This window comes from Prunus persica, chromosome G3, assembly GCF_000346465.2.
Source record: "Prunus persica cultivar Lovell chromosome G3, Prunus_persica_NCBIv2, whole genome shotgun sequence".
NCBI classification, from domain to species: domain Eukaryota; kingdom Viridiplantae; phylum Streptophyta; class Magnoliopsida; order Rosales; family Rosaceae; genus Prunus; species Prunus persica.
This window is the reverse complement of record NC_034011.1, coordinates 18,733,761-18,803,757: the sequence shown is the minus strand read 5'-3', so window position 1 is coordinate 18,803,757 and position 69,997 is coordinate 18,733,761. Positions and strand designations below refer to the sequence as shown.

The 69,997-nt window shown below is 36.3% G+C and overlaps 6 protein-coding genes and 1 pseudogene across 10 annotated transcripts; 1 reads left to right on the top strand and 6 right to left on the bottom strand.

Annotated features, from left to right (window-relative positions):
* On the bottom strand, window positions 456-9,592 carry LOC18781639 (serine/threonine-protein phosphatase 5). Of its 2 annotated transcripts, XM_020560342.1 has the most exons (14): window positions 9,101-9,592; window positions 7,861-7,951; window positions 7,275-7,444; window positions 7,130-7,201; window positions 6,244-6,394; window positions 4,655-4,861; window positions 3,438-3,546; window positions 3,229-3,346; window positions 2,750-2,897; window positions 2,144-2,392; window positions 1,858-1,983; window positions 1,646-1,746; window positions 1,226-1,300; window positions 456-1,052 (listed from the first exon to the last, which is right to left on the bottom strand). In XM_020560342.1, exons 2-14 carry the CDS (start codon window positions 7,937-7,939, stop codon window positions 993-995), a joined length of 1,665 nt encoding a protein of 554 aa, XP_020415931.1. In that variant the 5' UTR covers window positions 7,940-7,951; window positions 9,101-9,592; the 3' UTR covers window positions 456-992. The 2 variants fall into 2 exon arrangements, with proteins under 2 accessions (XP_020415931.1, XP_007217719.1); XM_007217657.2 differs by lacking the exon at window positions 4,655-4,861 and having other exon boundaries at window positions 9,101-9,584.
* On the bottom strand, window positions 19,254-27,059 carry LOC18784423 (probable LRR receptor-like serine/threonine-protein kinase At1g07650). Its single transcript, XM_020560232.1, has 24 exons — window positions 26,739-27,059; window positions 26,154-26,334; window positions 25,774-25,845; window positions 25,575-25,643; window positions 25,416-25,487; window positions 24,993-25,064; window positions 24,808-24,879; window positions 24,420-24,491; window positions 24,264-24,335; window positions 24,112-24,183; window positions 23,957-24,028; window positions 23,763-23,834; window positions 23,628-23,693; window positions 23,479-23,544; window positions 23,348-23,386; window positions 23,164-23,222; window positions 22,562-22,947; window positions 22,284-22,479; window positions 21,721-21,867; window positions 21,430-21,548; window positions 20,798-21,008; window positions 20,450-20,690; window positions 20,138-20,288; window positions 19,254-19,867 (listed from the first exon to the last, which is right to left on the bottom strand). Exons 1-24 carry the CDS (start codon window positions 26,863-26,865, stop codon window positions 19,475-19,477), a joined length of 3,099 nt encoding a protein of 1,032 aa, XP_020415821.1. The 5' UTR covers window positions 26,866-27,059; the 3' UTR covers window positions 19,254-19,474.
* LOC18783933 lies at window positions 33,435-38,045 on the bottom strand (annotated as a pseudogene).
* On the bottom strand, window positions 39,012-42,391 carry LOC18783579 (protein trichome birefringence-like 43). Its single transcript, XM_007217238.2, has 5 exons — window positions 41,617-42,391; window positions 41,091-41,262; window positions 40,732-40,913; window positions 40,442-40,600; window positions 39,012-39,448 (listed from the first exon to the last, which is right to left on the bottom strand). Exons 1-5 carry the CDS (start codon window positions 41,880-41,882, stop codon window positions 39,148-39,150), a joined length of 1,080 nt encoding a protein of 359 aa, XP_007217300.1. The 5' UTR covers window positions 41,883-42,391; the 3' UTR covers window positions 39,012-39,147.
* LOC18783137 (protein trichome birefringence-like 43) lies at window positions 42,988-51,351 on the bottom strand. Its single transcript, XM_007216873.2, has 5 exons — window positions 50,936-51,351; window positions 50,658-50,850; window positions 44,305-44,480; window positions 44,008-44,166; window positions 42,988-43,558 (listed from the first exon to the last, which is right to left on the bottom strand). Exons 1-5 carry the CDS (start codon window positions 51,187-51,189, stop codon window positions 43,264-43,266), a joined length of 1,077 nt encoding a protein of 358 aa, XP_007216935.2. The 5' UTR covers window positions 51,190-51,351; the 3' UTR covers window positions 42,988-43,263.
* LOC18782778 (vacuolar cation/proton exchanger 2) lies at window positions 52,978-59,146 on the bottom strand. 4 transcript variants are annotated; one of them, XM_020559530.1, is made up of 13 exons: window positions 59,044-59,146; window positions 58,741-58,952; window positions 57,904-58,170; window positions 57,521-57,588; window positions 57,401-57,429; window positions 56,564-56,760; window positions 56,233-56,445; window positions 55,695-55,829; window positions 54,612-54,728; window positions 54,482-54,535; window positions 54,181-54,297; window positions 53,670-53,763; window positions 52,978-53,427 (listed from the first exon to the last, which is right to left on the bottom strand). In XM_020559530.1, exons 3-13 carry the CDS (start codon window positions 58,168-58,170, stop codon window positions 53,417-53,419), a joined length of 1,302 nt encoding a protein of 433 aa, XP_020415119.1. In that variant the 5' UTR covers window positions 58,741-58,952; window positions 59,044-59,146; the 3' UTR covers window positions 52,978-53,416. The 4 variants fall into 4 exon arrangements, with proteins under 4 accessions (XP_020415119.1, XP_020415121.1, XP_020415120.1 ...); XM_020559532.1 differs by having other exon boundaries at window positions 52,978-53,247; window positions 53,389-53,427; window positions 58,741-59,072; XM_020559531.1 differs by lacking the exon at window positions 59,044-59,146 and adding an exon at window positions 58,624-58,663 and having other exon boundaries at window positions 58,741-59,037.
* On the top strand, window positions 63,388-64,825 carry LOC18784370. The gene is made up of 2 exons (XM_020560738.1): window positions 63,388-63,670; window positions 63,746-64,825. Exons 1-2 carry the CDS (start codon window positions 63,488-63,490, stop codon window positions 63,944-63,946), a joined length of 384 nt encoding a protein of 127 aa, XP_020416327.1. The 5' UTR covers window positions 63,388-63,487; the 3' UTR covers window positions 63,947-64,825.

Genomic DNA, 69,997 nt, shown 5'->3' with positions numbered 1-69,997 from the left:
CCGAGCCCAATCTCCAAATTGGGCACGTTAACAAATGAGTTCAGCTGGGCCTAGAATTGAGTCCAAATTTTGAAGCACCTGATTCTCATACCCAAAACCCTGAATTTAAAAAATAAAAACACACACACACATTTATACCACGCCATCATCGACATGATTATGATTATTCACTCGAGAGCGATAGTAGACACCAACTAATGTGGCAGTGTTGCATTTAGGTTTTGGACCTTCATTATTCACAGCAAGTAAGAAATCGTCACATCAGCTATATCTCTAGCATTATTGTTCCCTCCAGGAACTACAAAGCTGTATAGCCGATTTCAAATTGGTACGCTTTTCTTCGTTTTATATTTTAGTTGCAATTGGTATGGAATCAGGAGTTTTTTTTTCTTCTTTGGGAACAATTTGCGAGTTGTCTTGAAATGCACACGTAGATGCGACCATACACAAATGAATTTTCGAAAACAAAATAGAGTCAGATGACTTATATTTTGAATTTTACATTACAATATTTACAGGTCAAAATAACGTATGATTAAGATATTTACAAGTCAATATCATTGAAAATTAAAAAAGATTATAAAAATTAAAAAGAAAAACACATCTGATGACATATTTACGCCAGTACTTGAATCTCCAACAACCCGAGGGGAAAAAATCATATAAATAAAATAAACACAGAGAAAACGCCATGAACTTTTAGCTGGCAGTCATTCTTCATGTGCTAATGAGTTTCATCTAAGCCTCGCTTCCGAGCAAGCACAAGATCAAACAAACGGTATCAAAGAAAATGCCTGAAATATTCTTCCCACTGGTGAGAAGTACAAGAAAGACAGGTAAACCAAAAGACGGAAATAATCACAGCTACATGGTGCATGTCAACATGCACCAACCCTTCTCCAGTAGCCTTCGGAAACGAATTTGTATTCAGCCGGAAAGTTGTCGGATAGCGAAAAAAAGACACTGTTGGCCCTTCCACTCAGCCACATAAATTACTGAAAGAGTCGGAGGAAGTTATTCGCGTATGCCATTGGCTTGACATCAGGATGGTCCTGCAATATTATACAGAGAAAAATAAATAGGTGTAAAATCAACAATCACTATATATTACACCTATAAACAAGGAAACTTTTGAGCGCAACCAGACAAATCATCACTAAAGGAGAAATAGTAGAGACTCTGTTTTTGAAAAATTGGAGCAGCTAAATTGACAGGAGCCACTGACCACTGCTGAAAAAGTAACAATGTTGGGCTTCAAATCTGGTGCTTCGAAACGGATAAAGGCGCCTTTGTTACCCATCTGCAACATCCAAACCATAAACAAAGGTTATTACACATGGATATTAGCAAATTTTGGAATGGGCTCAATAAATACCGGAAGATCATAAATCACTCCACTTTCAGGAAAAACAAAAGAACAAAAAACAGCGGCAGCATCATTGTTGTTGGAATCTTCGATTCTCAGAGGACTTCCAAATGTACAGTCGTAAGATAGTTTTACTATTCATGCCACACGTTTGATGTGCAGAAAAATAACCCTCAATAAAATCTAAATGCTACCGGTAAGGTAAGGTTCACACAAAAAGTTTTAGAAGATCACTTTAGTAATGATAGAAGACCAGCCAAGTAGCCATCATGCAGTTACCTGATCACAGTAATTTGGAGCAGAAAAAACAGTGATGAGTTTGCCATCATGCTCAATCTCATATCCCTCATCCTTTACTTCATGAGAGCGCACAACTAAATCTGTATATTGATTAAGCAATGTAAAACCTCTCATGCATTTTGATAATTAGCAGTACTAACTTCAGAAATAAAATAAAATAAAATAAACCCTGCCAAAACTAGTAGACATACCTAAATTGTTTTCCTGCAAAAATCTTTTTGTCACATCACCACCAAATGAAAGGCCTACACCTCGCTTGCTCGGGCCTCTTCCAGGTGTAGGTTGTGGATCACTCCACAGCAATTCACACATCAACCCTGATGAAACCCAGAAACATATATATATAATCTGCCTACAAATTAATTTACAGAAGGTTTGTGATGAAATTTTCAATTTTTAAATTCAACTGGTAAAGGCCAATAACAGACGTCATCCAAAAGCAGTATAAAGGGAGAGGGGAGGAACGTAATAGATTACCTTCCTCAGGAGGTTCACAAAACCGATTAATTGCTCTAATGTCGCTGAGTTTAACCCCATCAACACTGAAAAGACCCCCATGAACTACAAAAACCTTCCCATTTATTACATGAGCCAGCGGTAAACAACAAAACACTTCAGCAAACAGCTCCACAAATTTTTCACTTAACTTGGACTGGACCTCGCCCTCAAAACCATATATCCTATTCATGCTCTTGCTCTCATGATTTCCTCTTGCAAGATATATTGCTGAAAATGATAAAAAAATGTTATCAAGTCAGAACGTGAATTCCTTTAATTGAAAAGAGTTAGAACATGATCAGATTACTGGGCGAAAGAAATGTGTGTTAAAACTAAATTGGAATTGAAAGAAGGGCAAACGAAGCCATAATTGAATGTAAGTTCTATAAATCTAAAACAACGTAGATAAATTTTTTGGAGTGAATTTAGAAAAGTAATTAATTGGGACAGAAATAATTAAGTCACAACATGGTAATTGCGACGTTGCTTCAACTTAACTAAACATATGAGATATTGAAGGCTCAAAAATTCTAACTAAATTAACAAAATTATTTGCAAACCAATCAAGAAAACATATTGATTCACCTGATGGAGAGATGCACTTAAATGCAAACAATGTTAGGATCACCTCCAATGAAAAAGATCCCCTATCCACAAAGTCTCCATTGAATAGATATGGATTCTCCTCTGAAGGAAGCCCATTAAGCTCAAAAATATTTAGGAGATCATAGAACTGCAGGCATTACATACAAACAAATAAAAGAGTGCCCAGAACATATATAGATACATTATACTTAGACAGCCACCGAAACAAGAATATCAAAGCTATGATAGATTTTCAGAAGTAGGCTGACTTCAGCAAAACCATACAAGACAATAGGAATCTGAGATATTGTAGTTTCACCTAGTATTAAACATTCTATTATTCAATAGCCTTTATTGTCTATCAAGTAACCTTCTTCATGTTTACAAGCAACCTTTCAGATTTGAAATGCTGTATGTTGTTCCAAGTCAAATCAAGCAACTGAACCAGCATCTTATGAATTCGGAAGAAATGTAATTACCTGACCATGCACATCACCACAAACAGTAAAATGATTGCCCTTAGGAACGTTTATATCGACAAGAGAAGGCAAGGCTTGCAACATTTCTTTCGTTTGTAAGACAATTTGGAAGGCATATCTACAATATCGATACAAAGTGAAGTGAAAAGACTGCCCAATAATATTTGTTGACTAGTTCCGTGACATAGTATTGTGATTCCCATACATACCGTTGGTGTAAATTCTTCTGATGCTTGAAATCGTCCATCATTTTCTTCACAAAATCCAAAGTAACAACATCTCCTTCTATCCTTGCACCTGAATATTGTGGCTCCACATCTGGAATTCAAACAGATATCACTTTCATTAGCTCTCCTAGGTGATAAAGAACGTAAATAAGCTTTACCATATACAGAAGAAGATAGGACCTTATTATATCATACATGAATTAACGGCTCTAGTTTTATGCACTATCATGCACAAAACGATGAATGCTCAATCAGTCATCAATATACAAATTATACCTCCCACTCTATTAAGTACTAACTTTAGCTTTGCAACAATAAAGCCGCTATAATACTTCCTAATCTTCAATGCTTCTATTTTCCTGTTTTCATTTCTCTCTGACATCTCTTAACCGAACAAAAAGAAGCAAACAGAACCATCTATTCTTATAATTGTATTCTTTACTTAATTCAAAAAGTAAAACATGAGCCAAACAAAATGTTGTCACAAGTCTCATCATCAACAAAAGAAATTAGCAACTCCATTTCATTTTAATAGGTAATAACTTCTACAACACATGCGAATGTAATAATGCACACAAGAACAGAATGAAGCTACTTAATGCAAATTCACACAAGCACAAAGAAAGATATATCCAGCTCATGACGATTCAGATTCACTTTATCTTTATTTTTATAATATACTGACATTCTAATTTCATTAAAATGAATATTTTAATGTTCCTAGTATTATTATTTTCTCAGTATTACAAACTCAGTCTTTGTTCCAATTTTCTGTGTCTACCCTTAGATCCAAAGCAACATAGATTTTTTAGCACACGCAACAAAACTCAACTCTAACTCTAAAAGCCTTAACTTAGAAAAAAGAAAAGAAAATAGAAGGCCCAAACAACCCACTTGGGTTAGCTAGAGTAAATATCTTCCATATCCCAGGCGAGCTCTTTTTCAACTCCATTAAGATCATGTACTCGACTGAAAATCCATTCTCAAGAAAGGATGCCATGAAAGGATGCCATCTTAATGGTAGGGTAAAAAATGCATTAGCAGTGAATGTATCTATCAGTTTGTAATACATCTCCTAGAACCTAACACAACTTTTCAACTATCAAGTCTTTTTTATTTAATAACTAATCTCCAACTCTTGGAAGTTATGACAGTGACTTGTGACTGTACTCTAGTATCCAAGGATTGTGAACTCAAACCTAGGTCATGTACTCGACTCTTGGTATAGACACCACCATGGAAGCCACGCCACCAAAGTGCCCCCAGGGCCACCATGACCACCACCACTACTGTGGCCATAACTGCAGTCACTGCTGTTCTCATCATAACCATCGCTGCCCCAACTGTCATTGCCAGTGCTGCTACGGCAACTTCGGCGGACATTGATGATGTACTGGGGCCCATTCCTATAATGATAGAATATATAAGAATACTCTAATTAATACTGTTAATGGACACTATATAGTTAACACTAAAATAATTTTGAAAAGAAAATAACAATCAGTTACTTAATGCTGATCAAGCTTTTTGTGGGTACTAACTACACTGAGGAAGACATGTTTCAAGGACTGATTCCTGAATGAGCCCAGAAACATAGTCCTACCCTGGATGGCAACAGAGACAGATGGACCTCATGCATAACTAAAACAGGATAACCTTTGTGTACGGTCCATCCAAATGGGAGAACTACAGAGTCCAAATAAACCATGCTGACAGGAGAGAAACCACACAGAGGATCCTCCCATATCAGACTCAGACCCAATTCAAACTCTTCATCCAAAGGTTTCGTACTAAATGTACCCTTTAACAAAGGTGGAAACAAGGTATTTGAACTTAGGCTTAAACCTTGTATTGACTTTACAAAAATTGGGCCCCAGGCCATAAATAAGTAGTAAGAATTCCAGAATGTGCAAATGATATACTGTTAAATACACACAAAGGACCCTCTGAACCATAGCACTGAAAAAATCACCATTCAAAATTACTAGTCTAACACACTATTAGTTCCATCCACACTGACATGTTAACTCTTTTGGCACCTTGAATGGCCAACATGCTCACTGCTGCAGCTACCATATCTACCCAAATAGCTTGCACTACCAGTGGAACCAACACTATACACACAAAATTATCATAGCACTGTTACTTATTGCAGCTGCTATAAGAAGCCTAAACATACTTCATTCAGCATTAATATACGATAAATCTGCAACTGTTATTTCATTAATTACAAGTGTTGGAAAAGATTCATGATTTCAAATTCTTAGTTATCCATTGGGAGTTCGGACACAAAAAATGGCTTCAGGGAATAAAATTGATACAAAGAGGGATCAGTAACAAAGTTCGGAACTTCATAAAGAAATAAAAAACTGAATCAGTTAAAATAACAACAGAATCAAGAAAGAAACCAAGTGCCATCATACATTTATAAGAAAAAAGACACCGATGTTGAAAAGAGCAAACCTTGCAGTTAAGAAAATTTCAAACCTAAAAGAAAGATTTGTAGCAGTCAATTCTGGCTGCTATCCCATTCACTCCTTTCGTGGTATGCATGCATTTGAGTACATTTTAAACGAATAAGATTCATACAATGCCATGAACATTTATCAGGATTCAGAAGCATATAGAAGCAACTCTAGTAAATTTTTCAACAATAACAAAAAATAGGAAGATGAACATCTGGAAAATTTTGAAAAGGGAAATACCAACAACATAAAAAATAAAAAATAAATAAAAAAACTCCATATACAATAAGCAGAATAAAGTGGAAAATCAACAACACTAATACCTATAGAACGATAATTAATAGAATCAGCTACAGGACGCCTTTCAGACACTGGTACAGAAATTGCTTCTGCAAATTTAAGCTTCATCACTGCTTTCTCACATTCCTTCAATTTCTTGCTAGCATCAGGATCATTTGGACAGATTCTTTTGACCTATTTTACATGAAGTAGAACAATTTATGCAATGCCACATCTAAGACAATTGTTACCAAAATAAAATTTAGAACACATTTCCTGAAGTATCCTTCCATTTTATCTCTAGTTTCTTGATATAAGAAAGAAAAAATGATAATTATAAATATAAAGTTTTTGTAGATTATGATTTTTTTTTACACTTGACCTAAGCTTGTCTTATCACATTCAACCTTCTGCTTAAAGACTTTATGAATTGTGATTTTCTACCCCGTTCCAGTTTCCACGAACCATCTATTTTAGCTATGCTCCAGTGATTGGGTATATAAGACATGTGAGTCACAAAGGATAAGGATAGAGATTGTGGACTAAAATCCTAACAGACAATTAAAATGCAACTTGATGGTGATTAAATGAACAAAAATCAAGTCCTCTAGAATGTGCATACATGATATCTTCCTCAGATTCTTCAGAAACTTAAACTCATGTATACCAATAATGCTATTAGATGTACAATTTTGATATCGTACAAAACAATCAACTAGGCAGAGAACCATTTCACATGATGAATAGATTGTTTAAAAACCCCTGGTGTCATCGGTACATCAATATCAAGCAGATATTTTATGTGTTCTGATGTCAAAAGGGTTGTTGGAATAAAGAAAGCTTTCAACTTCTTTCAGTATTATGCAATACTAGAAAAGTTAAATAAATATTGTTCACAATTTTCAGGAAAAAAAGTTCTACACAAAGCACCTGCTGAAAATCCTTTAGTGCTTCTTTAAATTTCCCCATAGCAAGATAAGCTGCACCTCGCCTGTAATATCCCTGCAGCAATAGAAAACTATTAGAACATAATTACACACATCCAGATGCACAAATTTTAGGGCATAAATCATACCTTTGAGTATTTAGGATCAACTTCAATAGCCTTAGAAGCATCTTGTATGGCACTGCCATATTCCTCCAGTTTAAGGTGGGCAATTGAACGATTGGCCCAGTACACAGCATTCTGACTGTTTACTTCAATCGCTTGTGTATACAGATCAATAGCTTGAGCAAATTTATGAGCTGAAATAATAGTGAAAGTGAGCACACTGATCATACCCAGACCAAAAGAAAAATCACTACAGAAACAACAGTTCACAACCAATAAAGCAGTGTTCAAAGTTAATCTCTATGTAAGGATTCTTGCTTGTTGCGAGGATATAAATAGATAAAATAATATGCCACACAAGAATTCATTCAATTCAGTCTACTTGTGTGAGTGTATAATGTTTGTCACTTGTTAAGATTTACTATTTAGGAACACCAAAAGTAAATCTCATTAGTATGGAACCAATTCTGATGATTTAAGTTGTGATCTACAAATTCTTTTTTCTTTTTTTAATCCAAGGAATTAAAAGGATAGTTCACTTCATTGCAAGATATATCAAACTAAATTAGAAGAAAACGTAACAACAAATTGTAGAAGCACAGATTATTACCTTTATATGCTTCATTTGCAAGGAGTTTAAGTTCTTCAGCCCGCGAAACATTAGAATTATTAGCTTCCATGATGAGCATAAACTTTGTCGTCTACAAGAAGTACGGACCCATATTAGCAAATTATAGATTCCCTGATTAATTTCTCATCCTCGTACAATTCTATATCAATTGAGCGCCACAACGAGTGTTGAGATGATATATTAGGTAAAAATAGCTCATCTCTTTGGGACAGACATAAAAAATTATAAATTGCAATTCAAGAAAATATCAATGGCCAATCAATATGAAAATAATATACTAGTCATACTCAAGGCCCATTATCAATTTCCTAATTCAACTTGGCACTAAATCAGAATCAAATATACATGTGCCTCTGATGAATATACAACTATCCGTTGCCATACGCTCCATGGATATGAATATTTCCCTGTAATTGCAAGCTATATTCTTCCCAATATACTCTTCATCGCCACATAACTGGTCTCTATCATGAAAAATCACATATGCAATGGGGTAAAAGTTCCATCCTCCTCGTAATACCATAAGCGACATCCAAGCAATTGTCTTTTAGCGTCAGACATAACGAATTTCCTCGTGGTTAGCAGTTAATAGTTACGGACAAAACAGATAGGCCCTCAAGAGCAATTAACAGCTCTACAATTGTTACACGCATTATATGAAGTTCTAAAACCTCAGCGTATACTAAAGCTAATGGCACCTTGCAAGAGTACTCCCAATAGACGGATAGACATTGCCTTTATTAATAAAAAAATGTCATATTCTATCATTTTTCTAAATAATAATCAGTAATTACTACAAACCAGGTAGAGCAGAACTATTCTCAATCGCCAACAAGTAAACTGAATCAAAGCCTATTGTTCAAAAATGATATTTTCAGCTGAAAATTCTTAAACTTTCCATCTCTTAAATTTTCAGCAAAAATTGGGACCCGGAAAGCAGACAAACTGACCCTTAACACAACAACTTGGCTCTCAGCTAATGTGATTTCTCATTAAACAGAAACCAAATATATCACACACTCATGCGTAAAGATTCAAATTTTAATATATATTTTTCCTCAATCACGCAACCAAATGGAGGGTCTTCCTCAGTTTGGTTCCCGCGATAAACAAGGCAAATAGTGAGTCAGTCAAAAGAAACAGTTCATGAATATAAAAAAAATATCTTTTTTTTTTCTCAGAAACCAAACAGAAGGTTAACCCAGAAGAAGAAGCATACCTATTGCATTAGCTGACACTATCGGATCTCGCCAGAGAGAGAAAAAGATATACAGAGAGAGAGAGAGAGAGAGAGAGAGAGAGAGAGAGAGAGAGAGGGAGGGAGGGAGTTGGAGGGAAAGAGAAACCCTAATCTTATAGAAACACTTGGATATATATCAGCTGTTGTTAAGGAGTGAGGACTTGGTCTGGTACATTGTACAAGGGTTTAGAGAAAAAACTATATATATTTGGGGAAGGAGAGAGAGAATGAGAGACTGAACTGACTTTTTTTTTCTTTTTTCTTTTTTCTTTTTTCTGTTTTCTTTTTTCTTTTTGGGGATTCATTTTAGGAAGCCTTTTTATCTACAAAATTTAGATTGACTCGAGAAATTACTGAAAATATTTTTTATATTTAATTTTCTTCTTATCTTGAAGCTTTATATTTTCCTCCGAAATTATGTATGTTTTTCTTCTTCTTAAAGTTTCTGTCTTTTCATATCATCAAAAAGAAAGTTTCTATCTTGTTGGGTTTATGTTCATGTGTATATTCCAGGAGAAAGACAAGGTTTATATACAAAATGAGGGGAAGTGAGAATCAAACCTACAACTTAAGATGCATGAATATTAACCACTTTTTAAACTTTTTTTTTCTTTTTTCTTTTTTTATTTGAAGCTATTAAGTTATAACATTTGCATTATTGCATACAATTAATTTATTTATGTTAAACACTTCCATAAAATTAATAAGAAAAAGAACATCACTTCCTTAAACTGAACAGTTCTATCAATTATTTATGGGTGGAGCTAATCATACTTCCCTTACTTTTTTGTATTAAAGAAAAATAAAAAATAAAAAGCGTAGTACTTCAATATACTGAACAGTTCTATCAATTATTTATGGATGCAGCTACTCATGCTTCCCTTATTAAATTATTTATTTATTTACTTTTGAATCCAACGGCTACAATCAAAATCTTGCAATGCAGTGAAGCACGGAAATAGCATTTCTTTAGTTTATATTTTATATTGTATTCTTTCGCTCTCCACATTTGGTCCCTCGGCTTCTACAAGTTGATTGGTAAAATTGCTTGCATCGTTTTCAATACATATCATTTAAGATTTTTCACATCTTTCGTGAGGGTAATCATGCTATTAATGTTTGGCAAATCATGGTGCTTTGGGCTCTGGTTTAATTTAGTGGGATACTGAACTTTCTTTTATTTTACCTTTTTGTCAACGAGATTGGCTGGGCATGCCTAACTACCGGTTCTCCTAGTTTCTTTTGTTTACTCTTTCAGAATTTTGGTCTCTTAGGTCAGCATGTTGTTGGACATTTTTGTCATTGTCTTTCTCTTCTGCAGGGTTTGGTTCGGTCCCCTCTATTGTTCTTGTATCTCTTTTTTGTTTCTTATTAATAAATTATGATCAAGGGGGGGCTGGGGGCTTCCGGAGTGTTAGTCCCCTCTTTGAGGGTGGTGGATGTTTGTACATCTGATGACTGATACTGAGGAGCTAATCTCGTCTAATCCTTTGGTTTATTTATATATATAAAAAAAACTATCTTTAAAAAGAAAAGAAAAATCAATTTAACTGTAGGAGTTAGGATTTATTGAAATATAGTTCAATACAAACTTAAAATTATATAGGATTTTTACCTCAAGTGGTAAAAATAATTCATCATTTTTCTTATACTTAGAAGCAGTAAAATTATATAAGATTTTTACCTCAAGTGGTAAAACTATGGTTGATTAAAATGATAAAATGTTTAACATACAGCACAATATCAGTACAAACAATGTCCAAACACCTTCCCATGTAGTGTTAACATAATTTGGTTTGTTTCAACCCTCTTCATCAATAAAATACTATCGCCTCTGTGTAAAAAATTAAAAATTAAAATAAAAAGCATATACAGTTCATCCTGGTCTCTATGAATGAAAAGAGAAAAATGTGCATAACCTCTAAATCCATATAGCAAGACTTGCATTAGAAACTTCTTCTTAAAATATCCTTCACAACTTGCAACACAATTCCTTTCAAAGAGCCGCATGATGCTTGTGTGTTATGTCCCACATACAGAGCTATCTTGTTTCAGGTGAATATGGAGTTCCAATGTGAATGCAAGACTTGTTGAATATGTGCAAAATGGATATAGCTTCAAAAGAACTAATTACTATTAAAAGCTAACTAAATTACATGTTCCAACCAATACAACCATTTACCACTACTTACTTGAAGCCTAATAAACCTACCTAATCTCTCACATAACATATTACATTATCAAAAAGAGAAAATATTGAAAACAGCCCAGGAATGAGCAATTTATAACAATTTGTCATCAATTTTTTCCTATTTATCTTGAGGGTGCTTCTGATTTCTCTGTCCTTGAGCTTTTTGAAGATATGCAGTTAAGCCTCTCAAAATGCAAATAGATGAATCTTTGGCACTGCTTTGATATGTCCAGTACATAGTTCTAGTTCAATCTTTAACTCATTCCCCATCATCCATAAGCCAGAAAACACTGCTTTCTACACATAAATACTACAAATTTTATGTGTAGAAACACATAGAAGGTAAATTTGAACCTATGATGTCATCTTATTTCCATTCTGGTTTTTGCTCCTTAAAAACATCTCTATGGAAATTATATGAACATGACAAACTTGCACCAAAATAATAATACCTTGGGTGACATGCTGTCCAAGACCCCAAAATTTTGATTAGGATAAGTAATTCCAAGAAATTCTTCCAAGTGCCACCTGAGAATACTCCCGTAGGTCATGGTACTTCGATTAAATGGTATCTTGCCTAATAAAATAGTTCCAATACCACCAATTTGTCCAAGAAATGCTTCTTTAATGTCACCTAGAATGGACCTTTTGAACTTTTGTTTACTAATCGAGAGAATGCTGATTCAAAAGTTGTTTCCATATATAGAACTCAACATTTCTTTGGTATAGAAGAAGATACATGGTTCAATTGCTCCAAGTCCCACTTTCACCCTTTAAGCAGAAACCTTTGGTGACTAGACACATAGGAGTTTGATGGACACATAGGAGTTTGATGTGTGTATGGCAACATCACATTTCCTAGAGAGTAAAGCTCGGTCATATAGACATAAGAAGTAACCTATAGTATCCTGCAACACAGAAAAAATATATTTAATTGATTCATATATCTCAACAATTACAACTTTACATACTTGAATCACCAAAACGTCGAACAATTGCTCCTTAGCAGTAATCACCAAAAGGATGCACCATTATTCACATACATTAATAGTATTATTTCTTGATCCGAGCTCCCAGCAGCTGCTGCTGCCAATTGCATGCTCTTCATCCTTTCTGTAATCTCATCAAAGGTTTCACTCGTCACTGCAATTCCCAAGATGAGTTTTCTAGTGTAAATAAAGGTCAATATGAAAAACAAGAATCATGGATGCAAGGGGAAATAAATATATAAAAAAACCACTTGTTCTATAAAAGAAGTGTGGAACACTTTCATTTTACCCAAAAAAAATCAAGAATTTAATTTGTAATAAAAACTCAGGGCTCGTTTGTTACACAGGACTGTCTTGGCATGAACTATGCTTAGGGACTGGCTTGGCTTGGCTTGGTCTAAATTGGATAACACTTATCCTGCGTTTGGTGTATGCTTGGACTAGGACTAGAATTTTTTTATTTTTTCAGAAATATCTATATATATGTATATATGTATTTTATAATATATATCCTATATCTATATATCTATATATATGTTAAGCACTTTAAGGTGTTTGGTAAAAATAAAATATCCTAAATATTTTAAAAGCAATGGCATTTTGACAGCAACTTTTAAAAGCAAGCCTTTAGGTTGCTTTTTATAGCTGCTTTCAAAAGAAGCAGAGACGACCACCTCCAACCATCTCCACCCACCACCTTCATCTTCACCTCCACCTCCACCTCCACGACCACCACCACGATCACTATCTCCTCCTCCTCCTCCTCCTCCTCCGTCTCCATCTCCACCTCCACCTCCACAACGACGACGATGACCACCACCTCTTCCTCCTCGTCCTCCACCATCACCACCACCACCACCACCACTACCATCCCTACCACCACAGGATTAGCGTACATAACACTTTCAACATTATGTCTATTTTAGTCATTATTCACAATTACAACAGTTTTATATCAAAATTTACAAAACAGTTTTGACACTACTTTTTATACTAACAACACTTTAAAAATATTATTTATCAAACATGAAACTACTTTACTTTACAACTGATTATTTTCAAAGCACAGCAGAAGCTCATTCTTTTAAAAATGACAACAATCCCAAACTGGCCCTTAATCTCTCAATCCGGGCTTGAATCCAAGATAATGCCCCTCTCATCCATAGGGAGAACCCCACTCTGGAGGGGATTCTCTGATGCACGAGGGCTTCAACTAGAGACACCCTTGTTTACGTTGTCATTCACATGCATTAACAGTCTTGTATATTGATCTGGGTACCTAGTAGCTATTGCTAATTGCGCGCTCTTCATTGTTTCTGTAATTGCATCAAAGGTTCCACTCATCACTACAATTTCCAAGATGAGTTTTCTAGTGTAAATAAAGGTCAATATGAAAAACAAGAATCATGGATGGAAGGGGAGATAAATAAAGAAAATCACTTGCTCTGTAAAAGAAGTGTGGAACACTTTCGTTTTACCCAGAAAAAATGAAGAATTTAATTTGCAATAAAAACTCAAAACATAAGAATGACTAATAATACTGGCCTTTAATTGGCTCAAAATACATGGACATTGCAAATCTCCCAATGGATAAGTGACGATTGATTTGTAATCAAAACTCAAAATATAAGGATGTCTCAACTCTCATTCAAATGATTGTTCGGCCGAGCAAGGAACCTCCTCACAACCTAGGTTCTTCCACTACCTCGGGGGTCAAGGTTTTATGTGAGCAACCAAATGATGTAGAGTAGGTAGAGATGAAGATTGAAGGTGAAACTTGATGAAACAAACAATAAGTGCCTAAAGTAAAGGTGCTTGAATTTAAATATAATTGAAAGAGAAGTGTGGAAAGTAAATTGCATAATATAAATAACGGAAAGTAAATATAATTGAAACGACAAGTGCTGAAAGTAAAGGGCATAAAGTAAATGACAGAAATGAAAGTGTACAAAATAAATAATTTAAAGACAAGTGCTTAAAGTAAAAGCAGAAAGTAAATTAGATTACAAAGAACAATAAAGATTAAGCTAAGACATGAATTGAAACAACTATAATTAAAATAGATTTGAAAAACAAAAACAAGAATGTAAATGCATAAACTGCAATCTATAGGGGCTAGGACGGAAAAATAAGAACTAGACTATGAATTACATTGCACTACTCCTAGGATAGGAATTGAAAAGAATGTAAAATGACAAGTTGTGTGTTGTGTTAGGGGTCTTTTCTCTCTTCCAAAAACTTGGTATTTATAGAGGTTTCAGCAGGTCTTAATTTGGTCGGTCATCAATTGTCTTCGTAAAAAGGGTTTGTTTCATTCTCATAATCATCTTCTTCATGTTGCTCACTTTGATCGTTTCTACCATGGCTCTTTCCACCACGTTTGCTCCTTGGTGGCATGGTAAATCAACCTGGCTCTGATTACCAACTAACACAGCCCGTGATAGCAAGAATGATGAAGAATACAAAAGAAAACAATAAACCTTCAATCCTTGTTGATTCTCTAGATGAGAATAACCAAGAACAAAGGGGTTCTATGCTTTGTTGATTCCAGTGGAATACCAAGTTGATAGGAAAATATAGAGAATTCTCTAAGTTTAATATTTAACGTCAAAACTGTCTTATAATTAGCTATAAGATAGCTTTTATACTTAGGAAAAAACAAACCAAACTCCAAACCCTAGCTGAAATAGGAAAACAAACTCCAAATTCTAATTGAAATAGGAAAACAAAAATATTTGCATAAAACAGATTTCTAGAACATTAATTATGCATCTTATGCCTGTCAAACTGAAATAGAAAATTATGAGCGATGCGTGCTGCATCATCCTCCCCGGGTTGAGAAGAATTCGTCCCTAAATTCAAATCTTCCTCGTCAGAACTATCACCATGGTAAGGAAAGAGATGTTTGATATTAAAGACATCGGCAGTACGTATATGACTAGGAAGCTTGAGGCGGTAAGCATTTGGATTAATCTTAGCCACAATCTCCACTTGACCATCTTTCTTGCATCCAACTTGTTGTATTCCCCAGCCGGAAAATGATCTTTAGTCAAGATAGCCCAACCAAAGTCACCTACCTCAAATTCGACATGTTAGCGCTTCACATTAGCGACTTGCTTGTATTTCGCATTGGCATCCTCAAGCCGCTACTTTATTGTTGAGTGAATTTGTTGAAGTGTAGCCACAAATTCTTCTGCCTTGATATTCACTCGCTTCAAATCTGGGACTGGTGCAAGGTCAAGAGGACACTTTGGGTTATAGCCATAAGTAACAAAAAATGGACTGAACCCAGTGCTCCTATTGATAGACTGATTGAAAGCAAATTCTACTTGGCTCAACTTTTGATCCCATGACTTCAAATTATCTCCCACCAAGCTTCGCAATAAATTTTCAAGGGACCGATTGACAACTTCAATATCAGTTTGAGGATGGTAGGCACTACTAAAATTTAATTTTGTATTAGCAAGCTTCCACAAGCACCTCCAAAAGTGGCTAAGAAATCTTGTGTCTTTGTTAGACAAAATAGACGTAGGCAACCCATGGAGTTGATACACTTTTCGAAAGAAAAGCTGAACTATATTGACTACGTCCGTAGTCTTCTTGTACAGGATAAAATGAGACATCTTAGAAAACTGATCAACAACCACATAAATAGAATTCATAATGAGACGTGATCCTAAAAGGATTTAGTTTCTTGTTTTATTTGTATTTATTTCATAGATTTGCTATATATATTCTTTGTCTCTCAAGGACTTGATTCTTGCCTAGAATAGGAAATCCTTTGTGTAGACACCAAGCAAAGCATTGTATATAATTATTACACGATTATTCAATGAAAGTCATCGAGAATATTCAAAACCTTTCATGGTATCAAGAGCTTAAGACTCACAGTCCTCGATCCTCAATTTTCTTGTTCCATATTTTTTTTGGGCACTTGTGGCTTCTTCCTCCTCTATTGATTTTCCTAGCATTCATCATGTTATCTCCATTCATCTTGAGTGTGATAATTATTCGACATGGCTTGCTCAAATTGTTCCTGTCCTTTGCAGCCGCCCCTTGCTTAGCTTTGTTAACTGCAGTTCTTTGTGTCCTTCTCCGACTATCCCCGACCCAAAGGCTAAGGCCGATGAATCTACTTCTCCATCTCTCCTCCCTAACCCAAAGTATGATGATTGGGTCCATAAAGATCAGCTTGTTCTTTCTCTCATCAACGGTTCTCTTCACCATAAAGTTCTCACCACCGTAGCTTCCAAGACCACTGCCCATGACACTTGGGTGGCCCTTGAAACTTGTTTTGCTTCTCCGAATCAGAATCGTCTTCTTCAACTTCGCAGTGATTTGTTTCGCACAACCTATGATGGCTCTTGCATCACCGATTTCCTTGGTCATATTAACTCAATTACCAATAACTTGGCTCTAGCAGGTGCTTCAGTTAGCTTCAGTTGCTAACTCTGGTCTCCTTGCTATGGCTATGAACAACGTTGGTCCTCTTTATGAAAATACCGTTGTTGCTGCTCAAGCTTATGAGAAACCTATTAGTATGCCTAATCTTGAAGCTCTCTTTATGAAAATACCGTTGTTGCTGCTCAAGCTTGTGAGAAACCTATTAGTATGCCTAATCTTGAAGCTCTCCTCTTGTCTGCGAAACGTCGCCTGCAATCATCTTCTTCTCTGGTCATCTCTTTTGGTGCGACGACTATGGTAGCTTCCAATGGTGGTCACAATGGCCGCAGTTTTGGCAATCGCGGTGGGTTTGCTAGTTGTGGTCCAGATCGTCGCAACTCATTCTCTCCCTCAAGACCTGGTTTTGCTTTTGGTCCCGGTTCCCCTGGCGCTTCCTATGACGCCTCTAGTCCTGCCTCACATCAATAGCGTTTTGGCAATAATTTTGGGCAGAGTGTTCTTGGCCCACCTCCTTCTGGCTCTACTGCTTTCTCTTTTGGGCATCTTTCTGCCCGTGGGCCTCTCCAATGTTTCAATTGTCATGGTTTTGGCCACATCATAGTTGTCTGTCCCTCCAAGGTGTCTTCTGTGTCATCCTTTGTCTCGTCTTCAAGGCATGACTGCTCAATATCCTTCGCATGGTGGCTATCAACAGTGGGTTGTTGATACCAGTGCGAACACTCATATTACCCACGACTTAAGCCACTTATCCCTTGCTAGAGAGTATCATGGTTCTGAAAATGTTGGAGGTGTGCTTGGTGGAACATATTTGCATATTAAAAATATTGGTCACTCTCGTTTCTCTCACCTTAATTCTTCTTTTCATCTTAATGATGTTCTTCACTATCTCGATGCCTCTTTTCCTCTCTTATCTGTTCATAAATTTGCTACTGACAACCATTGTTTCTTCACTTTTTTTCCTGATTGTTATTTTATCCAGGATTTAGCGGCAAGAATAGCAGTGGCCTATATCCCTTTTCATTGACACCAAATTAGTCTTTTCAAGTTTTGCCTGATCGTGTTGCTTTACTAGGTGTCTGTGTTGACTGCTCCATTTGGCACTCTCGCCTTGGTCATCCTGCTTCGTCCATTTTGCAATTTTTGTTATCACATAATAAACTGCCATCTTCTAGCTCTCCGTCTAGTTCTTTTTGTCAATCATGTCCATTAGGTAAAAGTGTTAAATTACCCTTTAGTCTTTCTTTTTTTGTCTCTTTTTCTCCGCTGGAACTTATTCACTATGATGTATGGAGTTCTTCAAATAAATCTATTTCTGGTTTTAATTATTATGTTTTATTTGTTGATGATTTTTCTCGTTATTCTTGGATTTTTCCAATGAAATTGAAATCAAAAGTTTTCTCTCACACCATTAAATATAAGGCTTTGGTTGAAAATCTGTTTTCCACTACGATTAAGGCATTTCAATCCGATGGGCCCGGGGGGGGGGGGGGGGGGGGGAATACACTAGTCATCAATTTAAGGATTTTTTTTATCTCATCACGGCATTCATCATCGTCTTTCTTATCCACATCATCCTGAGCAAAATGGTTTAGTTGAACGTAAGCATCGTCACAAAGGCAAGAAATAACACCCTATCTATCATAAAAGAACATTTTTTTGCTGTTGCATAAAATTGTTCTTTTCTCAGTACTCTCAAGACTTCTTCCAAATCTAAAAAATATTGTACATTGATGACCAAAGTTTTTATTTAGAAAAAATAAAAATAAAAATTTACGTGTTTAAGCAACAAACAATATATTATGACGCAAGAATTCTGAAGATATTTGGCATGTATTTGACACATCAAGGGCAGGGAAAAAAGCATCCAACTAAAAAATTAAGGGTATTTTAACACCATCCATGATTTATCATCTGACTTTAACGCCATATATGATTTGTCATTTGACTTTAACACCATCCAATTTTCCATCCATTTTAAGGGTATTTTAGTCTTTTTCATTTTCAAGGGTATTTTAAAAATGAAAAAATCATTATAAAATTTTTGTATACATGGTTAGGGAGAGAGAGAGAAGAGGGAGAGAGGGGTCCTGTGCGATGTGTTTTTGGGGCGGGTGAGGTTGGGCTAGGGGTGAAAGGAAGAGAGAAGTCTCTCTTTTCTCTATATTTTTTTTCTTGAAAATGGAAAGACTAAAATACCCTTTAAAATGGATGGAAAATTGGATTGTATTAAAGTCAAATGATAAATCATGGATTTTGAAAAATTAAGGTGACATTTCTCTTAAATTTTTCTTTAAGGTGACAAATTGAAACTAAGGTATACGTTCATGTGACATTCGACAATTATCCCTTATATTAATGTGTAGAAAAAAAAATACATAGCACACAAGCACGGGCCATACTTCCCACCTTCACCTTACGTATAACAAAAATACATTGATATTTATGTGATTTTATCTGCCAATATTTTGGCTTTGAGCAAATTTTTTAGTTTTGTGAATTTCAATTGAATTAATTGTAAATTATGATTGGTATTAGAATGATAATTTTATTGTTAAAATGGCCTAAATAGTTTATGTAACAAGCGGATCCCAACTGCTACACAATGTAATAGAAACAAACTTCCGAAGCACAGGAATCCGGAGCCATATATAAAAATGGAATATGTAGCCTTATATTTCGACTATATATTTTATACGGTTGGAGGCCAAAATTTGCTATATATGGCACATCCAGAACCTATATACAATACTTGCCATTCTGATGTACAGTTTACTCTTCAGATTTAACTGAAGTTACAGAACTAACTCCTAAAAGACGGCCATTCTCTTCTGTTTCAATGTATGAATTACCAGAGGTATCAGTTCTCGGACCGTTGGTTGACATGCTTTGTGTACAACTTGGATTTTGCCAGAAGTGATTTCTAATGGCCCTGACTTTGGAATTGATGGCAGAAAAGCCGGGATCAGAAAGCAGGTCTTGAACTTCTGTTCTGCCTTCAAGCATGCTCACTACTTGGGGCATTGTAGGCCTGAGAGTGGGAGATGCATTGGTGCACATGAGAGCAACATTTAGCATCAGCATTGTCTCCTCTGATGAATATTCTGAACCCAAGGCTGGATCAACCAACTCCAATAGACTCCCTCTCTCTTGCAACACATAAGCCTGAAAAGAAGCACAACTTTGAGACAGAATAAATATAACAAACACTACCGAGTTAGTATGAGATGCAAAGACGCAAGCGGCAAAGCTGAATTGATTGGAGAAACATGGGAAAGATTTTCATAAGCTGAATTTCGCCATTCAGTGAAGAATGCTTTACTGAGAAAATTCATCTTAACATTCTAGGTTTGCAAGGTATGGAGTTGGTTGTGATGGACTTGAAGATGTCTGAGAGAAGAAAAGGGAACAATTGTTTTGGAAGTATTTTGTTACCCAGTCAAGAAGGTAGACAAACTCCTCCTTTGGCCTGTAGTTTGTGTTGCTCTTTCCGCTAACGATTTCCAATGCGACGACTCCAAAGCTATAAACATCTGCTTTGTCGGTTAAGTAACCACGCATTGCATACTCAGGAGCCATATAACCACTGCAAAGTTGAAGGGCCAAAATAAATTACCAAAAAAGAATATAGTTTCTGCTCCACCTCATGAAGACTGTGCCAGAGACTCATGTCATAGGTTATATTTTACTAAATTTAATGAGAGAAAAGAGTTGATAATGTATTAAGTTCCTTCTACAAAAACTTACACAGTTCCAGCAATCCGCGTGCTGATGTGGGTGTTGTCATCTTCATTAAGCTTTGCCAAGCCAAAATCAGAAATTTTAGCATTAAAGTCCTTGTCAAGCAGCACATTGCTTGTCTTGATATCGCGATGCACTATCTTTAGTATCGACTCTTCATGGAGATAGGCCAAACCTCTGGCAATACCTATGCAAATCTTCTTCCTGGTAGGCCAGTCCAGTTTCAATCTGCAAGCGGGGTCGCTTCCTGTATATGATCCGAATCAGAGTCAATCTACTTCATACTTAGAATCAATCCTGCCTTTTGTTTAAATGGTATGCTAATCCTAAACAATTTAGTGTTACTATTCTCACCAAAAAGAGCACGTGATACGCAGTTATTTTCCATGTACTCATAAATTAAAAGCATCTGGTTCCCTTCAACACAACATCCATACAGCTTCACAAGGTTAGGATGTTGCAGGGCAGAAATCATGCCTATTTCATTCACGAATTCGCGATTTCCTTGCTTTGATTTCGAAGAGAGCTGCTTCACTGCAATTACTGTGCCATCTGATAACAGACCCTATTCAGAAAGCAAAAGAAAATCAGCAATTTCTGGTTGTCTATTGCATACATGCTCATATTGACAGCTAGAAGGTTTAGTTTTGGCTTAAAACTCCATCTCTTTGGATGATTTTGCTATCTTTTAAGCCTCCACATTCCATACACTACCACCTTGTCATATCAGAAATTGTAAGAGAATCAAGTTATATTTGAGAAGTTTCGAAAAGTTTTTCATGTAAATTCATTGCTGTGATGCCAATTGAATAGGTAGATGTTTGTAGTTTCTCCAATTTCTTGTAGAATGCATTCCCTCATTTCTTAGGCTTTTCATTTTTTAAATGTTTCTTTTTCATCTGAGGCAACCTACTCATCTAAGAACATTTAGAATAAACCAGAAAAAAAAAAAAAAAAAAAGATGAACATAAAGAAACAAAAATTACCTTGTAGACTGAACCAAAGCCACCCTCCCCGAGTTTGTTTGCTGCATCAAAGTTTTTCGTTGCAGCCTTTATCTGTCTTAAAGTATATAATCCTGTTTGAAGATCTAAATCTCTGAGCTCTGCTTGAAAGTCAGTTAAGGGAAGAATATTAATTAAAACTGTTTCTTGTTATAACAAAGATACACCAGTAAATTTGCTCACCAACATGAGTTGTTGAGAAATTAGGGAGAGAAGAAGAGATACATTAAGAAGAAAATTAAACATGTTTTGTTATGAAATAGAAAATCAGACCTTTATCTGCAGAGATCTTTCCTCCCAAACAACCCTTTCTCCTCAAGATGCCTAAGACCAGAAGCAGAAGAAGTAGTGCTGCAGCCACTGTCCCAACTGCTATAACGACGTGATTCTTGTTGCCCTCAAATGAGGGAGGTTCGAAGTCTGCAACAAGTGTACCTTAATTAACTTATGTATTCCATGAAAACATTAAACATGTTTTTTGTACAGAAAAACTTAAAACTTGAGACTCTTCACTTTATGATTGAAGGCCAATCCGTAAAGCTTTCTCAGTAACCTATTACGTCATCCCTCACTTCCTTTTTCTTTTTAGTGTTATGCATGGGACCAGCATATATAGATTTGCTTCTCAACTTAGCTAGGGTAGACTAAAAGCTGTCATGTAGTCTCTAGTGCAATAATTCATGTGGAATTATCAATAGGAGTTGGCCAGAACCAGATGTAACTCCTAAGCACAATTATATTGCATTGTTGAAAGCATCAATAACGAGTAAGTTCTAATGCTTAGACCGTTCGAGTAGGAAAAATGCATGGCGAGAGTGCATTTTAAAAGTACTTACTGGGATCTACTGATATAGCAGATATGAGAGGGCCATAAAATCCTCTGTCTGGGATGCCTGTTGTCCCTTTTCCAGCCCAGTAAAAATGGATCTTTAATGTATTACTCGAAACAACTGCAGTGAAATTCTTTACAATGGGCTTGCCTGCACCACCAGCTTCACTTTCTATATTGAAATCTTTCAGCACCAGCTTATCCTTTATACCAAATAAATAAATAAATAAGTACATATTAGCATAGGATTGAGTCTCCATTGTTTATCTGGTGTGATTTATTTACCTGGATGTAGACATCAAATATACGCTTCCCAAGGCTGTTAAATGTTCTATCATTAGTAAAAACAATCTCAGCAAAGTGGAGTTTGACAGTGTAGTCTCCATTTATGAGACAGAGTCCATAGTATGTGAGAGAGATGGGAGATCCACGTGCGGTCGTGTACAGTTCTGAATCGAGCACAGAGACATTTTTTGAAAGTGCAGACTTGTTGGTTTCAATGTAGATATCTGAATCAATATCATTGTCCATGAAGTTCCCTGTGCTGCTGAGAGCCCAGTTCTGACCCATGTAATACATGGAAGCACCTCTTTGTTCTCTATCAGCTTCATACCTGTTTCCACCAATATTTACTTCCTTTCCACCACAGTTGATATGCAAGGAATATTTACCTGTTATCCATCAGGACAAATCAAAAGAGGTGGAGACCTAAATTTCTTATCACCTCATCACTAGTTTTCTTTTACTTTTCAAATTTTTCTATTCTTTTTCATTGTTTTTCAGGGGTAAAGTACAAGGGAAGAAAGGATTAATTCATATTGACATGCAAATAGATGAACTGAATTATAAAGCCACAGGTCATGCTTGAGACCAATTGATATTCTTACGTTGATTTTTTGAAACATGACAAGGAAAATTTCTTTCCAGGCATGGTTGGATTCTACTTCTGCAACAAGGAAGAATTGTGAGCTTATATCATGAAGATAAATCTGACTAAAAGGCTGGAGCCTCAATCAGAAACCATAGGAAGCAACAAAATTTTCTTATCAGCTGACGAGAAAGAAATCGTACGATTTATCAGCTGACGAGGAGTAACTCTCTACTAAGTTTCTGCAACAAAGCACCAAAGCATTGTTTTATCATTCTACAAAGTAGTTGGTTAAAAAATGTAAGAGAAAGATAATAGCATGTATCATACTCACACACTCCCTCTAGGACATTCATTAGGACTTGAGCTTTCCCAAGTGAAGTTGTTGTACGATAAATCCCTGTATACAAAATTTCAACTAATAAAACAAAAAGTAATCTTCTAAGCAGAGCAAGATAGCTCCTGCAGTTTTGTATTACATACACAATATTGTTTCTTCCTGGGACCCATCCAGGTACAGTTCCAGTAAGCTGGTTTCCTGTCAAATACCTAGAGTGAAAAAAGTTAATGAGAATAAGTTTGTGTGAAGATGAAAATATAATCTAGAAATCTGCTTACGTGAAGTCAACTTTTGCTAGTTGGACAAAAGATGCAGGTATTTCACCGGTCAGCTCATTGTAGCTGAGGTCTCTGTATTGATTACAAAAAAAAAAAAAAAATGCAGATTAGTATCTCCAACATAAGGAAAAAAAAAAAAAAAAGAATGATGGGAATTCATAAATTCAAGAAATTCATTTGTTTTAAGTGCTTACAGGTTTTTCAATCTTTTCATATCAGCAATATAAGCTGGGATCACTCCGTATATCAAGCAATTCCTCAGTATCCTGCATTAAAAACATTTAACTACCTATGAGCTCAATTTGCAAAGTAGAAGGAAAATGCAAAACTGGTTAGGATTCCAACTTACAGTGTTTTCAAGGATTCCAAATTTCTCAACGATGGGAAAGGAGACTCTGTACCTCTCAAGTCGGTTATCCTCCTAAAAGTCATTAAAGGTAAAACCATAAGTTCACATTCTTGTTTGACAGAAAAGAAAGATAAGGCAATAGAATTGCATACAGATCAGTTAAACTTCTTAAGCCTGATATGCTAGAAGGTATAGGCCCCTCAAGAGAGCTACCCTGGATATGCCTGCAACATAAGAGTGGAAATTTTCAAAATCGTAAAAATATATACTTCGGATTGCTGTAAGAAAACTACAAGGAGGAAGCTTACAATTTTGAAATCCGTGTCCAATTTCCGATGAAATCAGGTATCTTTCCAGAGAAGTTATTGTCACATATCCTCCTAAAAGTTTCATGGAAACAAAACTTAGCTAGAAACCCAGGAAAAGTGATTCATGTCAAAGATATTAGAAAACTATCAATATATTTTCAGGCACCTGATGTGATAGCATATGCATCACACTCACATATACATAATAAATCTAAAATCTGTTATCTGTATAGCTTTTGGCATCCCAGTGAACTTGTAACCAGAGCAAAAACTAATGTCCTGTATATTGTATATATCTTAAAGGTAGGTTTATCAGAGATCAGTATTAGTAAAGGATTATTTATTTAGGTTGACAAACCCACAGATCAAGGAACACATGCTTGCTTACATATCAGACAAGTTGGTCAACTTTGCTAGTGCTAATGGCAATTCTCCAGTGAAGGCATTTGAAGATACAATGCTGAAGAAAAATAAGGATAATGTCAATGGTAATGAGAGTGAAAAAAAAAAAAGACCACATTAGTGGGAATTTCCAATAAATGATTGTACACAAAGAAGGTAATGAGAAATTACAGCTTTTCTAACTTGATCAACTTCCCAATTTCCGGTGGAATGGGTCCCGAAAAGTGGTTTCCTTCAATGCTCCTGTAAGTAACATACAATCATATAGTAATCCTTACTTTGATCATAACATCTGAAATGGTGTTTAAAACAATGTATAGAGCCATCAAAGTCTAACTGAGTTTCAACTACTATCAAGGACATATTTGCTCCGGCCACATAAGGCAGATACCATTTGATGTTATAAAATATATTTTCAGTTTTCTATTGATATGATACATTGGATTTTCCATTTTAATACGTTGAAATATGGATTTGATGTCGAGTTTCAACAAATAAGGATAGAGAGCCTCATTTCTAATCAACCAGCAGCTAGTTATCAGCTCTATTCATAGTCATCATCAATATGAGAATTAAGGAAAGAATTAAGCATACAAGTTTCTGAGAGTGGTGATATTGGTGAGAACTTTTGGAAATGGACCGGACAATCTGTTTCCCATAAGGGAGCTGCAGATTCAATAGCAAAGTATAAGGCATTCGGTTGATTACAAGTTCATTAAATAATTAGTAACTGATGAGAAATGGGGCGCTTACAGCGTAACCAAGCGCATAGTACCCCATTGGGAAGGTATAGAACCATTGAGGTAATTTCGACTCAGGTCTCTATAAAAGTAATAGGATTGCAAAGATTAGTGGATGCACCAACAAGGTTTAGTATAAGGAAAGGAAAAACTAATATTTTAGAATGGAAATGGAAATCAGGTAACATAAGAGAGGAACTGGTTTTGCTTACAAGTCTTTCAGGTGCTGAAGCTTAGAAAATTCTGGTGGCACAGTACCTGATAGATTCTGGGCCTTTAGAGCTCTGCAATATATCCTCAGAGCAAATTAGAAGAGCTCTCATGAATGATCATAACATAAATGATAAAACCCATGTGAAGTAATTCCATCACTAGTCTCATGACTGTCAAATAAACAAGAACTTACCTAGTTGAACTTAAAACTAGTTATAAAAGTGTTTGATAAAAAAATGAAATGTTCAAGTTCTTGAATATGCCATAATGCAGGACATTTTTGTCATTACTAATCAACTCTAAACATTTTGTAAGTCGAGAGAGAGAGAGAGAGAGAGAGAGAGAGAGAGAGAGAGAGAGAGAGAGAGGTGTACTGTACATGCTGATGACGTGGCAAGAGGAATTGTGGTTGAAGGTGCAGTTACATGCGACAGAGCTCTCAAAGCCTTTCCTCCTCCCTTCAATCGACACATTCCAATTCCCTTCTCCTGTACATGGATCTTTCCTAAAATCCCAGTCTTTCTTCCCCAGCTTTTTCCCTATCTCTTTCAATGCATTCACTGCTCCATTAAAATACCCAACAAAAATACATGGGTGAATAAATCAAATTACCTGTTAATTTGGTTTTCAAGAAACTGCAGGAAAACAAAACAGGACCAATACATAGACATCTTTCTAATGTTAATTTGTTTGAATAAAATATCACAAGTTCATGATAAACAAGATTCCAAATCTCTTTTACTTCCTCCCAAAAGACCAACCAAGGAAAAGGAATGAATTGAATGTAATGAAGAAACTTGAATACTATGAGAACTCAGTTCAGCTAAGCTGAGTTGATTTGCCAATTTCCTGGGACTCATTTTGATTGGCAGAACAACTCAACTTAGCTGAAATGAGCTCAACCAAAAGCTGTTCCTGCCAAAAGGGTATGTGAGGAAAGTTGCAAATTAGAGTTTTAAGGTACCTTCCTGACTGTGAAGCTTGGCTGTGGCTGTGGCTGACTGTCCAAAAGTTGCAAAGAACAAAAATGCAGTGGAGCATATGAGGTATGCAAGAAGCAACTTTGGAAATGAAAAATCATCAGTTCCCATATTTGAGTTCAAACTCTGAGTCTCAGCTTTTGAAGCTCAAGGAAAAAGAGAGAGGCATAGAAAGGTGGAGATTGGAGGTAAGAGAAGAGTGTGTGGGAGTTTTTAGTTTCAAGTGCATTATGTTAATCCATAATAAACTTGGTGTTTGGTATTTGACCATTTGTGTGTGGATGGAAATTTATTTGTTGCAATGTATGCTTCTATCTTTCTGATATTTTCCATATGGGGTGTTTTTTTTGACCCATGATGACAAAAGTGAAAAGGCATGATGGAACATTACTGGAAATAGGAACCTTCCAAGCAAATCCTCAATTGAACTTGGTAGTTTATTAAATTACTGTTTCCAATTGGTAACTAGTCATTTATCAACACATGCTTTACAGTTCATAAAATCACAAAATCAGTGTTAATCAATTGTAAGGAATAAGAGTGGAATTTTTATATCCAATTATGAAACAAAATAACCAACCAACTAGCCTTTAGTTTAGTGATAATTATCTCCATTCAGTAGGAGAATGTTTTAATTTCGGCTCACATATGAATGGAAGATGATATGTATCTGTGATGAGCTCGATTCATAATACTCATCATGATGACATAATTTTATTATGGGTGTGCAGCTGCCCTGTACTGAAATGTACACATGTAGATGAGATCTGGAAATCAATTGAGAAATTAAATTTGTCTTCTGCTAAGAATGCATTTTTGTCCACCATCTCCTTCTAAAAGTAATTTGGTTGACGAAAAAACTAAAATACAAAGAGAGGAAATGAAGGCTTATATTCTATTTTCCATTCGAGTTCCTCTTTTTGTTCCTTTCAATTCGTGGCGTAGATTCTTGTTTCATTTTCAATTCACTTCAGTGTGACAAACGTGACTGATTCAGTAACATTCTTGTTTTGTCCAAAAGGGGAAAATAATATATAAAGATGATTAAATTAATCATACACGATGTGACCTAGAACTAGATCTTTCTGTGCTTAATCTGAACTAATCTAATAAATAGGCTACTTATTAAATTAATTATAAATCCACTGCAATCCAATCTTTTTTTTATATGCTAAAACTGTAATTTTTATTGATAAGTAAATAAAGTACAAGAATCCTAAAAAGGGACGTCGAGAACACTCAAATTAAAAAAGAAATTGAACAAATCGAGCTAACCAAACGTACATAATGGAAATGTGAAACCACCCCCCCCCACCACACTTAATTTATCAGTCAAAGTCTTCAACGGACGCAACACGTTCATATTATACTAATGTTGATATGCATTAATTCTAATCACACAAAAGTTAGAACAGAAGAGGACAGGAGTGCCCAGCTGATGATATTCTTCAACGGGACAAACAAATCCAAAGTACTATTTAATTCTACGCGTTTGAATGCAATGCATGGGAGAGCAACTTGCATAACAGTTCGTACATGTCATTGTCTGTCCTTAATATAGGGCCCTCCATATTGTAAAATACCATGTAGATGCCAGATTATGACCCTTTTAAGTCTAGAATATATGGAACTCGCTTGCTAGACGGTGTTTTGGTGCCACATAATAATTAATTACGAGTAAAAATGGTATTTCGATAGCAGATGTGAATTAAGTCAGTTGGTCAGAATATTGAACTCGATTTTTTTGCACTCAAGTTTGAATCCTCCTCTTATATAGATTATATTAATTTAGAATACACTATCGCTTTAGGATCCTTTTTCACAGTAGAACAGCAAACGAAAGATCAATTTGCAATTTACAGCTCATTTACGCATATTGACAAGGGGCCACCATTCAACCAATGCGTTCATACAGACAATACATGAAAAGCATCTCAATTATAACGTGCATGGAGACAAGTGACAGTGTGGGGACGCGAAGGGAGGTCGGCTCTTCATCCTTGGTTCATAGAGGCTTGGCTTGTAGATAATCAGAAAACAAAATAGAAGAAAGCCAAGATCGCAGAAGAATATCAAAGTCAAGAGTCTTCAGACCAAAAATATATATATATATTATCAAAGTCCAGAGTCCAAATATATGATATTGATATGACAAGACAACACTAATATCCAGCTGCCTCTCGCTCCATGCGTATCTAAACACTCTTAAAGTTTGGCTTCCAATTTAGAGAAAACATAAATAAAGTCTAAAAAAGAAGTCAGGTTTATGTGGCAATGAATATGACACGTTCACACCAAAAATGACTTGGAAATGAGACGATTCAAATTATCTATAAAAAAAAAGGAAAAAGAAAGAAAGAGCAGTTCTGTAAAATCCATCTTCAGTTTTTCTTCAATTTAAGTTGGAAAAATAGTAATTAGAGGAAGGGACGAACCCAGGATTTCAAATTAAGGTAAGCTAGATTTAACTTACGTACAAGCCTTGAAGGGAGGAACATAATCAATGGAATTGACGTGTACATGTTTCAAATTTTTTTAAAACACAAAACCTATATTAATTAACCAAAACAAAAACTCACACTAACCAACAAAAGAAATAAACTAATACTAATTAAACAATTACAAATGTAGAAGCTATTTTTTTGTTTCCAAAACTGTAGAAATTTTTAGGATTAAAGCTTTATGGCGAAAAACATGAATGATTATAATTAAAAATATATTGGAATTTTAGGGGACTATAAAGGGATGACCTACTTTCATTTGTTTATTTTTAATTACAAAACCTGTAAAATCAAATGTCTTGGCCAAGTAGAAGAAAAAAAATTACATAGAATTCTTTTAAATAAAAAATTATAAATCCCTAATTGATACTTCATAAACTCTAAAAAGTCCCCAAATTTCAACATCAACAAATTAAGACAATCAAAGAAGATTAATAATTGAAGATAAATTTGGTTTGCTTTAATTAAGCATTGAAGGGCATGGTTGATTGGCGTGTAGCAGGAATGACTGGCCCTTTCTTTATGTTTTATTTTTTTTCTCTGTGCATTAGCTAAGGGATGTTTTCTGCCCAAGAGGGTGTGTGGGGTTTGCTTAGGTGGGCTAGGAGTATTGCTATAGGCTAAAACAAATCAAGAAACCTAGGCTATAGTCCAGTTTAGCCTGAGAATGGGTCCGTACCTGACTAGAGGTCACTAAGAGCATCCACAATTATGCTCTCTATTTTTTAGTTAAAATTTAGCTACAGACACTAGAAAGCTACTTTAGGAGCTCTCTATAAAATTTCAACTCCAACCATACTCCCTAATTTAAAGAGTCATACATGTTTTTAATGTTTTTAATGTTTTTAAATTCAATTTTTGAATAAAGTGTAGACACAAAAGCAACAAGAAAAAATAGTTTGCTTTAAATAAATACTTAAAATAATATTAAATAAAGAAGCATTTAATTATAGAGAGTCACTAGGAGTCCTTTCTCTTTCCTCAGATTTAGGAGCTCCTAGAGGTCTCCCTATTTTAGGAGCTGAATAAGAAGCATGGTTGGAGGTGAGTTTTTTCAATTCCTCCTAAATTTTAGCTAAGAAGGTGATTTAAGGAATCCAATATGAATGCTCTAATTAACTGCATTTCAGTGGCGCTTGTTTGGTATTTTTTATCACCAATTTGTTGGCCACTAATAGACGTTTTTCTTGTAGTGCAAATGAAAAATGTAAACAAGTGATGACGGAATGGAATCCTTCAACACATCAAAAAATAAAATGACCATGAAACAAATCTAGAAATTGAATGTTATTGGTGTAATTATTAGAAAGTTAACAGTTTATAATATATTTTATAATAAACAAAGACTTTGAGTAGTGTTTATATTGATTCAGTTGAACATTCAAAATAGCCTGATATATTTTAGCGTATCCCGTTGACTTGAGGAAAACACGGTCGGCTCACCTATTTTAATATCAAATAATTCATATTGGTAGGGCCCATAAATAACTTACTCCTCGTATTAATTGGAAATTTGCCAATCTCTTATTCACTTTCTACCTTCTTATTTTTGGGAAATTTCTACCTCCTCTCTTATTGTGGAGCCAAAATGAATATTTTAATTTCTTTCTCAAATTCTACATTCATGTTTACTTACCAGACGTGAGAAGTCATGAATTGGAAAACTTAAATTAGGTAATTAAGGTATAGGAATCAGATCAAATACTTCTCCTAATTGATCTCATTCTCGATTTTGAGGATATGCAATTACGATTTTAACATAGATACCACTTAATTTTTCAACCAGAGCAGGGTAAGCAGCTGCCTACGACAAAAATTTTCACTAAAAAAAAAACATATATGTGAGCAAAGTTATTCCGATCCAGCCCATGTGATGGTGTAAACCCATGCCTACCCAACCCATTTATAACTTAAAAGCAACTCCAAAATGAATATTTTAATTTCTTTCCCAAATTCTACATTCATGTTTACTTACCAGTTGTGAGAAGTCATGAATTGGAAAACTTAAATTGGGTAATTAAGGTATGGGAATCAGATCAAATACTTCTCCTAATTGATCTCATTCTCGATTTTGAGGATATGCAATTACGATTTTAACATAGATACCACTTAATTTTTCAACCAGAGCAGGGTAAGCAACTGCCTACGGAAAAATTTTTCACTAAAAAAAAAACCTATATGTGAGCAAAGTTATTCCTATCCAGCCCATGTGATGGTGTAAACCCATGCCTACCCAGCCCATTTATAACTTAAAAGCAACTCACATGTGTTATAGCCCACTTAAACTTTATAAAAAAAAAGGTTAAAAATTATAACCAGCCCACACTCTTGTGTTGTGGGATGGCCCAGTCAAACTTTAAAAAAGTGGGGAATATAAGCAGCCAATTACCTTTTGGTTGTGCAATAGTCAAGCTGTACAATTATCGACAGTCTTGGCAGCTGCTTCTTGACATTCTCTCTTTCTTCCCATATCTAAGGAAACAAGTATTCTTCTTATTCTCTCTTCTTTAATTATCTTCTTCTATTAGGTTATTCTTAAAATAAATATATGCATCTTAATTTTAATTTTAATTTAAAATTAAGTCTTCTAGGGTTTAATTAGGAATGAAATATAATTTGGGGATTTTGTTGAAATTAATTAGGTCTTTGATTTTAAAAATTTTGTTGAGATGTTTGATTTGATGTTGGTATTGTTGAGATGTTTGATTTGTTGTTGGTATGTTAATGTTTGATTAAAGGCATTGATGCTATTATGAGAATTTGTTTGATTTTTTGTTGGGATTTTTGATTAAATAGGTTATCTTTTATTATATCGGATCATAATCGGAACCCCAAGAAAACAAAGAATTTGTTCTCTTTTTTTAAGAAAAAGAATGATGGGTCATCATCTTTTATTGTCGAGCCTCAAGTTGAAAGAGTTGAGACTCAAAGAGTCAATAGTGGTCAAGATTTTAATATTAATTATCTTGAACGTGATCCAGAATTACTTCTTCAAATATGCTAATATTCGGTGAATGAACAAGATAATGTGCGAAAAGCTTATATTATTTTAGGACCATGTCAACCGGAGTTAGAAGACTATCCAAGCCATTTAGAAGGGCGAGACTTACGTTGATTTAATAAATTATGGTTTGATAAATTCCCGTGGCTTGAGTATTCAGTTGCTAAAGATATGGCATTTTGTTTTTCTTGCTTCCTATTTGACATGAATCACTCACATACAACCTTTGCTATTCATGGATTTCAAAATTGGAAGAGAATTGGTGCAATCAATGTGTATTTCAAAGTCATGTAGGCAAGCTAAATTCACCACATCATCTTGCTATGCAAAAGTGGGTTAGCTTAAAAAACTCATCTCTTCATATTGAAACTGTAGTAGATAAGCAATCAAAGAAACAAGTGATGGACAATTGGTTGCGACTTACAACCACAATAGAGGGCATTAGGTATTTAGCAAATCAAGCAAGGGCTTTTCGAGGTCACCACTCTTCCTGAATTATGTCAACAATTGGTGGAAACAACTTTGGTAGAAAACTACCATTTGCTTTACAGGTTGATTTGGTTGGTGTTGACTCTTCCTGTTTCTATAGCAACAACGGAACGAGCTTTTTCATGTATGAGAATTATTAAGAATAGACTTCGGAGCACCATAGCTGATGAATTCCTTGCTGATTGCATGATCTTCCACATTGAGAGAGAGTTTGCTAATAGTATCAATAATGCAGATATAATTGAGAAATTTAAGATTTCTAAGCCTCGTAGGATAAAGTTTTAGATTTAAATAGTTTAGTTTTGTGTTGCATTACATTTTTTTTGTTTTTTGTTTTTTTTGTGTTTTTTTTTATTCTACTTCTGCAACAAGGAATAAATGTGAGTCTATATTATGAAGATGAATCTGATAAAAAGGCAGGAGCCTCCGTTAGAAACCATAGGAAGTAACAAAATTTTCTTTTAGTTCAAATATGATATGACAACACTAGTAGCCCCAGCTGGCTCCCCATGTATATCTAAACACTCTGATATTTTGAAGTTTGGCTTTCAATTTAGAGAAAACAAAAATAAAGTGAAAAAACAAGTCAGAAAGTTCACAACAAAAATGACTGGGAAATGAGATGATTCAAATTACCCAAAAAAATAAATGAGCAGTTCTGCAAAATCCAGCTTCAGTTTTTCTTCAACTTAAGTTGGAAAAGTAGTGCCTGCAGGCCCATAAGGCAGTTGCACATCTGAATATGGAGGTCCAGAACCTGTGAGCTGCCCCAAACCAGAAGAAACTTTTGTTCTAACTTTAAACATTCCAGTGCCAATCTGAATTGGCAGACCCAGGATTATGCTTTCACTTACTCCCCTAACACTTTCAACTCTCCCATTTACACCACCATTAAACAGATGATCAGCTGGCATCTCAAATGAAGCCAATGCCAAAACACCCTTCTTCATTTTTTTAGCTCCAAATCTTGTGAACCCAAGAACTTCACCCATGCATGTCATCACATCCCCTATAAAAATGATATGTCGATCGTCGATGCTCATTCCATGAGATTTCATAGTACTCTTTATCTCCCCAATGATGCAATTTCTTGCAGCTTCGATGCCAAGTGTTCTCTGCACTTCAAAAACATCATTACTTGTGGTTTTACAACCATCAATTCCTTCGGTTCCCATTACTGCTAGAAGCCTTGTGCCTTCTGCAAGCAACTTGTACTTATTGTCTTCTTTCTCTTCTTTTACCTCATTAATGACAACACGCTGAACTGTATTTATACCCCTCACCATGACATTTGGGAGCATACTCTTTAGATTGTAGAGGCGAAAATGAAGTCTGCTCCTATCAGCCTCTTCAGGAACGACTTCTAATTTTCTGACATCCAAAACCTTAACATGCTCTTGCTTCAGTTTGATTCCCCGAGTTTGCAAAATTGATTCTTTTACCACATTAGCATCTATAGACAAGTGTGCATCTTGAATCATGGCCATATCAAGCGTGACAACTATAGATGCTGATCTTGTAGTCATTACAATCTTTATACTCTCAGCAACCTACCCGAGATTTGTTTTCTCAATCCGACCTGCAACCAACCTTGCAAATTTCACATTCGTTTCACACTCAAGTGTTGCAAAGATGACAGGTGTACGGATCTTTTTCACTGCGTCTAAAATTTCCTTGATACGAGGGACACCAAGTGTAATGTTCATGCTGGCAACTCCAGCAAAGTGGAAAGTTTTCAGCGTCATCTGCGTCGCAGGCTCGCAAATACTTTGAGCTCCATTATTCCAATTGCTGTTCCAACTTCGATTTTTTTTGAATGGTAACGTGAAATGCAAGTATCTGGAAAAACTTCCAGCTGTCTAAAAGTAACACCAGATATGTTTTGCACAATCTTCTGCTTCAAGGCACTATGATCATCCAACAAAAACGTCTCGTGTGTTTTTCTGAATGCTTCAACATATTTATTCAGGAATTGCTCCAAAGAAGTTTTGAAACCAACGAAGCAACCACCATCAAGAGTCATATCTTGTTTTGAAAGCCTGCTTCTCACCATCTCATTCACTTGTTCAGGAGACAAGTATTCATTTTCTCTAGCAGGACATGTCGCCTTGGCTTTCAGAAACAATCGGGGTAAGTCTAATGGAGCTCCATCTTCTGTTCCTTCCATTACTGCAGGATCCATACCATCATCTCCATAACAAAACTGAATTACACATCCACTTGAATTCCGTACTGTGTTATCATACTGAACACATAGGTCCTCCATAACTTTGGTCAATCTACGAGCCATGTACCCAATTTCAGCTGTTTTCACAGCTGTATCCACAAGCCCCTCTCGCCCTCCCATTGTATGGAAAAAAAAAACTCCGTAGCTGACAAGCCACTGTAAAAGGAACTAGCAACAAAGCCTTTAGCTGCAAGGGTTTTGGCATCTCTAGGGAAGTGAGGAAGGCTTCGGTCTATGAATCCATTAGGTGCACGACAACCACCAACCGATTGCTGACCAACACAGGCAACCATCTGGCTGATATTGATAGCAGATCCTTTAGAACCACACTGGGACATGATCAAGGGGCTATTTCTCCAATGTAGCTTTTGCATGCACAACTTTCCAGTTTGCTCTCTGATGTTGTTTAATGCACAAGTTATCTCAGACTCAAGTGATTGTGCTGCATCAGAACCCGGTTTAAGTTGCAGCTGTCCCTCATTATACAACTTTATCTGCTTATCACATTTTTTATAGCCTTCTTTAATTATCTCTTCTTTCTCTTCACACAAAATGTCACTTGGCTATACATCGCTAATCCCAATTGAAAATCCGTGATTACCAATCCATCGCCCATTTAACTTAGTTACACGATTCATGCAAGCAGCAGCAGCATGAGCTTTATAGTCCCTGAGAAGAACGGAGAAAAACCCACCCTTATTGCCATTTCCTAAAGTACCCTTCCCAAGTTGCCCGGCTATAAGCTCCCTGTTACGAAAATAGACAAACCCATCATTTGGGCACATTACCTCAATTGCCCTTCCATCTTCATCAGTCTTGGAGTAGGACTTCTCCTTAACAGTCAGATTTAGATAGACTCTCACATTTGCATTCGGGCGTACAAGAACACTAAATAACTGCTTTCCTGTTCACAGCTCTATTGGCTTAATTACGGCAGGTGTTGGAAAATCAATCGAATCGAAGCCATCCCCCATATATGAACAAATTAGTGAAAATGATGCTCGATCATAAAATGTTTCCCTCCTTGTTATAAGGAAAGAGGATGTTAGAAAATCTTGAATTGAAGCAACCAAGATCTCTCTATTTTTCGGGGTGCATAGATTTTTTTCAACAGAACAGCCTCCACCCTTGCCTCCTCTGTTTACAGGACATGAATGTTCATTTCATCACCATCAAAATCAGCATTGTAAGGGTTGCAAACAGATTCATTAAACCTCAATGTTCTCCAAGACATAACCTTAGCCCTGTGACACATGACGGACATCCTATGCAGGTTTGGTTGTCTGTTGAAAAGAAGAAAATCCCCGTCTTCTAGATGACGTTCAACTATGTCACCATATTGCAGTATATCAGCATATGCCTTTCTGTTGCTACCCCCTAAGTAGAATCATTGCCATTACGGCGTACGTATCTGGCACCAGGGTACGTATAAATTCCATTACTGACACACTTCCTCAACTTCTCAATATTATAACGAGAAACCCGTTCAGGGTAGGTTAAGATTTGAGCCATTTGGATAGGGAGCCCAACCTCATTAATTTTCAAATTAGGGTCAGGTGATACAACACTTCTGCCAGTATATTCAACCCGCTTGGCAGATAAATTCCCACGAAAACGCCCCTGCTTCCCTTTGATCCGCTGCATAAAACCACCCAACGGATTGCCACTTTGCATGGCAAAGGGAACACGAACTTCACTATTTATATACTGAGCAACCTCAACTCGAAGTTCATCCCAACTATATGCCGCCTGCATAAGCTGGTGGTAAATCTTGTGTTAAATCGTGTAGAAGACGAGCATTTGCTTGAACAATGTTCTTTAACCTCTCTGTAATGTCATTTTCATTTGTCCGTGAGTCGTCCACCAAAACTGAAGGACGAATCGCAGTAGGAGGCACGGGAATGTTCATGATCAATAGGTTCTCTGGCCTGGTACAAAGATAAAGTAACTCACAATCCTCATCAAGCATCTGTTTAAACAGAGAGAAAACTTCTCCAGGGTTCATCAAATGAGTCTCCAAGCTAAATGGTGCACTGGAAACTTTAGTTTCAGAAATTGTTGACCTCAACTCATCCATAACACCACTAAATTTAGAACGATCATGAATAATAGCAACCATGCCGGTAGCCTTCTTCACAGAACCATTCAAATATCCACATTTGGAGCACTCAACTGGCCTATTGTTAGCAGCCAAACCATTACACTTCTTCACCACCATTTTCATTAACTCAGTTTTCTTCAAAGGACCCAGCTTGGGATTTCTCATCCTCCTCAAAAGCTCAACCCGCATTTCTTGCTTCAAAAGCAGACCAGAGCATGACTTGCAGATGCACTTGAGAATATCCACGACAGTGCCCATATACCCAACATTGTAAACAAGGAGGGCAAGTGCCAAATACCCAAAATGCCCCGGGCAGTCCTTGTAATTTGCACCACAAGTTGCACAATTTCCAAACTTATTGTTTTGGGGGCCCAAGCGAGGGTCCAATAAGCCGCCCTCGATGGGTTTTCAATCGGAACCGTATTACACGCCTCTAAAGATTTCAACTTCCGCCATTTTCATAATCTCCGAGGGGGACATAACAGTAAATTTCAGCTGTTCTACCCTGCGATCCTGTTCGACTTCGATGAAGGGCTGTCTGGTGGAGACTAGGGTTCTGGCTTCGTCTGAACTCATCGTCTTCTTTGAATATCGAAACCGCAGAGAGATGAACTCTGAGAGATAGAACAAATTGTAGAACCATTGTCATGAAATTATTTGAAAAGGGCTTAACAAAATAGTGGACAAAATGATCACCAAACTTAAACCCTAACTTCACAGAAACAGCCTCAATTGATTATTCTCATTTACAACCATGAACTAGACATAAAATTCAGAATTTACTAATGTAGATTATTAAAAAAAAAAATAAAAAAATACAACATTACATAGTTGACTAGGCCTCAAGAGGATGAAGACGAAGAAGGCGACGTTGTCGAGGCTCGAACCTAGGACCTCCAAAAAAGACGCGCGCAACGCTCTGCATTCTATTTCCACTAGTCCAACTCGTAGCTTCTATTATCTCTCTGTCTATTTACTATTTATCTAATGAACAATATAATGGGCTTTTTACAACAATGCTATTTATAACATATTTATTGACCATATTGCCGACCACCTCTCTAATGGTTGACTCCACTAATGTATGTGGAACTCACCTATATTAGAGAGGTGGTCAGTAATGTGATCATTAAATGTGGTACAAATAGCATTACTCTTTTTATGAAGAAAAACATACAGGTAATTTGACTATAGCATTGTTCAGGTTCCTTTCTTAATAGGCGCAGATTGCCTGTTCAATCCACTGTTCACATTCATTGTCAACTGATGTGCTCTCTCTTCATGTCGCAAATAGGGACAAAGACGCAAGGCTTTATATTTGAATAATTATACATAAAATGGAGGAATTTTGATGTAGTAGACCGAGTTTTACTCTATCACTCTAGTATACCTTTGAGGCACTCACTAACTAATCGAGACTCAATGGCTGAGCAAAGAAACTTCAACTATCCCCTGTTGAGGTGAGGACTCAATTGCATGATAAAGAAGCCGAACAAGTTGATGCGGGTTCAACTCTCTACTAAAAGAAGGAAGCAAATAAGGCGAATACGACTCTTCCAATCTAGCGTAACGGTATCATAAGCTCATCATCTATTATCATGTACTTTAACTTTTCAACATAAAAATGTGCGATAGTATTAGGATACTGATACGATGACATTCCGGTTACACGCAAGTTCTTCTCTTTTTATGAAGTAAAATTTGAAGAATTGATTTCCCTTGTTCATGATATGGTAGTTGCAGCCCATTTTCTTTTATTTTACTTGTTCTTATGAGTCTGGATTATCCTTTTATTTGATCAAATAATTAAGAACTTTCTTAATTATTGGTGAGGCAGAATCACATAACCGTCTCAAAGCCAAACCACTATGTATCTCGTTTTGAGGTTTTTTTTTTTCTTTATCTTCCCAAAAAAACAAAAGAAGAAACATACATATAAAATCCAAAGCAATAAAACTGAAATAAAAGAAAGACTATATATTCATCGTAACAATAACCAAATATTTGACATGATATTTTTTGTTTATTAGGCAAAAACAGCTTATAATTATTCCCAAAGTAATGAAATAATATTTCAGTTTCGAATGAGCTCAGTGTATAGGAGCAGGTTCCAAGTGTCAGGAACTCCAGGAAGACACCAGTGGCTACAATCCATGCCACGGTGGCCTTCATTGCCATATATAGAAGGGTGACCGTCTTTTCTTAGCCGTGACAGAGCTGTCACATTAAGCAAGTTGACTGGCTTTGACATGCCTCTCAAAACTCTCTCCACAATCACTTGTGCTGGGTGTGGACTTCTTGGGTATGGTTGCTCTGCCAGTGGCCTTGTTTCTGCTGTGCAGTTCCTTCCTTCTGGGTTTCCCCAAAAACTTGCGCTGATTTTCACAACATGATCATCTTTAATTTTAGTAACAATTTAAAACAACCAACAATTACATGCAAGTTAACATAACATTTCAAATAGTCTTAATTTGATCTTGTGGTACTCCAATACATGGAGAGACTCCATATATATATTTTTGGGCCGTCAATGATCATTTGGTTTAGTTAGAGCATGTCTAATGCAAGTGCAAGGGGCTAGGTGCTGTTTTAGCCCCTCAAAATGGTACCATTCACAAAATCTAGCCTCTCAAATTTTGTGGTTCTAGTGGTGATGAGGGGTTAAAGGCTAAAACTCAAAACTTGTTATTTAAATTTATTATTATTTTATTTGTGATAAAAATCAAAGCATAAGAAAAGCAACACAAAAATTTATTTTTAGAAACAATTTTGAGCCATACTTTGGAACAACAATTTTGAGCAAAATGAAAAAAGACAAACAAGTAGAAATGTTTGGAGTAATTGAGATATGAACAAATGGTTAGGTTATTATAGAGTTGTGAGGAATGCAACTAGCCGTTGGGCTGTTGCATTTGAGAGCGCCACATGGCAATTTCTCAATGGTTGTTTGAGTCAGCTTTGGCTGCTCCTTTTTTTCTTTTCAAAAATTGGCAATAGGTCCCTTATTTTGTCCGAGCCAGCAGGTGGATAATACCAGCTCCTTATCTTGTCTTAGGCTAAACTGGACTAGGTCAAACACATGCATTAGAAAGTGATTTTTTTTTCATTTGAGACCAAATCTGGACCTAACCTAGGCAAGATCAATCCCATTAGACATGCTCTTAGTGATATTTAATTATTATTTTGTTGAAGGAGGTTTTGAATTCCGATTTTTTATCTATGTACGGCACAATTTGATACCCTTTTAAAAGAAGGGAGGGTTATCCTCTTCTATAACTCAAAAGTTGCACCGTTGAACTAAAAAAGAGTAGATATGTATATTAACCAATTTATGAGACTAAGGCTCAACATTATATTTGTGAACTTACTTCCAATGAGTCGGTGAAATGCTCTGGAAGAAGACTTTGGTTTTAGTAGGATCAACATTTTTGTCCACCCACCGAGCCCAAGTTCTTAAGGCTTTCTCATAGGCAACAAAGCGATCCATGTCTTGACGTAAAGTGTTTCCATCTTGAATAAATTCCCACCTGCCATGCATACATTTACACAACCAACCATATTCAATTTGATTAATTACGAGAAAATAAGTGATCTATCACTAAAATTATATAAAATAATTTAGCATGAAAACTATAAACAATTCAATTATTTATCTCACGGTTGTTTTCTTCCCGTATGGAGCCACCAGTGCCATGTGTTGAAGATCAATACATCAAATTCCTTCCAGGCTAAGCCATCCTCGTGGTCGATCGAGTTGAGCTTCAAAACCCTCCCATATTTATTGTGTTCCATGTCAACAAGAAAGGCATTGCGTTGAAGCATCAAAGAAACATTGTGACTCTGCACATGTATATAGAGGCTACTCAATTGAAATGAATAAAAAAGGCTAGTGGTTTTGAAACACTCATCTTTTTGCTTCCCTGCACTATTGTGGGCGCATATAAATTTATAAAATATTCAGTTTGAAGTGCAGATAATTAGAAGAGAAATATGAACATTGCTACCCATGTAGAATACCTGGAATGTGAATGTAGAGGTTGATCCTATTCTCTCAAAGTTATACTCAGATTCAGGCGAGGCTGCATGTAGCATACATGTGAATGATTGCCATTGATTCAAACTTAATGAGTCTCCAACAAACATGATGCGTTTATCTCTAAATCTCTCCAAGAAATCTTCCGCATCAAACCTATTCAATAAAATAGTTTAATGAATTATGTCATTCATGACAAGAGAACTTGGAATAAGATATATGAAGGCAATACCAAGAATTTGAGCCTAAATTTATAAGAATATGAGAAATTGAGGCACTAGAGTTTCTTTCTTTCTTCTTTTTTTGGTAAATATTTTAAGAGGATTAAAATTGTAATCAAGCCCCCTTCTTTGTACTATAAAACAAAGATTAGTTAGGGAGAAAATATAACAAAAGAGCATACTTTAGGCAGGACTTGTAGCTCCCGTATATTAGTGAGCATTTATCCCCCACACTCAAACTCCGAGTTCGAAACTCTAATTTCCCTTTCACCTAAAAAAAATTACGTACCTAGGTAACTTGCATGCAAAGGGTTGCCATTTATATTTGAGATAGAGTTCGTCGGCTCGACCATTCTTCTGGCAAGCGAAGGCATTCTCTATGAAGCTGCAGAGACTTGAATCATAAAGAGGGTAAGAAGCATCGTAAACCCATCTTCCTTGGTAAATATCACACTTCTTCAACTCGTAATTGCTTTGCTTCCCGTGCACTTGGTGTTCTAAACTTGGTAGCAACACCAGAAGTGCAAAGGCAATCCCCAAACCCAGTGCACCCATATGCAAAAATTAATGAAATTAGATCGATTGAGTTGGTTTGGATTTTTCAAGCTTGATTGGTGTGGATATTTAAATAAAAGAAAAAAAGAAATTGGTAAAGAAAAAGATTGGTGGGTTCATTAAGAGGTAGATGGTGTAGTTGATGGGAGAATTTTCCTATATTTTAAGTTGTGGGAAAGAAATGAGAAGTAAAGAATTCAATTCAAGTTGCAGTCACTCGTTATGAATGAATGGATATCAATGGAGAGGTTGGCAGAAAACTTTCAATCGTGCATGAGTGGGGGTTGGGGGGAGTTTTAAAACTGTCATCAGCACCTCCCACATTTTTTTTTTCAGAGAAAAATAATTTAGGTGAATTAATGGAGGTTCAATAACTTGATGAGGAGAGGCTATATATGTTGTGGAAGGGTCATGGATTCATAGCTAATGTGATAGGCTGATAGCTTCGGCTTGACACACTTTACATATTGTGCATTGGAATCTGTCTTTGGTTTTAATGAAGGTGGGAAATCTTTACTGCACCAAAAAAAAAAATTGTGATTAGGTTTTTCAATGTTCTTTGTGTGTGACCTTTTTCTTTTATAAATCTTTAAGTTGTCCCAGTAAAACATGATAAAAATGGTATTCTTATAGGAGCAGTGTAACAACTTTTAATGCCAATTCTACACCCACAAAGGTTTGGGCGACATGTCTCGTGTCATGTTATTTGCCACTTCAATTGGTATTGAAGTTGGGAGTATTAATAGAGGAGAAAAACTTCAATTTCTGCTAGGTGTCAATACTGAATGACGATATATAATACAGTTAGTTACAATGTCATGTGATTGATGACCAATTTTCATTTAGTTAATGCATATACTCCCAATGATGAATGATACAATCCAGAAGCCATGTGACCAAATGGTGACCAATTTTGAGAGGAATTAGAATTTGGGTACAAGGGAAAAGGACACTGCCCGCTAACTAGTCTAATTCACATCTGCATATTCCATATTAGTTGATAACTAAAAATTGGATTAATTTTATGGTTTGATAGTGAATCCCACATGGTGTTATTGATGACTCGTGTGGTAGCATAGTATGCACCGCATCCAAAAAAAAAAAGAAACAAAGAAAGATAGCATAGTATGAATGTGTTAAAGTTTTTTATTTATTTTACAATGAGATATTCTAAATTACTCTAATGTAATAGGTTATTGGGTGCGCCAGAATGGCTTTGGGCTAAGTAAGGTATGATGTTGGCCTTTATTAAGAGGTCGGGCTAATACAGCCCACTTCAAACACATTGTGGTGGGAAAAAAAAAATTGTTATACATGCATTTTCTACAAAAACATCAAAAACAACGTTTTACACATGAGACATTGACATATTGAAATCATTCTAATTCCGAATGAGCTCTGCATAAAGAAGTTCATTCCAAGCATCAGGAACACCAGCAAGGCACCAATGGCTGCAGTCCATGCCATTTTGGGCACCATAGCCATACACGGATGGGTGTGCATCTGTTCTTTGTTGTGACAATTTTGTAATGTTGAGCAAGTGGACTGGCTTTGACATACTCTGCAACACTTTCTCTACTATCACTTCTGCAGGATTTGAAAATCTTGGTGGCTCAGGAAGTGGTCTCATCTCTTTGCTGCAGTTCTTTCCCTCATGGAAACCCCAAAGGCTTGCACTAATTTAACAACAATTAAGCTGTTCATTATTATCAACAAACACACAACAATTTCCTATATACAAAAATGTAAGAAACGTTCATATCCTTACATGCAACAATTTGACATGTTATGTTGCTAAAAAAATTATCTGAACTATTAATATATTCGTCCAAATTGATGATTAGACGACATAACATGCTTATATGTAACAAAAAAATGTAACATGTGTATGGGTTTATATAAAATGGTAAAAGCTGTATTCGATTTTAAAACCCATTTGATGGAAAATGTTCTTTTGCGGGACTATTTGACAAAATATATTTGTAATATATCATACTGTGAATTTGAATCATATAAATCAAGTTGACTCTCGTTTGAATGGATAGGTTAGTAAATGAAAACATAAGCAGTTTTCTGATTGTTTTTTAATTTTTAATTTTTAAAAAAAACCCCTTTGATAACTTACTTGAAATGAGTGGGTGAAATTCCTTGGAAAAAGACCTTGGTTTTGGAGGGATCTATGGTCTCATCCACCCATCGAGCCCATGTTTCCAAAGCCTGCTCGAAGGCAACGTAGCGATTCATGTCTCTGTATGTATTTTTTCCATCTTGAATGAAATCCCATCTATAACAAATTAAACAAAGTAAACAAAATCATAGATAGCCAACAATGCATTATTCATGCATTTTTGGTACCCCTAATTGGAAGGGAAACAAACAAAGTTATGAAGCAAATATTGAGGAGTTGGTGAAGGCTACATACGGTTGTATGTTCCCGGTGTGAATAAACCAATGCCATGTATTGAAAATCAAAACATCCATTCCCTCCCATACTTCGGTGTCCTGGACTGAGTTGAGTTTCAAAACTTGCCAAGAACCCTCTTTTTCAATGTCAACAAGAAATACATTGCGCGCAAACATCACCGAAACATTGTATTGCTTCATCATAGAAGACAAGATAATAATTATTGAATACTATTGGGATACGATATGCCTTAATTGTCACGCCTCAATTCAAGAATTAGTCTAATCCAAGTTTTAGGTGTAAACTTAATTAGTTATGATAACTTGAACACTAACCTTGTTCTGCCATTGAAGCCTTACGTCAAACACCTGGGAGACAGCTCTTCTCTAAGATCACCAAATGCCTTATTCTCAGATTCCAGATGGGGTGAATCACTTGATGAGATTTTGTGTGTATTGGCTCTTAGAGGGAGCTGTTCTATTTATATGCATCACTCAAGGAGTCTTGCCCATCAAGAGACTCCTTGAGGTATCCTTATTGCTATAGAACTTTTAATCCTAATTCTCATAGAACTAGAAACCCCTTTAGCCTTGTAATCCATATGGGACACTGACACAGAGGCTGCAGGTCGAGAGTTGTGTTGAGCTCTTGATTAGTCTTGAGTCTTGCAATCCGATAATGAATAGAAGACCAATTCTGAAAGGATTGGGATAATAAATTATCTTACATTCTCCCACTTGGTCAAATATTCATTGTGACTCAAGAGCAATCTCTTAATGGCCAATATAGAACTCAACCTTCTCAGTTTCTTATCAAGCCACTGTCATTGATATAAACTCATATGGAACTGTCAAAGAACATTGAGCAACCAAACTCAAGTCTTTTACAACCACACATACAAATGTACATCAACACATGCGACTGCCAACTGAATTAGTATCAAAAACTTGTTGTGATCTACCTTAGTAAACTTAATGATCAAAACAAAACTTAGCTCACCCTTACAAGACTACCAAGGTCTTAATAAACTTGCATGACTCCTTCATGGATACGAAAATGCAAAAACACAAGTGCTAGCAAATTTTGCAGATTCTTCCTTCATCCATATGCCAAAATATTTATAAATTGGAAAAACACAATTTAAGAAAACTTTGAATAGCAATTTCAAAATAAAACTGTAAGGACAACTTCGATTGAAACTAATTAAAAGAAAACAGATCTAACTCTGGCTCCCACTGACTCCCACTGACTTAAACATCAAAACTGATCTGCAAACCCATGCTTCTGACATGCCTATGAAAAACATGATTAGGCAAACCTTTGTTCAAAGGGTCTGCAATCATAGAATCTGTCCCAATGTGATCTAGAGTTGTAAAACCATCTCGGATCTTCTCTTTTGCTGACAGAAACTTTAACTGCAGATGTCTCAGACCTGACGATCTCTTATTTCCTTTTGCAAAATAAACTGCAGCACTGTTATCATTCCACAGCTGGATTGGTCTCTGTATGGAGTCCACAATTCTCAACACTGACATAAAATTCTTAAGCCATATTGCTATTGAAGTAGCTTCATAAACTGCTAAGAATTCAGCCTGCATAGTTGAGGTTGATACATTTTGTTGTTTTACACTTTTCCATGCCACTGCTCCTCCTGCAAACAAGAATACAACACCTGATGTACACTTCTGAGTATCCAAGCATCCAGCAAAATCTGCATCAGCATATCCTTCCAGTTTTAATTCTTCAACTCTTCGATAAACCAGTTTGTACTCTTTAGTTCTCTGTAAATACCTCAAAACCTTCTTGCCTGCTACCCAATGTTGTTGGCCGGGGTTAGATTGAAACCTTCCAAGAACACTTATGCAGAAAGCAAGGTCTGGCCTTGTACAAACTTGTGCATACATCAAGCTTCCTACAAGTGAAGCATAGGGCTTGTCCTGCATTTCCAGCTTTTCTTGCTCAGTTTTAGGAGATTGATCACAGCTCAGTTTATCACCTTTTGAGAATGGAACATCACAACCTGTGCAGTTTTCCATATTGAATCTTTTGAGTATCCTTTCTATATATCCTTTTTGTGATAGACCAAGTAATCCCCTTTCTCTATCTCTACTAATTTCAATCCCCAATACATAATTTGCTTCACCTAAATCACTCATCTCAAAATAATTTGACAGCATTCTCTTAGTGTCATGTAATAATGACAAGTTGCTGCTTGCTAAGAGAATGTCATCAACATAAAGGAGCATGAAAATATAATGTCTTCCATGAAATTTGAGATAAATGCATTCATCTAAGGGATTATCAATGAAACCTTGAGACTTCACAACTTCATCAAACTTCAAATACCACTGCCTTGAAGCTTGTTTTAAACCATATATTGATTTTTGCAACTTGCAAACCAAATCTTCTTCCCCTTTTTGAATGAAACCATCCGGTTGTTTCATATAAATTTCTTCAATAAGGTTTCCATTCAAAAATGCAGTCTTAACGTCCATTTGATGGAGATGTAAATCGAAAAGTGCCACTAATGCCATTATCACCCTTAAAGAATCTTTAGTTGAAACAGGTGAGAATGTTTCATTGTAATCCACTCCCTCTTGTTGTGTGAACCCTTTTGCTACCAAACGTGCCTTATATCTGTCTATTTGTCCCTTTGAGTTTCTTTTGGTCTTGTAAACCCATTTGCATCCTATTGGTTTACATCCTTGAGGCAATGCTACAAGCTTCCATACACCATTTTTACTCATTGACTGAAGCTCAGACTCCATTGCTTCCATCCATTTTTCACATTCTTCACTTTGCACAGCCTGTTTAAAAGACACAGGATCTTCTATGGTGTTGATGTCATGTTCTGACTCTTGCAGGTAGACATAATAGTCGTTTGATAAAGCAGGTCTCTTAGTTCTTTGTGACCTTCTCAGTTCTGAGTTGTAAGGCTGCTGCTCTTGTTGATCTATCTGCATATTTTCTGCTGCAGTTGGTTGAGCTTCAGTTATTTGATTCTCTTCTAAATTTCTTTCATCATGAATTGGTGAGATTTGCTTGTCACTCGAATCAGTGAATGGCAAGACTGTTGTTTCTCTTATCAAATCTTCTTTTCCTGTAAATTCCTCATCTTCCAAATTTTCATCAAAATCAAAATTTTCATCAGTGCCTTGCTCACTTTCATCCTCAATGAAAATTGCTCTTTGTGTTTCCATAAACCTTGTGGTATTGTTGGGACAGTAAAACCTGTACCCTTTTGTTCTATCTGGATATCCCACGAAAAAGCATGTAACTGTCTTGGAATCTAGTTTCTTTTCTGATGGATTATAGAACTTTGCTTCTGCCTTGCTTCCCCAGACTTTGAGGTGTGAGAGACATGGTTTTCTGTTGCACCATATCTCATAAGGGATTTTGTTCACACTTTTCGTAGGAGTTCTATTCAGCAAATAGTTTGCTGTTTTCAAAGCCTCCCCCCAGAGAAATTTTGGAAGTTTAGAACAGCACATTAAGCTTCTAATCATTTCAATCAATGTTCTATTTCGTCTTTCTGCCACGCCATTTTGTTGTGGCGTACCTGGATTAGTATATTGAGCCACAATTCCTTCTTCTTGTAAAAACTTTGCAAAAGGTCCAGGATTTCTTCCTTTTTCATCAAATCTGCCATAAAACTCACCTCCTCTGTCTGACCTTACCACTTTTATTTTCGAATCCAGCTGGTTCTCTACCTCTGTTTTGTAAACTTTAAACATGTCTAATGCATTGGATTTTTCAGATATTAAGTATACATAACCATATCTTGAAAAATCATCTGTGAAGGTTATGAAATACTTAAAACCATCATGTGTTTTAGTGGGAAAAGGACCACATATGTCAGTATGTATAATTTCCAGCAGTTTCTCACTTCTTGTAGCACCTTTCTTCCTCAAATTAGTTAACTTTCCTTTAACACATTCAATGCAAACGTTGTCTTTGTCATGGTGGTTAAGTGGTGGCAACAGATTTTCTTTGTTTAGCAGATTCATTCTTTCATTCGAGACATGTCCTAGTCTCTTGTGCCAAAGTCTATATGATTCTTCTTTATCTGCTTTCCTTTTAGTGCTTATCAGATTGATGTTTAGATTAGCAGTACTTGGATTTGGTTTCTTGCAATTCAAACGAAACATGCCATCATCTAGAAAACCATTACCAATCATAACTTTATTTCTGAAAATGGAGAATCCAGACTCATCAAACTCAAACTGTAAGTTTGATTTTACAAGCTTACTAACTGAAATAAGATTCCTTTTCATAGAAGGAATATAAACTACATCTACTAACTCCAAAATAAAACCAGACTCCAAAACGATCTTAGCTAATCCAATGTACTCCACCTTGACTCTTTCTCCATTTCCCACGAACACCTTCATCTCAGCCTTGCTTGGCAGCCTCTTTGTTTTGAACCCCTGCAAACAATTAGCCACATGAACTGTTGCACCACTATCCAACCACCATGAATCTGAAGAAATCTCAATTGCATTAGACTCAAAACAAACATTTACTTGACTAGACTTACCTTTAGCCTTCTGTTTATCTAGCCAGCATTTGTATCTGTCACAATTCCTCTTCATATGACCAAATTTCTTGCAGAAGTAACACTTGAAACCTTCTGGTTCTAGCCCCTTACTTCCCTTTTCTTCCTTGTTTTTCTTCCAAGCAATTTTACCCTTTCCAAAATCCTTTTTGGGTTTGAAGTTGTGAACCATGTTAACTCTTTCTTCAGCCTTATCTTTCTTCATATTTTGTTCTTCCTGCACACAGATGCCTATGAGGTCAGTTACTGTCCATATTTCCTTCTGTGCTACATAGGTGCTTCTAAGGTGCTTGAAAGTGCTTGGTAGAGAATTTATTGCAAAGTGTACCATCATATTTTCATCCACATTGACTTTGAGTGCTTGCAGCTTGTTCCCAATTTCCAGCATATTCAATATGTGTGTTCTTACACACTTCTCCCCATTGTATTTTGCATCAGTAAGTTGTGCCATCAGAGTACCAATTTCAGCTTTCTTGGATTCCTGAAATTTTTCCGCAATAGAATCAATGAACTTCTTGGCATTATCAGATGGTGTGATGCTTCCTCTGACAGATGGTGAAATTGATCTCCTCATGATTAGAATAGCCATCTTGTTGGCTTTAGTCCATTTTGCATATTTTGCTTTTGCTTCAGCAGATGCAGTAGCAGCAGGTTCTGCAGGAGCTTCTTCTTCAATGACCATCTCATAATCCAGCAATCCTAGAGCAATTTCCACATCTTCCCTCCATTTGGTGTAGTTGGAGCCAATGAGAGTTTCAATCGAGTTGTGATTAACTGAAAAACACATAGTATATATATATATATGTGTTTAAAACTGAAAAACCCCAGAATCTTTAAAACATGATCAATTCTCACCTTTAGGTGAAGAAATCAAAACATGTTCATCAACACTAAGATATGAAAATCACATAAGCTTCCTGTACAAGAAAAGTTCCACATCTTTGGACAGAAGAACAATCTTGATAGCCTACATGTTTCATCTCTTATGCTGTTCTGCTGAAAATAATTGCACGATAAATCATTCACATCTTTGGACAGTGAATCATTCATTATGCCTTTATTTTCAACACAAGTTTGATCATAAAACTTTGAATGTACAGATCTTGTTGTGTCTGAGTTGCTTTGGCTTGCTCAGAGCATAGCAAGAACTATACAAACTTTGATCAATTTCTGTTTTGTCACAGCAAGGTGTTAACTTTAACTCTTGCTGTAACAAGTTTCTTTAACCTTGAAAACTTTAATTATCCTTCAATTTTCAAGTTCTAAATGCTTCAACAAAATTGGTTGGGTAGAAGATAAAATAACTTATGCTCTGATACCACATGTAAACTTAATTAGTTATGATAACTTGAACACTAACCTTGTTCTGCCATTGAAGCCTTACGTCAAACACCTGGGAGACAGCTCTTCTCTAAGATCACCAAATGCCTTATTCTCAGATTCCAGATGGGGTGAATCACTTGATGAGATTTTGTGTGTATTGGCTCTTAGAGGGAGCTGTTCTATTTATATGCATCACTCAAGGAGTCTTGCCCATCAAGAGACTCCTTGAGGTATCCTTATTGCTATAGAACTTTTAATCCTAATTCTCATAGAACTAGAAACCCCTTTAGCCTTGTAATCCATATGGGACACTGACACAGAGGCTGCAGGTCGAGAGTTGTGTTGAGCTCTTGATTAGTCTTGAGTCTTGCAATCCGATAATGAATAGAAGACCAATTCTGAAAGGATTGGGATAATAAATTATCTTACATTAGGTTCATTCTCAAAATAAGGCGTGACATAGAGACAATTGAATGGAGAAAGCCAATCTTACCGGAAATGTGAATGTGGAAAGGGTCCTCTCAGTGGTGTACTTGAGGGGTGGGATCTCTATGGTGAACTCAGAGTGTGGCATGGCTGTGTGAAGCATGCATGCAAGTGACTGCCATTGATTCAAACTCAGTGAATCTCCAATAAACATTATGCGTTTATCTTTGAATCTTTGTAAGAAATCTTCGGCACTGAATCTACATGAACAAAGAATTGGTTTTCAACTATATATCCTCATAAGTTTTTAACCAAATATCTTCGGAGCAAATTAATTAAAGGTACCTTGGTAAGTTACATGCAGATGGCTGCCATCTATATTGCTGGTAAAGTTTGTCAGGTCGACCATTCTTTTGGCAGTTGAAAATCTTCTCAATGAAGGGGCAGTGAGTTGAATCGTATAGAGGATGTAAATCATCAAAAACCCATCTTCCCTCGTACAAATCACATCTTGATCCACCCTCAGCTTCATAACTATGCTTTGCATTGACTTGCTGCAAAAGTTGCAGCACCAGAAGTACCACAAAAGCAGAAGCCATAATATTGCACCGCCAATAGAAGGAGGTAGAGAAGGGAATTGGGTTTTTAGTTAACTTCAAAGGGTTTTGTTTCCATTTTATGATTGAGGGGGAAGTGCTTATCCACAATTTAAAATTTCTGTTGAACTACAAAATTATGGCTTTTCAAAATTCATTCTGAAAGCAACTTGAAAACTCCAGGCATCCAATTTGTTACATAAATTAATGTTTTGAAATATATCAAAATAGACACATTAGGATGAAAGAAACAAAATTAAATGAATGGGGTGGACCTAACATCAAGGAAATAAACTTTGATTTGGAGGCAGACTGTCGTATTTGTGAAAAACCATGTGAAAAGAAAAGGTTACAGCTCTCAATACACAAGGCTTTGGTTGCTTCAATTAAATTGATTCGGTAATTTGAATTTTTTTTTTCTTTTACAAAAGCGATATCGAGAAAAGGGAGAATCGAATGCTCTTAACCACTTTAATCTTTATATTTTAGTAAGTACATTATTTCGAACAAAATCGAATGTTACCCCTTTTTTTTTAACTCTAATAATCGGCAAGTAGAGCAGTGAGGTGTACCAGTTGTAAAAGTTATAAAGAAAAATCATGGGTTTAGCCTCTCCCTTTCCTTTTTTTTTTCACAAATCTTGTAAACCTTGGTTTCCCTTTTTCTTTCTTTTCTTCTTGCTTCTTCAATTAGCATTCCCGTTTCTTCAAAGAAAACAAGATATATTTCCTGTTTTCAAATGGGGTTATCAAATATGTTTTACTATATAAACATTTGTTTGAGGTGTGATTGTTAAACTGTCTCAATTACCACATTCACTCAATCAATCTCTCTCTCTCTCTCTCTCTCTCTCTCTCTCTCTCTCTCTCATACACAAAGAAGAAGAATGGCCAGTCAGCTTCATGATGGTGATGAGATGCCCAAGGTAAGCATGCGAGGGAATGATAGTAAAAAAGGTAAAGAAAAAATTGGATGGAAAAATTGGTTTGGCAGAAGAAGTACAAGTAAAAGAGAGGGTGGTGGCATTGTGATTGGTGGTGACGAAAACAAAGGCAAAGAGGCCAAAAGTGGCAAAGATGAAAACGAAGGCAAAGTGGCCAAAAGTGGCAAAGCGTGCAACAAAGGGAAGGAGATCAAAGGTAAAGGCAATGGTAGAGGAGATAAGCATCAAAAGGGTCAGGTGGGCCAGATGGTCCAGATGGTCCAGATGGGCCCCATGGGCAACTATCCAGTGGGTCCAGCAGCACAAGGGAAGATTGGGTACGGCAGCCCTAATCACCAAGGGCAATACTTGAATGAACTGCCATCACAGCAAGAGCATGCAATGGATCCTTATACTAGTCTGTTTAATGATGAAAATCCTAATGCCTGCGCTATCATGTAGAAAAGAACAACTTGTTGAACTTTCCTTTTTTTTTTTTTTTTCAGGTCAACGAGAATTTGCTAGAGTTTATCTTCTTGTTTCTAACTAGTGTTTTTGTTTGACTTTGGTTTGGTGGTAGTGGCAAATTTCGTATAATAGTAAAAGTAATTGTTATTAGTTATTGACTTAGTTAAGTCTTTTACATAATTTACCTTTTTTAACTCTTTTACATGTTCTTGGTATTTATTAGAGACACAATAATTCAGACAAAGAATTGGAATTGAATCAACTACTCATACTAATCAACCTAATTCCTGATATTTTAGGTATTGAATTACGAATTTTAATATAAAACCTACATATATTTCCTTTTTAAAATTTCAAATGGTTCAAAGTAATGTAAATAGATACTTATAAATAAATAAATCATAATCATCAAGTGAACAGATACATTAATCGTTTTGAAATATCTTGAAATTAAAATACGGCATTGGCTGAACATTATTGAGAGATCACAACATAAGTGAACAAAGATGGAAGAACAAAATTTTGATTCGAAAGTGAGGCGTGTCATTTTGTCGAAAACCATTGCAAAAGGGAGTGTCCATGCTTCTGAAGAGAATCATACTACTCTATTATACAAAGCTGAGGAAGTTTGCAGACTTTTGATGCTTGGGGGATCATTCGGATTTTCCGTTCTATGATCAACAAAAATAAAGCAAATAAAATGCATATCACAGGCTTGAGAAGGCTGCGGAAGCATTGCTTCCTGTATATCTCCTACCACCTCTTTGCATGCAGATACTATAGAATCTATAGATAGATAGATAGATTCTTACAGGCATGGCCACCATTCCAATGGTTAGTTTAATCATCAGCTGCAACAAAACCCAACAAACAAATAACTAAGACCAAGTTTAATTTGTTATGTTAGTAGAATATCAACTCTGTAAAAGTAATTAATGTGTTGATTTTGACACAGTTGAAATTTGAGGGATCATGTGCAGAAAATGAAACCACAAAGAGATTCATATTTTCGAGGCCTGAATACGCCCTTGCATACAAAGATATCCACGTTTGTTTTCGCTTGAAAAAATATAATAAGTTCTTTGTGACTCACCATCCGAAGGATCGACATGTACAAAGAAACTGGCTGCAACTATGAGATAGCACAGAATAAGCATCAAGCCTTTAAAATAGTTTGATGTCCCTTCCTACAAAGATAAAGGCAATGAATCTTATATCAGGCAAAAATGAACAAGAAAAAAAAACTGCAACTAGGTGATAAGAAATGTCTAAATCCATCTGCAAATCAACTTGTCATACTGTACAATTAAAAATAAAATAAAATAAAAAAGCATGACTCGCAACTTTGCAGTTTTCCCAAGAGAGACAGAAAAGAATTCCCTGATTTTAGTTTATGTAGCACAATTTATCTTGGATGATGTCATTAGAAGCCTCAAAGTGGGATGATTTTAGTTTATAAGTAATTGTTTTACATATAACTTTCCTTTTTTCCTCAATTTTAGAATATTTCCTGGAATTCTAAGAGGGCAAAAATACGTTAAAAGTTAAAACTAGAGAAATCTTCATGGCTAAAAGGAAGACAAACAAGAAAAAAAATCACAAACCTGCAACATAAATGCCACTACTAACACTGTAATAAAAAGTGTAGCAGTCTCAAAGAGTTGAAAATTCAAGTCCATTCGCTGTCCCATGATCCACCCAACAACTACACAGAAGGGAATCTACAATTGTCAAAAGCACAAAAATTATTAGTTTCCTAGTACCCGTTTTGAAATGTAATCCTGTTTAAGGAATGTAATCAACTCAAGAGAAACTATAACAAGCAAGTCCAACAGAGATTTGTGATGGTTCATAGAATACGCAGTGAGAACTCATTAGCTAGCTAGTCAACTGTCAAGTCCTTACCACAAACATGGATATTTGTGTAGAAGATCCAATAGCAACTCCAAGTGTGATGTCCTGTAGAAAGATTAATTTCATCAACAAAATAAATGAAATCTATAAAATGAGGTTTACAAATCTTGAAAGCACTAACAAGCTTGTCCTTCATGGCGAACATGATAGCACTTGCATGCTCTGCAGCATTTCCTACAATTGGGAGCAGTATAACACTGATAAATGCCACGGGCATGTTGAATGAGTCAGATGCTCCCTGGAGAAACAGTAAATATGTTAAGTTATCAAATAGTTACCCAAAACTACGGTCAAATTACCAGTAAACCAAGAATATAAAAAAATGTGCTTCACAATCAAATACAGAAAAAAGGCATTTCAGCATAGGATATAAAGCTTGGTAACAAATTGATATAGGACAAGAAATTTTGCTTCAAAGTTATGGTTATACAGAAATGGAAGGTTGAACAAGCCACCTAAACTTCATCATGATGTAAGGAAAATTAAGGGGAGAGAAGGTTGGTTAAAAGTTCTAATTTATTGCAGTAATGAATCAAGGGTTTGAGTATTAAAAAGCTCTTGAAGGGTTAGAACTTTGAAGCGACTCTTTGGTTTCAGGAAACAGGGACTTTGGTTGCAGGGTGATAATATGGTTAGAATGGTCATCTCATTATTTAGAAGAAAATATCAACTAAATTTGATGAATATGTTTTTCATCTGGCAAAGTTGAGGCCGCATCTTTGGGAAGTCAAGGAAAACTAGTTCTATAATCTCAGTTACACAACATCTAGAATCTCAGTTGCCATTAGCATCTGCTGGATTTCTTCTACCACTACGAGATGGTTAAATTGGTCAATTTGGAACATGAAGCCACAGCTATACAATTGGACTGATCTGTCACAGCCTTCCTCCTTACAAGTGGAACAGAATTGGATTTGAGAACTTAAAATTGTTGACCAAGAGAAGGGCAATCTACTGACAGAGTGACTTGATGGGCTTTTGAAATTTACGATCTTTTGAAGGACGTGAATTGGATATAATAATATAATAGTGTTAAATAATAATTTTTAAGTGAAGACCAAATGTTTCTCATTCATAATTGGAAAACAGTAGTTAGTGGTATGCATTTCCTTGACAACATACACGAAATGCAAAGGGTCAGCAGAATATCAGCTCAGAAAATATGCATCCAGAGCAGTGGACAACGATATCAAGCAGGTGTTACCTGGATAGCATCAACAAGGTATCCAGACAAAATGGACACCCACACAGTTAAAATAGCAAGCCAGCCAATTGCTTCCCAGTGAGTTATCTCAGGTGCCTCCTCTTCATCAGAATCATCTCCACCCTGGTTTCCTTCCTGAAACAATTGCAAAATAGAGGATAATTAAACAACTAAATGCAGTTTGTCAGAAAATGTTCCCAAGAATCATTCCATGTATTAACTTTCGGGTTTCAATAGATACTTAAAAGAACTACTAATCACTCTTCTTTATGGATAATAAAATCATAATAAATTTAAGAAGGAAATAAACCCCTTAACTTTGAAATTTTTTTAAAATCAAAACCAATTGACTAAAGCTCCTATAGAATCTGAAGATCATACAAGATTCAGAAAATGTAACGAATTCATCATTTTAGGTCCATAGTTTAAAAAAAAACAAACAACTAACAAAGGACGAAGAACAACTAATGCACAATGTTCAAAATAGAAAGAAATGACATTCTAGATCCCTTAAGACGATTGAGCAAACCTAACTAACCTCCTCAATAGGACTATAAAGATTACGATGACTTCTAAGTTGAAAGAAAAGGTAGCTCGCATATGCCACTAGCATTACACAGCTGCTAAATCTTGAAAGAGATAACTCTGACTTCCCGATATGGACCTCTGAGTGTGTAGAATGAAGCACAGCTGGAAACATTAACCCCATGACAGCCATCAACAGCAATCCTGAATTCACAACGGCGGCAGACTGTTGCAAAAGTAACCACATTTGGATGTAAATTCATGACATCAATATGAAAGAATGTCAAAGAACCCACACTAAAAAAAATTCAGGGTACAAGGTTCAACAAAATTTGAAGATCTACCTTGTTGAAAACCTGAACTTTCTGGTAATGAACAATTCCACCAGTGAAGAAGGCACATCCGAGCACTAAAAGCATGTTGGACAAGATTGATCCCAATAAAGATTGCTGAACAACCCTAATCATTCCATTCTTTAATGCATAAATTGATATAATCATTTCCGTTGCATTTCCAAATGTGGCATTTAAAAGACCTCCAACTGCAATCCCAACAAAAACCGGCCCACTTGAGAGATAACAAGAAAAGGTTACATAAAGGTATAAGATACATTGAATCGGTAAGTAGGTTAAGAAACTTCTCCATTTGAAAATAAGAGGAACTACCTATCCATTTCCATAATGAACAGTACATCAGGTTATCTGGCACTGGGAAACTGTGATAACCTTTAATTATCTGAATCATTCTTTTTCTAGCAACTAAAAATCTTAAGGAATGTACAGTACACACACTCGTAAGCAGACAATCTAATCAACCAGTGGCACAAACTTTATTACACTCATTGGTATGATCAAAGTCGTGTACAAAAACAATCCACTTCACATAAACCACTGAACCAGAACACGTACATAGTGATCACTAGAACGTAGGTAAAGACCCGATTGACAACCTAGCAAAATTTCGTGTTAGATAATTTGTTAAGAGAATATTATTATATAGCAGTGGAAGAGCCAGGAGTCTAAACTAAGACAGGAACCTTCAAAAATATAGTTATATATTCAGACAAAGATTCTCCGAAATCGTAATTCAGTTAGAGATATGTATATCACAACAAAAATTCATGAAAAAGCAAAAAACATTTAGGCTACCATCAGTTGGCATGGTAAAAATTCTAATCATACCTGTTGGTCCTGTGTAGAAAGCAAGTTGCCTGCAGCACAATAATTGGCAAGGCAAGACTTAGCCTTAGACAAAGTTAGGAAAATTTAATGCTATATTTAATTTCACAAACCAGAACTTACTCAGTCGCATATCCTAGACGCTCTGCCAAAGGCACAATGCCCACTAAGCTGAAGAAGAAAACCCATCCCTAACGTATACAAAGCAACTGTCAATGGATTAGGGGTGATGTCAATTTAAATTACTGAATCTTGAACAACGTGTCTAAGAGAAACTATGTTTGAACACCTTGCCACATATGATAAGGCTACATCACAAGGTTATTATTTCAAGTTTTAATAGAAAATGCAAAAGAACACAAGCAAACCACTAATCTCGATCACTTGCTGCAAAACAATTTCAAGACAATTTTTCTTCGATACTTTCCTACTTCCTAAGTCTCACTACATTCTTCTCCAAACTAAAAGAAACGGTCATAAAAGTGATAGAGAGATGTGAACCATACATGCTGTCCAGTAAGGTAATGTAGCAAAATCGCTAACGGACCAAATGGTAGCAATACGTTGATTTTTGCTTTGATTAAGACAAAGTAGATACTCTTCGGAACTCTCATCCGTATATGTCTTGAAATCCATGAGTTTGCCAATTCTGCCCGGGAATGCAAATGGATCATCTCAAAGTCCAAAGCCTCCATTTTACTGGTGGCTGATGACGAGCTAAAAGGGATCTCTTCATCATATTCAAGGTCTGTCTTTTCATCTATGGAAACCATCTGCAAGTACAGATTACCAACCGATTAAGAAGGAACCACAACACAGAAATGAAATTACACCAAAGCAGGACCCTGCTCACAAACATAAGATGCATTTACCCATTTGATAAAGTAACTTAGACCATGTAATAGCAATCACTCATATTAATGTTTGCAAGCAGAAGAATAATGCACATGAAATAAATAGTAAATGTATGGTGACCCAAAGGAAGAAACTTTATTGGTTTTTCCGCAAAGTCCTGATTATATCTTCATTTTTCTTTGCTCTTGTTCATCTTTTTAGAGCTATGGGATGCAATCTTATACTAAACGAGTGTATTGAAACAAACCAGTTTTCTTCACTTCTTTCACATATCAAATATAGCTCAGTAATATTGAAACAAACCAGTTTTTGAAAGTTGAAATAAATGAAGTTGCAGAACAGATGGCATGGAATGCAAGAAAGCAACTTACAGATTCCAATTACACCCAATATTCCAATTACACCTATTCACTTTAAAAGAGCTCACTTTTAGTAACAAACACAACACAATCAAACAAAACGGGGATCAATTGAAATCAATTAAATACCTCAAACCTAGAAGCAAAATAAATTGGATTTTATCAAATGGATCAACTTCTCCTCAGCCTTAGCCTCTTTCAGAGAGAGAAAGAGTGAGAAGGGCCCACCACCAGTTTTGGGTCTTGTCCTGTCCTGTCCTGTCCTGTCCCACTTCAAACGGTTGGGCTACTCGGGTAGCTCCGATTTGAATGAAGAGAATTTAATGCGATGTCCTCCGGTTCTGCAGAAGAAGAAGAAGAAAGATGAAGAGTCAAGAGTTGGATGCCGGCACCCGGCGTAGAGTTTTAAGACAAACGACTTATTATACACACAAGGAAGTTTCTGAGAAGCAGTGTCTTTCATGGTTGAGCTTGATTTCTTAATTGTTTTTTTCTATCTTTGAATCTTCTTTGTGTCCCACTCCCACCAATTCTTGCTTGATTTAGATTTAATATATTGTAGTTTATACATATGCCTAATGTGCTACATGTTCGGACCAAAAAAGTACGTACGATTTTGTTGACCCAATGTAGAAAACATAAAGAACTTATAGATAGTCATTTTTGTTGTTCCTTTTTGGTCTTTTGGCATTGGAGTTTTACGGTTTGTAGTTATATGCTATTTACTAGTGAGAAATGTTACTTCACTAGAATTGTCGGACAACATTACTACTTATTTTTGAAAGTCAGACTGTGAATTTGAATAACATTTAAATTATTCATAAAGTTGATTTTTCTCTACATGATTGTCTTAAATTTATTGTCTAACGACATAAACATTTTTCTAACAATTCTTTATTATCAAGTGTATACAAATGAATACGACCGATTACAACTAAAGCATGACAACGTGATTTACGATCACCTTGCATTTTAGAGTGGTATTATTCATGCTTACCAGTAGTATTATTTGTGTTTGTGCAAACAACATAAGCCTCTTACTAGATATAAGTATCTCTCTAATAAGTTTATATTTTTTAGGATTAACTTCACTTTAGTCCCCAGAGGTTTAGTGTTAGTATCGAAATGGGCCCCAAGGTTTGAGTTTGATCAATTTCGTACCCAACATTTCGAAATATTACCAATTTACACCAGCCGTTACATTGACCGTCAAAGTCAGACGTTAAATGCTGACGTGGCAATCGTGGGACCCACATCATAACCAAATAGCTGTTAGAAAGCGACATCACGATGGGCAATTTCGGAAGAAAAAAATCGAAGGAAACGAAGAGTTGGCACGTGTTCCAAGGAAGAGTTCGATTACCTGAGTTGGAAAAATTGAACCAACTCAGTTTCTGAGTTGTGTTCGTACTGAGACAGACATAGAGGAGAGGTTTGAGAGGTTTTGAGGGTTTGTTCGTGTTTTGGAGTGCAAAAATTTGAAATAGACTGCAAAAATCATACTGAAACGGAGGTTTCCGAAAAGATCTGAAGAATATGAGTTGGGGACTTCGTCCGGAAGGATATGGAGAACCTTTCTATGGTACGTATGGCTTACTGTTGTAAGGTTATTGGCAGATGATGTTTTCGAGTGAAAGTTTCAAATAGAGTCAGTTTCGAGTTTGGTGTCGACTGAAAGTTTGGCTTTTATAATGGATTGTGAGTTTCAAGTTAGGTGTCGGTATCACTGTGTCTATTTAATTGGTAGATGGAATCGTGTGAATGGTAGGTGGTATGCGGAAGTAAACGTTGGCTTTTGTATGTGGTCCTACAACCACTGGGAATCTTACCTTTTGTATATGTGTGTACTGACATAGAAACATGCATTTGTATATGTGTGTTTGTATATCTGCATTTGTATATCTGTATTTGTATTTGTATTTGTATTTGTATGTGTATTTGTATTTGTATTTGTATTTGTAAACAGGAGTACATGTATTTTGTTTTGGGTCAAATTGGTAAAATTCATGTGTGGTTTTCGACCTGCAGGGGATGAGGCAGGATTTTCTATTCAAATGTACCACAATGGTGAAATAAGAGGTAACTATTATGTGAATGGGTCTGTGGATTGGTTTGATTATTGTGATAAAGATAGAATGTCAATGACTGAGATAGATGCCATGGTCAAGGAGTTAGGGCACGAAGGTTTGATTAACTACTGGTACAGTATTCAAGGTGATAGTTTTGATGGTGGCCTAGTTAAGCTGAGTGAAGATACAGATGTCTTAGACATGCTAGTATTTGTGCCTGACACTAGGGTGATAAATATATTCCTAGAACATGTCTTGGCATGCACTCAAGAGCAGTTTTACAGTCAAGTGGGTTCAAACATATTTATAAATTTGGATGATGAATTTGGGACCAACAGTGGGGTAGTGATTCAAGAGCTTGATGACAATTGTGGTGCCATTGTTCCAGTGGGTGGGGGAGTATCCCAGGTGCAAAAGGTGAAAAAAAAACAAGTGTTGTAATAGAAGAGTTGAATGAAGAAGGGTTGAATGAAGAAGCATGTGGAGAAGGCAAAGAGTTGAATGAAGAAGAGTTGAATGAAGAAGGGTTGAATGAAGATGGCTTGAATGAAGATGGGTTGATTGATGAAGCTTCTAAACAAGGCAAAGAAAATGTCACTGTGAATAATGAGGAGAATTCTGACAAGGGCAAAGAAAAGCCAAGTCAAGGTTGTTCTGATAAAGGCAAAGGCAAGGTTGATGACATGTCACATAGGGTGAAGCGTGCATTTGGTAAAAAAAGAAGTGGCAGTTTGAGGAGGACAAAGACTGTTCACCATAAAGACAAAGTTGTGGAAGGAAGGGTTGATGGCTACAGGACCGAGTTTCAAAGGGATTCCATGATGTTGAGAAGTGGAAGAAGTTTGGCAAATGCTGCAAACTTTGAAGGCTTGGATGATGATGCTTCTGATAGTGAGGACTCAGATTATATGATTCCCAAGAACTTCAGTGAAGATGAAGATGAAGATGAAGATGATGTTTTTTTTGATGAATGGGTGGATGACCAAACTGAATGGACAGGGGCTAAAGAAACTGGGAATGAGGCTGCTCCTGATTGGCCTACAGATGTTGAATTGGATTCTGACGATTCTGAGTGCAGGGATTATGCCAAGTATAATTCTGATGAGGAAGTTGATAAGAATTGGCCAGAGTTCAATGCTGCAACTGACATGGCAGATCCAAAGTTTGAGATTGGGCTGTTGTTTAGTGATTGTAAGGTGTTTAGGGCAGCTGTCAGAGAGTACTCCATCTTGCAGAATAAGGATGTAGTGTTTATTAGGAATGAGGCTTTGAAGCTGAAGGCAGTTTGTGGGGACCCAGATTGTGAGTGGATGATATATGCTTCAAAAATGCAACATGAGAACACATTGCAAGTGAAGACATATGTAGGTGAGCACACATGTACACAGCTATGGGAGAACCCTACTGTGAAGTCAACATGGATAAGCAAGAAATATGTTCACAGTTTGAAGTCCAATCCCCAGTGGCCAGTGAAGTCATTCAAGGAGACTGTTGAGAAGGATTATAATACAGGGGTGTCAAGACAACAAGTGTATAGGGCAAAATATAAGGCACTAAAGCTGATTGAGGGCAGTTTCAATGAACAATATTCAAGAGTTTGGGATTACTGTGAGGAATTAAGGAAGACTAACCCAGGAACTACAGCAATGGTTAAGTGTGATTTCCAACAACAAGTGGGGCAACCAAAGTTTCAAAGGTTGTATGTTTGTTTAGGAGCTGCTAAGGAAGGCTTCAAAGCTGGGTGCAGGCCTATTATAGGTTTAGATGGGTGCTTTTTGAAGAGTGTTTATGCAGGGCAACTGTTAACTGCTGTGGGTGTAGATGCCAATAATGAAACCTGGGTAATTGCTTATGCAGTTGTGGAATCAGAGTGCAAGGAATCTTGGATTTGGTTTCTGGAGCTATTGGTTAAGGATTGTGAGATTGTGAATCAATTTGGCTTCACCTTTATATCCGACAAACAAAAAGGTTTAGTACTTGCTTTTGAGCAAGTGGTCCCTAATTGTGACCACCGGTTCTGTGCAAGACACCTGTTTTCCAACTATAGGGTGCTTTTCAAAGCAAAAAGCGTCAGAGACAAGTTTTGGGAAGCATCATATGCAACCACTGTCCCCCACTTTACAAGGGCCATGGAAGACCTGAAAAAACTGTCAAAGGATGCATATGAATGGCTAACCACTCCAGATAAACCTCCAAGGCATTGGTCCAAGTCACACTTCAACACTCATTTGAAGTGTGACATGTTGTTGAATAATCTTTGCAAGTCCTTCAATGCTACCATATTGGAATGTAGGGATAGACCAATTCTGTCAATGTTTGAGTATATTAGATGTATGCTGATGAGGAGAATACAAGCAAGAAGGGACAAAATGCTGACATGGAACAAGCCTATCTGCCCAAGGATATTTAAGAAGGTGGAGGGAAATAAAGCCAAGGCAGGTGCTTGTGTGGCAATGTGGTCAGGTGGAGGTAAATTCCAAGTGTCAGCTGGTGGCCATGCACAATATATTGTGGACTTGGAATTGAGAACTTGTTCTTGTAGAGCTTGGGATTTGCAGGGATGGCCTTGTGTTCATGCTATTGCAGCCATAAATTATAAAGGGGGTCTTAATGTCATGGATTTTGTGGATGACTGCTATTTGAAATCAACTTACTTGAAGACATATGAGAATCTCATACTGCCTATGAATGGGATGAATATGTGGGATAAGAGTGACTTTCCACCATGTCTTCCTCCGTCTTACTCTACACAGCCTGGAAGGCCAAGAAAATGTAGAACCAAAGAACAGGAAGAGCACAAGGGCAAGATGAAGATGAGAGCATCAAGAAACCAATCTGAAACTGCATTGTCTCGCATTCCTAACACACAGGACTCTCTCAAATGTGGGCAATGTGGTAAAAAAGGGCACAATAAGAGGACTTGCCATAGGAATCTTCCCCCAAAAGCTAAACCTGCAACTAAGAGGAAGAGGGGTACTGAAAATACCCAGGTATAGCAACTCAATCTTTTTCAATTTAATAACCCTAAGCGTTTGTTGCAAACTGATGTAGTTTTTATGTTGTAGACCACTCCATCTGACGCATCCACTCTAGCTGGTGATCCAAGCACCCTAAAGCAAAGATCCAAGCCTCCAAGGCGTGTGCAAAAAGGGAAGCCAAAACCAACTAAGAAAGGACATGCCACTTCTGAAGCACAACCAGCCTCAACTTTGCTTCCTCATGCATCAACTTCTGTTTCAACTGCAGGATCAAATGTTGTACATTGAAGCTCACTGAAAAAGCTATTTGATGATTCACGTTTTGTTGTTAGACTGGCAGTTTGTGATTAGGAGGTTTTTGTTTTTGAACAATTGGTCATGTATAACTAAGTGCTGACTTATTTTGATGGATGTAATTACATTCACATAAGCCTCAACCACTGTGAATGCAAATACATCCACTGAAACTGCCATTTTGGAATGAATTTGAATGGACATGAAATATGTACGATATGCAATGTTATTATCTGGTTATTTTGAGCCATTTTGAATGCAGAATTTTCTGAGTTTTTGGGTTGCCACTTTGCTTCATTATTTTGGTCATTCACTTCATTATTCCAGGTGATAAATATTTTCTAACTTCCCTGTTACATTATTTTTGCCATTCCATTTTCTACAAATTTTGCCATTCCATTCACTTCATCAAGTTACAAAAAAGTCGGCAATTAAACTGCTACATAACAATTAAACCTTACCCCATAACCCTTAATCCTACCCCATAAGCCCTTAAGCCTTACCCCATAACCCTTAATCCTAACACCCTAAACCCTTAAACCCTTACATAACAATTAAACCATTACAAACTGCTACTAACAATACATTCATTCAATGGCAGAAGCTAATTCCAAGCTCCTCTTTTTGTTTACTCCACATCCACACATCCCTCCCAAAATGATGCTTGCAAATAGAACCCACGAAGCCACCAACAACACCCAAACGACCTTTTCTCTTTGTCTTGCCATTGCCATTGACTTCTCCAGCTTATTCCGCGATTTTAAAAGCCCAGGAATCACTGCCTTCGACCGTGCACACATGGCCGGATCAAACCATGCCCAAAATTCACAGCCCTTAAAACCCCTCTTAGTCTCACGTACCTTGGCTGCACACATGGAAAATTGCCTCCCAGGATTCGAATCTGTCCAAAAGGTTCGAATTGTAGCAGCCTTTCCGCACCAACACATCGGCGCCTCTTCATCCATTTCACCCAGCCAATCGGATCTTCTTCGTCAGTTTCCCTCCACTTTTTTCCTCGCTCCTTTGCTCTCGAAAACACGAACACAAATCAGAAACTGAGTTGGTTCGATTTTTCCAACCCAGGTAAGCGAACTCTTCGTTTCCTTCGATTTTTTTCTTCCGAAATTGCCCATCGTGACGTCGCTTTCTAACAACTATTTGGTTATGATGTGGGTCCCACGACTGCCACGTCAGCATTTAACGTCTGACTTTGACGGTCAATGTAACGGCTGGTGTAAATTGGTAATATTTCGAAATGTTGGGTACGAAATTGATAAAACTCAAACCTTGGGGCCCATTTCGATACTGACACTAAACCTGCAGGGACTAAAGTGACGTTAATCCTATTTTTTATGTCAACGGAATCTAGACCAATAAAAAAGAATCTTTACTTGCAAACAAGTAGTCTTAGATTCAAACCTTAATAACATCTTAATAGTGTAGATGTGTGACAAATCACCCTTCTTTTTACGAAGCACATATTCCTTTGGTAGTACTCGACTTTTGAAATAGACTGAGCAACAACAAAAAGACCTTTAGATTTGCAGTGAGATCAAGCTTTTTACGTAACCATTTTTTCCATTTGGTGTATTTTGTTCTTAAAGAGTTTTTTTTTTTTTTTTATGGGTTTTTTTCTTTTTCTTTTTCTGCCAGAATAAAAAAAACAAAACAAAGTACTACAAGTAAAAGCTCCCTATATTTTTAATTAAACTAACTTTTTGTTAATCGAGTCAAGTGATAATTTAATTAAAGTATTGTATAGAAAAAAAAGTAAAACTTAATTAAAGTAAGTGCATATGGCAACCTGCCAACCGCCATGCTTCATGACAAAATAAATATTTTATATAATATAATTTGGCAGAATATATACCCCACCAGTTAATCAAAATCTGCCATGAGACAAAAGGCATGATTTCTATCTTTCTTCCAAACCTCACCATGCAATTACTACCCCTTCAGATTAACTTGAGTACGGATATTTTTGTTGGTATTTAAGATTTGAGATTTTATATTAGAAATATAGTAATATAAAAATCTCTTTAGTTAAATTTTGTATCCAAAGCCATACTTGCACGAAATTTGTGCCTTGTTCTTTCATTTTACTTTATTTTCTTGGTAAATTTAAGCACAAAAGTTAAATTAATTAACCTCTTTGAGCAAATTGGCAAGGTTGGTTTCACCTATTTCTTTTAACATACAAATTGGTACCAAAATCTTTAAGGCTTATGGGGTGGTATCAATTACATTATTGCGGATTCATAAGTTTACTTTTAACTAATCTCGTCAAAGAAAATCTTTACTATTATTATAAAACACTTTCTTTTTCAATTATGTGAGAAAGATATATAAGACGTTATATTGTCTTGAATAGGGGTGGGCATCGGGACCGGAAAACCGGAACACCGAACCGAACCGGTGAAAAAAAACCGGAAAAAAAATCGGTTGACCAAAAAAGTCAACAAACCGGACCGGAACCGGACCGAACCGGTTCCAACCGGTTCCGGTTCTGGTTTTACATCTCTCCGCACCGGACCGGTCATATATTTTATATTTATATTTTTACAAAATTTTAAAATCTAATGCCATATTTTAACTTTTATAATCACTAATTTTCCAAGTTCAACTTCAAAAATTTTCTAAATGTATGAATTGGATTATTTGTTCATTTTTAAGCTAAAAAAATAAGTTATTTATTATAATTTTTTTATAAAAAAAATTAAAAAAAATTTTTTTTTTTTTTTAAAAAATTAAAAATTAAAAAATTAATAATCCGATTCAAAACCGGAACCGGTCAGAACCGGACCGGAACCGGTTAGAACCGAACCGGCTGGTTTTTGAAATTTTTTTTGCCTAAACCGGACCGAACCGGACCGGTTAAATAATACCGGTTTCGGTTCCGGTTTGAGGTGAGAACCGGACCGCGCCCACCCCTAGTCTTGAATCACTTAATGTGGTCTTCTAATCGTATAAGGATTGAAACTTTATGTTGATTAGGAGCTTAGCTGTAGCCTAGTCTTTTAGTCTTTGTCTAAATGTGTTATTAGTGTAATACCAAGACTAAAAGGGTTCCTTATTTAATGTGCAATAAGGACTGCTTAAGAGTTTCTTGATGGGATAAACTCTTAGGTAGATGCATATAAATACAAGTGCCCTTGCTCAAATGATCAACCCCAACCTACACTAAAGGATTCACCCCATTTATAATCAGTGTATAAGGGATCGTATTGAGGAGAAGAATACTTGTACATACTTGATATTTTGACAACTCTCTTGGAAGACCAAAGGACAAGTGTTCTATTATGTACAGTCACTATGGTTTACATGTGATATCAAAGCTCATGTTGCATGTTTTAGAAACAAATGATTTCGGCACATCCTTTATGCTACAGCCGTTGGAATACTTTGAGGAATTCACAAAAGTAATCAATAGTGAATGGTGTATGACTTTAGGATGCAATTATCTTTTTGTTGCATTCTTGACCGTGCCTCCATATTTAAGATTGGGGCCTGATATCCAAAAGTTGTGGTTGTTAGAGAATGGATTGACCAACACCCACAGAGGCACCGACAGAGATAACTCCGTCGAGGAGGAGGAGACAACAAGTAAGCATCACACAACGAGCATGTTGGAATATTAGGTGCTGATTTGGATTTTAGGGAGAAAAGAGAAGGAGATGAAAGAATGAGCTGGAAGAAATATTTATGCAAAAACCATATGAGCAGCTATGTTGTGCTCAGCTATTTCTCTTCTTTTTATCAAACGATTTATATCAGGAAATGTACAAAATTGAACCACCAATGTGTGTATGACACTTGGCAATTTCCTATAGGCATTTAAGCCACACAAAATTCTCTTATCAGAAAATGAATCTAAGCTGTTACTTAGACATTCCAGTTGTAAACAGTAAAATAGTAACAGTAAATCAGTAAACCAATTTATACATCAACATTCCCTTCTAAATGGTTTGCTGATTTCACTCCAAGTAGCTCTCTTAGAATGCAGAACATTTCCTTTGGTAATGCCTTCGTGAAGATGTATGCAACTTGATCTTGACCTTTGCAATAGATCAGATCCACCACTCCTTCTTGAATTGCATCTCTGATGAAATGAAACTTTCTTCTTATGTGCTTTGATCTTTGATGGAACACAGGGTTCTTAGACATAGTTGTAGCAGAAGTATTGTCACACATAATTGGTGTAGCGTCTAATTGCCCCTCTCCAAAATCACCCAGCACAAATCTTAGCCAGATTGCCTGAGTTGTTGCTTCTGCAGCACTTACATATTCAGCCTCTGCAGTTGACAAAGCAACACTATTTTGTTTCACTAAGGCCCAAGAAAATGCAACACTGCCAAATAAAAAAGCATACCCATATGTGCTTTTCATATCCTATTCTGAACCACTCTAATCACTATTGCAAAATCCAATTAAGACATCTGATTTTCCAGACACATATTCAATGCCAAAATCCAGAGTTCCTTGTACATACCTCAATACTCTTCTTGCAACGCCAAAATGCTTCTTTAAGGGACCATGTATAAAGTAGGCAAGCAAACTAGTTGAATACATGATGTTAGGCCAAGTTGCTGTAAGATACAATAAACTCCCCACAATTTTCCTGTAGGTTTCCTCACCTGCAAGTTCACTTTCATCTTCACTTTTGAGTTTCTCTATTGGAACTAGTGGTGTGCTCACTGGTTTGCAATCCTTCAAACCAAATTTGTCAAGCAGAGTCTTGGCATACTTTTGTTGATGAGTGAAGATTCTCCTTTCTTTCTGGATTACCCTTATTCCTAGGAAATGATACAGCAAGCCCAGATTGGTCATGTCATACTTGTTCATCATATCCTCCTTGAATTCTTTCATCATTTCACTGCTGCTTCCAGTGTACACAATGTCATCCACATATATTGACACAATGACTGTACCAATACCTTCTTTAGTCTTCACATACAGAGTTGCTTCACTTATGCTTATCTGAAATCCACACTTGAGTAGATGAGTATCAATTTCACCATACCAGGCTCTTGGTGCCTGCTTCAAGCCATAGAGAGCCTTATTTAACTTATAGACCTTATCTTTTGCTCCCTTAACTTCAAAACCTTCAGGATGCTCGATGTAAACTTCCTTCTTCAACACTCCATTTAGAAATGTTGATTTCACATCCAATTGAAAAAGTTTCCAATTCCTTTGAGTAGCCACAGCAATTAGAGTTCTAATTGTATCCAATCTTGCCATTAGAGCAAAAGTTTCGTTGAAATCTACTCCGGGCTTTTGTGTGCATCCCTTAGCTACAAGCCTTGCCTTGTGTTTTTGGATAGAATCGGCAAGATTCAACTTTGTCTTGAAGATCCATCTCACACCCATAACTGGTTTGTTACTAGGTCTGTTAACCATCTCCCATGTAGAATTCTTCTCGATCATTGTGATATCTTCTCTCATAGCTTGATTCCAAGTCTCATCTTGAATTGCTTCAGCAAGGTTTTCAGGTTCTACAATGCTTACTTTGCATTGTGCAAAGATGTCATTTAGACTCTTCCACTTCACAGGTGCGGGATCATAAAGTTCAGACGTTTCAGCTTCATTTGATGTAGATAGGGCACTTTGTTCAGATTGGGTACTTGGTGAGGCATCATTTGATGAAGATTGGGCACATGGAGAAGATAGAGTTTGATTAGGAGACTCAAACTCCATCTCGCCTTCAGTCATCCCTACTTCCTCACTATTGTTCCAAGGAATTGACATATGCACATCTTTATTTGTTTCCCAATTCCAGAGAGATTTCTCATCAAATATCACACTTCTTGACACAATTACTTTCTGAGTTCTCAGGTTAAACACCATGTACCCCTTCTCATAAGTTCCATATCCATCAAAAACTTCATTCTCACTAGTTTCTTCTAACTTATGATATCTATGCTGAGATGGAATATGAGTATAGCATAGAGAACCAAACACTCTCATATGCTTTACTCCAGGTTTTCTTCCACTGAATGCTTCAAACGAGGTCTTGTTATTAAGAGCACTTGTAGGACACCTATTGAG

What these genes read in the sequence shown, in the direction of transcription:
- LOC18782778 (XM_020559530.1), bottom strand. Translation starts at nt 58,170, where the DNA reads ATGGTTTCCATAGATGAAAAGACAGACCTTGAATATGATGAAGAGATC. An exon ending in TTTCTACACAGGACCAACAG is followed by an intron (nt 56,761 to 57,400) that starts GTATGATTAGAA and finishes TTGGGATTGCAG; the next exon opens with TTGGAGGTCTTTTAAATGCC. An exon ending in TAGTGGCATTTATGTTGCAG is followed by an intron (nt 53,764 to 54,180) that starts GTTTGTGATTTT and finishes TTATCTTTGTAG; the next exon opens with GAAGGGACATCAAACTATTT.
- LOC18783579 (XM_007217238.2), bottom strand. Translation starts at nt 41,882, where the DNA reads ATGGGTGCACTGGGTTTGGGGATTGCCTTTGCACTTCTGGTGTTGCTA. An exon ending in CCTCTACATTCACATTCCAG is followed by an intron (nt 40,914 to 41,090) that starts GTATTCTACATG and finishes ATACATGTGCAG; the next exon opens with AGTCACAATGTTTCTTTGAT. An exon ending in CATACGGGAAGAAAACAACC is followed by an intron (nt 40,601 to 40,731) that starts GTGAGATAAATA and finishes TATGCATGGCAG; the next exon opens with GTGGGAATTTATTCAAGATG.
- LOC18784423 (XM_020560232.1), bottom strand. Translation starts at nt 26,865, where the DNA reads ATGGGAACTGATGATTTTTCATTTCCAAAGTTGCTTCTTGCATACCTC. An exon ending in TGGACACGGATTTCAAAATT is followed by an intron (nt 24,336 to 24,419) that starts GTAAGCTTCCTC and finishes CTTATGTTGCAG; the next exon opens with GCATATCCAGGGTAGCTCTC. An exon ending in ATGAAAAGATTGAAAAACCT is followed by an intron (nt 23,835 to 23,956) that starts GTAAGCACTTAA and finishes TAATCAATACAG; the next exon opens with AGACCTCAGCTACAATGAGC.
- LOC18783137 (XM_007216873.2), bottom strand. Translation starts at nt 51,189, where the DNA reads ATGGCTTCTGCTTTTGTGGTACTTCTGGTGCTGCAACTTTTGCAGCAA. An exon ending in TTTCCACATTCACATTTCCG is followed by an intron (nt 44,481 to 50,657) that starts GTAAGATTGGCT and finishes TCTATGATGAAG; the next exon opens with CAATACAATGTTTCGGTGAT. An exon ending in ATTTCACCCACTCATTTCAA is followed by an intron (nt 43,559 to 44,007) that starts GTAAGTTATCAA and finishes TTGTTAAATTAG; the next exon opens with TGCAAGCCTTTGGGGTTTCC.
- LOC18784370 (XM_020560738.1), top strand. Translation starts at nt 63,488, where the DNA reads ATGAAGATGAGAGCATCAAGAAACCAATCTGAAACTGCATTGTCTCGC. An exon ending in GGGGTACTGAAAATACCCAG is followed by an intron (nt 63,671 to 63,745) that starts GTATAGCAACTC and finishes TTTATGTTGTAG; the next exon opens with ACCACTCCATCTGACGCATC.
- LOC18781639 (XM_020560342.1), bottom strand. Translation starts at nt 7,939, where the DNA reads ATGCTCATCATGGAAGCTAATAATTCTAATGTTTCGCGGGCTGAAGAA. An exon ending in TTGATCCTAAATACTCAAAG is followed by an intron (nt 7,202 to 7,274) that starts GTATGATTTATG and finishes CTATTGCTGCAG; the next exon opens with GGATATTACAGGCGAGGTGC. An exon ending in GTGGTGATGTGCATGGTCAG is followed by an intron (nt 2,898 to 3,228) that starts GTAATTACATTT and finishes TAATGCCTGCAG; the next exon opens with TTCTATGATCTCCTAAATAT.